Source organism: Temnothorax longispinosus, chromosome 1, assembly GCF_030848805.1.
Source record: "Temnothorax longispinosus isolate EJ_2023e chromosome 1, Tlon_JGU_v1, whole genome shotgun sequence".
NCBI lineage: Eukaryota > Metazoa > Arthropoda > Insecta > Hymenoptera > Formicidae > Temnothorax > Temnothorax longispinosus.
The window spans coordinates 9188608-9260696 of record NC_092358.1 but is presented as its reverse complement, the minus strand read 5'-3'; the positions used below and the strand labels follow the sequence as shown (position 1 = coordinate 9260696).

At 32.7% G+C, this 72089-nt stretch overlaps 1 protein-coding gene, 2 long non-coding RNA genes and 1 pseudogene across 3 annotated transcripts in view; 3 read left to right on the top strand and 1 right to left on the bottom strand.

Annotated features, from left to right (window-relative positions):
• LOC139817304 (inositol polyphosphate 5-phosphatase K) overlaps positions 1–1352 on the bottom strand; it is a 3321-nt gene extending 1969 nt beyond the window's left edge. Inside the window, exons 1-5 of the mRNA XM_071785286.1 lie at positions 1015–1352; positions 802–924; positions 425–505; positions 179–326; positions 1–118 (exon numbers count right to left, since the gene is read on the bottom strand). The exon at positions 1–118 is cut by the window's left edge and continues 58 nt beyond it. Of these exons, the coding sequence (XP_071641387.1) occupies positions 1–118; positions 179–326; positions 425–505; positions 802–924; positions 1015–1040 (496 nt within the window). The 5' untranslated portion in view covers positions 1041–1352. The remainder of the gene's footprint in view (positions 119–178; positions 327–424; positions 506–801; positions 925–1014) is intronic.
• Positions 1353–1397: 45 nt separating this feature from the next.
• On the top strand, positions 1398–2169 carry LOC139817312 (uncharacterized). The gene is made up of 2 exons (XR_011733194.1): positions 1398–1539; positions 1660–2169. It is a non-coding gene; the product is annotated as an uncharacterized lncRNA (long non-coding RNA).
• A 9958-nt stretch (positions 2170–12127) lies between these two features.
• On the top strand, positions 12128–15093 carry LOC139816640 (calpain-7-like; annotated as a pseudogene).
• Positions 15094–19919: 4826 nt separating this feature from the next.
• On the top strand, positions 19920–47280 carry LOC139811305 (uncharacterized). Its single transcript, XR_011731600.1, has 6 exons — positions 19920–20144; positions 20661–20752; positions 34566–34764; positions 40288–40550; positions 42762–42991; positions 43439–47280. It is a non-coding gene; the product is annotated as an uncharacterized lncRNA (long non-coding RNA).
• Positions 47281–72089: the final 24809 nt, after the last annotated feature.

The window sequence follows — 72089 nt, the reverse complement described above, 5'->3', positions numbered from 1 at the left end:
TATTATAATCTGCTATTCTATCGGCTAGCAAATGGTCATGAGGAGTTAAATGCGTGTTCACCACGCAAATGCTGACTCCGTAGGCATTCATTCTTACGCTCACCGCACCCTTGTTTCCCTGAAGACAAGTAACGTTGTTAGTAGAACAGCAATTGCTGTTGTCACATTGCTTTCTTACCCACATGCCACCGAAACCCGTCTTGGTATACTGAGCTTCTATCAATCTTAAATGCGTCAAGTGCTTCCTCAGACAGAAAGCATTCAGAACAAGACCCTGCAACCGTTGCGAACGTATTTTCACGTAATCATACTTCTTCAGCACATCTCTGCAAACATGTCAGCATTTAATTTTCATCTCCTAAGTGAATATATATATTGAATTACATATGTATGATACAAGTTGTATCGTCCTAACAAATTTTACTTAAAGGCTTTAGTCCACGGATCCTCGAATAGTATATAGTCTAACACTATATTTTGCGGTTGGGATTTAACTTCCTGCAAACTAAAAGCACATACGCTTTATCATTAAATCTGATACACGCAGAACAACGTTTTATGGCCAGTCTACAAGGAGTCGTTAGTCGTTAGTCAGATGTCGGAAGAAATAGTTATAAGCGTATTGTAAGCAATCGAAGGCCTGTAATCGGTGATCGTAAGAGATGGCATTTGGCCAATCGCTTATGATTGCCGATTACAGACTTCCGATCGCCTTATGACACGTTTATGACTTTTTTCGACTCTCTTCCGACATCTGACTAACGACTAACGACTCATTGTAGACTGGCCATTTAGACGTACCCGATGAAATATAAATCTGGCCACAGCTTTGACTCGTCGCAGGCTGCAATGCCCAGGAGCTGCTGAAGGTCCTGTCTGGGATCCGGGAACCTCGTAGCCACATTGTACGTGACGAAGTAAATTCTATGCGGCGTGAAAAGAAACGCGTTAAGAAACAGTACATTCTCTGCGAGATATAACCTATATAGATCCGGTTACTTCTTTTCGATTTACCTGAGCCGTTCCACCGGACACGCCATTTCAGGGGCGCTCGACGACACAAGGGAGGGGGGCAAGGGGATCCTACGAGGAATTTACGTAAATCGCGTAGCTAAGGGAAACGGATTCACATCGCGATGACTCCGCACAACGCTGGACAGCTCGGCAGGTTAGGAATTCGCGCGCATCGCGCGCGTTCCCGTTCCTCTCCGGTTCCTTGTACTTTCACCCGCGGCTGTCGGCTGTCGGCCGCGATGGTACCGTCGCACCGCCAGCGAGACTCGTCGCGTTCGCTGCCGCGTGCAACATCTGGTCACGCGATTCCGTACGACGTACGCATCGTCTACGGAGCCATACTGTTGACAGTGTTGACAAGTGCGGAGGGAAGACAGTTCCCCTCCCCCTCCCTGCTCTTCACTCCTCCTGCTACGTGACCATCCCCGCCATGATCGTCGTTCCACGTGACTGTGACATCTGTCATCTGTCATTACGCGCGTGCTTTTTTTTGAGATGATTATCCTGAAGGCAAGGAAAATAAAGGTGTCTTCTGCTTCTTCTTTAGGCAATACGATTCTAGTTCTATAACTTTTTAACTCTTTTAACTCTTTCTTCTTTAAACTAATAAACTCTAATGTCTATTTCTACTATTTACTAACATAGATTCCCACACAGCACACTTTATCTGAGCCGGTGCAATGTTTGATATTTCTTTGTGGAACCACTACTCTTCAGTGATGGTGGCTGTTGCTCGTACCAACAATGCAGTGGAAGGATGGCACCATGCACTAAAAATCGGAGAGCAAATGGTTCACATCTCGTACTGTGGAAAATGATTGTTGCTTCAAGCAGAGCAGGGTCTCGTCGAAGCTCACATTGCGCGCGCGAATGCTCACGCTCCTGCGAATAATAGAAACAAGCGCTACAAAGACAACGATGCGCAATTGAAGAGTCTCGTTGCAGCCTACAACCGACAGGATATGTTACAATATTTTTGAGGAATGTCGCTGCTAATCTGTCGTTATAAAAATGTGTTATGAATTATGTGTTATTTATCTTTGTTGTTAGTTACGCCGATTGTATTACGTTAATTGCGCTTTGTTGGATGCGTTGAAAATTCTGAGGAATGTTGCTGTCAATCTTTCGTTGTATTAAATTATCATGAGTTATGTATTTATTGTCTTTGTTTTTAGTCATGACGACTTTTTTAATTTATTTGCGCTTTGCTGGTTGCGTTAAACTTCTTGAGAAAAGTTGTCTTGCAAAGTATATGCGTGGGCTTTTCACACGTGGAAAGTTGTAAACCCATGTGGCACCTCGCCTCGCGCGAAAAGTGTATGCGTGGAGGTAGTAGGTTTCGCCCCCTGCGGGGGGCTCCACTATCATTAAACTATACACATAGTGTGCCTTGCAAAGTACGTGAGTGGGCTTTTCACACGTTGAAAGTTGTAAACCCATGTGGCACCTCGGTTTTTGCTGGGCACGGAAATTTTTTCCGGGGGAGATTTTTTGATGGGGAGATTTTTTCCGGGAACTGATTTCCGGGAGATTTTTTCCGGGGAACAAAACGTCGGTTACGTTAGGAAGCTAGATTTACGTAGTTATAATGTTTTAATTTTTTATAAAAACAGATTAAAATTAGATTTTGTGTTATAATATTTTAATATTTTGTAAAATTAAAACATTACTTCCTTATTAGAAAAAAACTTAAACAGTTTAAATAGAATTATAGTATGAAAAAATATATTTAATAAACCTTTATAAACCTTTAATAAACCTTATATTTATAAATTATTATATTTTGTTCTTAACAATTTATTCCGAAAAGTAGATAAATTATTGACATAAGAATCCATTTCGTAATTTGAAAAATTTTGAAAAATTTAAGACTAATTCAAAATTCTATAATTATTGGGTTATAATATAAATATTAATAAGCAAATATGAAAAAGCAACATTACTATTCAATAGAAGGGAACACATAATAGGCTAATGCCTTAACAAAATGAATAGCATAATTAAAGCACAAAAGGACAAGAACTCACTAGCCATCAATATAGTAACGTTGTTTATAAGATTGCATGTAATGATTGCGAGGCCTCCTATGTAGGACAGACAAAGCGGCAATTAAAAACTAGAATGAACGAACATAAAAATAACATAAAAATGGACCCATCCAGACACTCGGTCATTTCCGAACATATTATAGAATTTAACCATTCCTTCGATTGGGATAACGTTAAAATAATGGATACGGAACCTAACTATTATAAAAGACAATCTCGGAAATGTTACATATTAAAGAACAAAAAAAAGGCATTAATTTAAACATGGACACAGAGTATCTGGATGAGTCATATTACAGTATTCTCAGCGAACTCACCGATATCTAACTATTTATTATTTCAAAGACTAACCTTCGTTGTTAACCTACGCAGCGTGCTTGCCATTAGTATTTGAGACAGAAAGGAGCAAACATCGACCGTGAGAGCGCGAAACATCGGGCCACGACCTAATTCTGTAATTTGTAAGTCCATATGGAGAATTTTTAAACCATGCACATAAGGTTCCTCCCATTATCGAGACATCAAATTTCAGAACGTAGTTTAAACTTGACCACACCGTTGTCGGACATAAGATTTAACGCCTTTTAACAACTGACTTGGTTCGTTTTCGCCAATCAACGAAGAAAAATCATGGATTTACCTCTGACTACTGACTTGCGAATTTACGTATATGCAATTTTACATTGCACAATTGACTCTACAGAAATCTATATACATATATACAATTTTATATTTTACCATTAGAATGCTCTCATGTAAGATGTGACTCCGGATGACTTTGTTATTTCCATCGAATTTGTTTCCTTTTACCGTTCACAGTTTTACTGATTATTGCGCGACTTTATGTAATTTTTTAATTTGTATCGGCTGAAGAAGACCCTGTGCGGTCGAAACGTCCCGTTCTACATATACTTATGTTTAATAAACGAACTTTAATTTGACATCCACGTCTATGCTCGATTGTTGGCCTTTATTCTTACAGTTTAAATATTAATAAGTATAAAGAGAAAAAGAATATGAAAAAGAATATCAAATCTAAAATGTGATAAAGAAATGTTGAATATCTCAGGTGAATCGATTTAAGGGGTAACGCCATTCTAGAGTCCCAAAAAAAGCCAATTTTTGATAATTTTTTTCAGAAATACAATAATCATAAATGAAAATCTGTTTAATTCTATTTATTATCTATATATTAAAGTATAAAAAAATTTTTTTTATTAATTATTTATTGCCAAAATGGCGGCGCCAGAGCCATTGCTCCAAAGTGCCTTTTTGCGGAAGGCGTTCAACGGGCGGAATCGAAGCTCCTATAATTTTTGAGCTGGAACAAAAATTCAAAGATTTTTGAAAAGTATATAAGTTTTTCTATAGAAGTACATGTGGGAATTGCAAAATATCATTTTTTGTAAGAATGGTGCATGTTAAAAAAAAGTGTTTCATTTTTCGCTAAAAAATTTCGCACAAAATTGTTTATAAAAAAAGTTTTATTCAACTTATCGCAAAATCCACATGTACTTCTAAAGATAATGTTATTGTAAAGTTTCACTCAAAATTTTAAGTCAATCGGATAAAAGGTGTTCGAGTTCTTATTCCGCCCGATTTTAAAAAAGCGATTTCGAGAAAAACGCGTTTAAGGAGATGCTGGAGTCACGGGCAAACTCGATCAGCGTCGATAAAGAAGTGCTCACCGATTCTTACACATACATACAGAGCGCAGGCAAACTCGACCAGCGTCAATAAAGAAGTGCTCACCGATTCTTACACATACATACAGAGCGCCTGCTCTAGGGCTACCCGTTATACTGATCTGTATGTTTTTGGCTGAATTCGGGGAGACGCGTTACATGTGCATATGAAATTTTCTAACATACTTTTCTCTTATACTAAAGCTCGCAGCTCATTTCTGCAAGCACAGGATTCTTCTTTATTGTATTTCCGTGACGGCTGCAAGGTTTTTGTATACGTACACAGTCTAAAACTTTTATGTGCAGCAAATGTTGTCATGAGTCGACCGCAGAATCGAAAATAAAACTGTAATTTTCTAATTTTTTTTGTTTTTCATACGCAATTGGTGCCGTCTTCGTTATCGTTCAAACTTTAATTCTGGAAAAAAAATTTTTAATTCGGTGAAATCAATCAAAAGATTTGTGTGTCTGAAAATATCGCGGTAAAACAGACCTGTCTCCAGCATCCCCTCGAAGCGCGCTCCGAACGCGCCGGCAGACGGATTACAAAAAAGGGATAATAGAGATTTTTCTGAGCTTTGAAACCAAGTGTACCTTTATTTCTAAGACCAAAAAAAATTGATTTTTTGAAAATTCTAGAGTGGCTTTACCCCTTAAGGTGATCTTAAAGCTGTCTGTAATACCTACACTCGTTTTTAACAATATTTGCTTCGTATAAAAATTCTACAATTTGATGTTACAAAATGAGGGTGCAGGTCCATTCAGTAGACATCAAGGAATATCATACCGTTTGTAGAATTAGGCTGAGACTCCAAACAAAAAAGTTAAACGAAAAGTACGATCACCGCGCGCGTCATTTACCTTTTTCATTATATATCACAAAATAGTACAAAGCACGCGCTTAAACATGAAATAAATACAATACTACTACATTATAGCTTAAATATATACACGCGCGCCATTTATTCTTTAACTGTACATTTTTAATGATATACGCACATAATTATATATGTCAAAAACTATACTTTTATATAAAAATTTAAGAGGAGAAAAGTTATACATATATTTCTTTATATACGTAATTTTTAACTTGTTTATTATTTCGCTGACTGCCAAGATAAATTTTTAATGCTTCCCAAAAACGTACTCGTGAAAAGGCAACATAAAGTTGTCCATGATTAAAAACATCTTTACGAAGATCTATTCCTATATACCCTGTCAAATGTTTGTCCCTGTGACTTGTTAATTGTCATAGCAAAAGCTAATTTTATCGGAAATTGTCTTCTTTTAAAAGTGAAAGGATATACATTTTCGCAATACAAAGTTATACGATTTAAGAAAACAATATCTCCTACTTTATCACCCGTTAAGATTTTACATTTCAATAAGTGATCGGCAAGTTCTATAATCATTAAAAAAATGCCAATAAATTAAATGCCAACCCAGGTAGCAAACACAAGTCATTTTGACGTCAAATACTAGTCATGTTTGTACAAATGACGTCAAATGACCAAAAAGCGACTGTCTTTAAAAATGACATTATACTGACGTTATTCCATAACGTCATTATAACGTCTATTTTTAGTCATTTTTGGTCTATATCGGCGACTAATAATAAACGTTTATAAGACGTCATTTCTTAGACCATATAAAGACGTCATTTTAAAGACGTCTTAAAGTCGTTCAAATAAGGTCTTTTTGTAATATAATTATTTTTACTTCTTAATATTGTATAATAAAGTAATAATAAAATAAAAACCACAAAATTAACTACAATATGTTTGTTTCGCAACTTTATGATTGAAGTGGCGAATTTATGGTATAAGTGGATGTAGTTGCGTGTGATTATAGTTTTATGATAACTATTTCATGCAGTGTTATAGCTATCAAGAAGATTATCATTACAAGATTTTTGAACACTTTAAAGATGTACCTGTTATAGACAAGTACAGTTAATAAGGAAGCATTAGGGTGAGAAGATCGTCAATGTCCACTGGATTATCGAAGTCAAGCGACTCGGGCGCGGTACTGTACTAGGATCTGACCGCCTTGAGAGCGGCTATACGCACATGGCATGTAACGAAACAGTTAAAAAAGCTTTTTTTTCTTAGATAAAGAAAAAGAACATTTTTTTATAAACGTTTATCAAGTAGACATTTTAAAATTTTAATTTTATAAAAAACTTTTCTGGAAACCGGTATGTTGTACAATGGACCTATTTTTGCCGTCAATAAGACGTCAGAAAATGACGTCAAAATAACGTATCCGCGCGTCAATTGTCTGTGACATTAGACCGTCATTTTAACGTCATTATGCCGCCATGATGTCAGGAATGGTTAGTAAAGGACCAAAATTTGACGTCAAAATGACTTGTGTTTGCTACCTGAAAATAATGTATCAGATAAGCATCTTACAGCTTATATTTTATTTTTCTCTCTACTCATCTTTATCAAAAAAATGTTTGGTGATTGTTATTGAAGTGAAAAAGATATACCTGACGTTGAATGTATATGGGGATTTTTTTGAAATTGTTTTATTATGTTTTTGAGAAGTTTTAATGAATGAATATTAGTTTATACCTACAATTATCGTTACATTGATTGGCGATAATGTCATCTTATCTTTTTTATTTTTTTTGTGAAATGTACTGTTTTTAATTTAAGTCTTATTCTTTTGCTTTCTAGGAGCTCTTCTAACCAAATTTGACATCTATGATATTTCTGTGGCAAAGAAAAGTGCTGCAAAGTGGCTAATCAACAGCTCATGGAGAAAGCAGGAGGATGGTTCTTTTGGAAAAAAGAAGTCAACATAATAAGGCTATTTTTCAAAGATTTTAGCTGGTCATATGAGATTATATGTGTTATACACAAAAAAGTTGTAAAGATTCTATAATATTTCTTAGCTTTCCTGTAAATTGTCCTTTTTTTTTATGTTAGACAAAGCAAGTTTGAACAATTTTACTTGTTCTTTTGTGTCAAATTTTATTTGTATTTCAACTATTCGTGTGAAATAATGTCTCAATACACCAAGCATTAGTTACATGACATTTTTGTTATAATTTTCCATCTCTCAATAGCGAATAATATATAGAAATAGTTATTTTGTTTTTGTCTATCTTATAACAAAAATAAAAAAATTAATGGATTTTTGGAAATGCTGCAAATCCTTCCAAGTTTCACAGTCCCCACATTAGCAATTGAGAGGCCATCTACAGCACCTATGGTTGCACTGTAGTATATTGAATTCGCACTACTTTTGTTATAAAAAATTATTCGAAATTTAGCTGTTTTTGATGTCGAAAATTACTTGAAATCGAGCTGATTTTGATGTCGAAAATTACTTGAAATTGAGCTGATTTCGATGTAGAAAATTTCTCGAAACCAGGCCCGTTTAAATCTCGAAATGACGTTGGATTTCGATGTCCATATTTCGATATCATTTCGACTTTTTATTTCTCACTGGGTATTGTGAGTGACCACATTCCAGACGCTCAATGATTATATCGAAAGCGACACCCAGCCCGGCCGGCCCGGCCTAGCCGGAGGAGCGTCTCTTTCACAATTTGACCATTGAGGCTGATATTTTTAAATTTGACTACTCGGAAAAAAAAAGATTATATATAATTATATATAATTATATATAAATATATGATTATATATGATTATATATAATTATATATAATCATATATATTTATATATAATTATATATAATCTTTTTTTTCCGGATAGAGAAGGTAGAGTTAGAAAGTAAGTGGGGAAGAGACTAAGAGAGCATTGAGTATGCTGCACCGTGGAGCCTCCCCTTCCCCTCTAATCCCACGGAGCTAGTTAGAACTGGTTTTCTATTTCTACCTGCCTGAATTTCTTTCTGGAAGATCTTCTACGATCAGATAGCTGGTCAGGTTTTAAGCCCCTTGCACAATGCTAAGCAATAGGCAATAGGAACAGGGAATAGAAATCAGAAATCATGTATAAATGCAGAATAAACAGTGACACAGGCAATAGACACAGAGTTTCCGTCACGTTGGAAATTCTGTGCCTATTGCCTGTTGCCAACCAATCATAGTATTCGAATTTTTTAGGTTGTAATTAACAATTTTTTGGTTACTTCCTGTTCCTATTGCCTGTTGCCTGGCATTGTGCAAGGGGCTTTAGACCTGTAAAAGATGGAGTTACAAACCTATATGAAAGAAAGACAGAGAACATCGGGAAAAAACGGAAAAAAATCTTTTTCGAAGGACTTCTAAAATCAATAAGAAATCAATGCTCAGGAATTTTTGCCTAAATATTATTCTTAGAATGAGTATCCAGGATTATTTCTTAACTCTTTATTCATCTACCCTATAAGCGCATGATATTATTTAATATTAAGTAGTATTCTAAGCACATAATCTTAGAACAAATATTATATAACATTAAATAATATTTCCAAAGGATATTGTGTGAAGTGGCCATATAGCATCAACAGAATAATCTTATGATATTAGAAAAAAAGTGTGCAAATTAGAAACTTACACATTGCGGAGCTCCGAGGGGTTAGAGCAACAGCCCGGGAAAAAAAGATTATATATAATTATATATAATTATACATATATAAATATATACAGGATGTCCGAAAAATCGCCTACTCCACTTCGAGAGGTGATTTGGGACCCAAAAACAAGCAAAAAAGTTCATACAAACATAGGTCCGGAAATGAGCCGTTTCCAAGTTATAGCCACTTTTATGTTCAAAAATCGTAAATTTTTATTTTCAATTTTTTTTAATTACAATTACCAAATTCTCTCAAGTTTCTGTCTACATTTCGAAAAGACGCTATTCCCGGTACATCTCGATTTGGAAAAGACTGGATGTCTAATCTTCTTGCCTCGGCAGCATTACTTTGAGCAAGACCATACATAAGATGCATATCAGCTAATTCATTAAAACTTAAACGATCCATTGATGAATACGGAAAGATTAGATACAACCTAAAAGTAAGGTGTTGTTAAATAATAATTTGAAACTTATTGAAAAGCCGTGATTTACTTACTGATTTTGAATAGGCGTGAAAACAACTGATTTCAAGTAGCCGTGAAAACAACTGATTTTGAATAGCCGTGAAAACAACTGATTTCTTTTAAAAATAATGTAATTGTATTTACAAATATTGAAAAATTGAAAAAAAATAAAAAAATTAAAATTAAAAAAATTAAAAATATTTAAATTAAAAATAATTAAAAATAAAAATTTTTAATTTAAGAAATAATTAAGAAAGAGAGATGCCAAGCGGATTCTAAATTACGATTTTTGAACATAAAAGTGGCTATAACTCGGAAACGGCTCATTTCTGGACCTATGTTTGTATGAACTTTTTTGCTTGTTTTTGGGTCTCGAATCACCTCCCGAAGTGGAGTAGGCGATTTTTCGGACACCCTGTATAAGGGCGGCAGTGTGGTCTAGTGGTAGAGCGCCGGACTCGTAATCTGAGGAACCAGGTTCGAGTCCACTAGAGCCATGAAGCATGGAATGTTTTTTCGATAGCTGCGCCCCTCCGTGCAAGATAGGCTCTTGTGCGGAGAAAACTGGGCTCCGTCTTTCGGAAAGAGACGTTAAGCCGTTGGTCCAAAGGGTTAAATGACGAATTTTACAGGAACTTTTTTTTTTATAAATATATATATGATTATATGAATCTATTGGTTCATATAATATAATGAATAAGTGGAAAAGTAGCAAAATTGCATTCAGCCGCTGCTATAGTCACTGCAAACAGGGACAATTTTGTGAAAACATTCAGAAACATTGTCGATAGAAATACATGCAAATGCAATTATTTTTTAGTTTGAGCGGCGGACCTCATCAAGTCATCAATGCAGATTCTGAATACTCTGCCCGGAAAAAAATATTATATATAATTATATATAAATATATAATATGATTATATGTGATTATATATAATATTTGGTACTTTATATAAAATTATGTATGGATCCATATATCATTATATATGGACATATTATAATTCCAAATATAACTAGATATGAATAAGAGATCATATATGCACTCATGGATACATATAAGATTCATATAAAAGTATACATAATCGTATACATGATTATATATAATTTTATTTAGCGTTATATATATATAAAAAAAGCAAAATTTCCGTATATAGAAGAATAAAAGACAAAATAAATTATGGTGAAATAATTACTCACATTACTAAAGAAGTATATATACTGTCCAATAACATACTACCTTAAAAAACAATATAAAAATCAAACTTACAAGTTTACAATAAATTTGTGTTTTGTACTTGTGTTACAGTTGCGTTATCCATAAAATATGATGCATACCAGTAATATTCAGCACGACATAAAACGAAAAACTTAGATAAAAATGGACTTGTAATAATATTTAAAGACATATTTGGAGTAAATTATCAAAATAAAATTTTAAATAATTTCGATGCCTGGACCGTAAAAAAGCAATGCGACTGGATAATGTTATTATATATAATATTATTATATAATAATTTCAATCAAATGCCAGGCAATCTCCTCGTAAAAAAAAAAACCCGTTTGTAGATGCTTCCAGTTAGAAGATAGATAAGTGAATTCCAGAGAAATTCACTTTTTTAAGAACAATTTGTGAAAGTGATCGAACAAATTATGTTTTCGAAAATTAATATAAAAATCCTGAAAGTCAAAATATCGTCATGTAATGATTTTATGACGAGTCACTGTATACAGTCATTTTGGAGTCATAATAAGTCAGTGATCAAACTCTGACTTCTTCCCGTCATTTTGATATCACAATGACATTATCTTGACTTTTTGTTCTCCTTGGGAAATACTTCGAAGCATTCTCCTTCTCCTTTCTTTCAATGAAGAAAGAAGAAAACAAAGAACGGGCGCGCTAAGTATGTTGCTGTTGGAGATTTTGTCCGTCTCTAATTTTTATCTCTCATATAATTTGCTGCTTGTTATAGATACTATTATATCTTTTTTAATTTCTACGCCTCTCATTACGCTATCTGTTACATTTCATAATAATTTTATTTTACTTTCTACTGTACATGTTATACATTTTAAATATCTTCTACATTCTATATATTAAGACTACAGCAATTTTGAGAAATACTTTCTAAATTTCTAAAATATTGTACGTATTCCTTTAAATTCAATTTTTTGTACAAAATATTATATATATTTTATGTGATATTACTCATTCTAATAAATATACTTGAAATAATACTATTATTTTACTTCTTTTTAATGGCATTATATTTAATTTTTTTCTTTTGTGTTTTTCAAATAAATATTAATTATTTGCATGGTCTGATCAGATCAAGGAAGCGCAAGGTGACAATTTATTTAAATTTATTTAAAATGGGAACGGATGTATAATGTAGGAATTCGGTATACTTTTGTAAATTAGAATTATTTTTTGTAATTTGATGTAAATCATTTCTGAAACCAGTCGTTTAGATACATGTTTTCCAAATTCCTACAGGCTAATCTACAATGTGTTCTTTATTGCTTCCTGTTTTCTGCTCTTAACCTCTTTGCGACTATCTCATATTTCGCAATTCCGTCGCGTAACGTGATGTTTCTAGTCTCTTCTGAAGTTCGTCAATTTTTATCTTGGGCGACAGAGAACAAAAAACATCGCGTTACGCAGCGGAATTGCGAAATACGAGCACGGAGAAAAAGTTACGGTTGCTACAACAGAAAATGGTAATATTAAATTACTAATCGTACATAATTTATTACCTTAATCTTTTCCATTCTTTTAAATGTAATCACATTTGTCTTTACAGAATATATATAGATTTACATGCCTTAACTGGCTGGATACCTGAGAGATCAGCGATAAGACCGAATGAAGTAGATTTTAATAAGGATAATTTATTTGATTACTATTACGACTTCATAAAGGAGATGTGCTAGTCACTGTAGCCACAGGAGAGTTATCAGATTTGGACGCAGATCGTACTGGCCTTGTACCAAGTCATGCATATGCTGTTCTTGATGTGAGAAAGATTAATGTAAGGAAAGTAAAAGAATTATCCATTTAACATTTGTTTTAAATGTATTCTAATAATATAAATATAAACAAGGTTTTTACTTTTTTAAACACATTATATTTAGAGAGAATATGAAGTATTTAACTTAAATTGTATTAATGCACATGCAGGGAGAGAAATTACTGCAATTGAAAAATCCATGGTCTCATTTGTGGTGGAGAGGCAATTATTCTGAACTTGATACAAAACATTGGACTCAGAATTTGAAGGAAACATTGAATTATGATTCAGAATTTGCTTTGGTATTTGATAACGGTGTTTTCTGGATTGATTACGACAGTATATGTCGGTTCTTTGACGTATTTTTGGAATCCAGGATTATTTAATTACACTTATTGCGTACATCAGTATGTAACTCTTATTACTTATTACATCTGTATTATGTATTATGTAATTGCCCTTTCTTCTCGTATGCTATAGCAGTGATACGTTTAAGGTAATTCTATTTTATTATAGAATGTGGAAAGCTGGCATTGGACCTATGAGAGATGCATACAATATTGGTGACAATCCACAATTTTCATGAGAAGTACAGAATAAAGGCTCTGGTGTTATTTGGATACTTCTTACAAGGCATATTACAGACATAGCAGATTTTCGACGAAATCAAGAATATATCACAGTTTTAATTTACCGTGATGATGGAAAAAGAGTATATACTATCCACGTAAGTGTTATAATGAATTTTTTTATTCAATTTATCTTCAGTTACCAACAAATATATTATAAAATCCTGTTTATTAGACGCTCCGCCACCGTATATCGATGGTGTGAGAATAAATAGCCCACATTACTTGTGTAAAATCAAACTCGGTGATCAGAGTGACGCAAAATATACTTTGGTCATATCTCAATATGAGAAAACAAATACTATCTATTACACGCTCCGTGCATATGGAACATGTCCGTTTATATTACGGAAAATACCTCAACTTTATAAATATCATATTTTTAGATTGTCCTATTCTTAGATTAATTAATTTATATATTAACGTGATCTTTCATAGGTCACAGGTCAATGGAAGAACGTCACAGCAGGAGGATGTGGCAATCATCCCACTTATGTGAATAATTCACGATATCAAATAGTGCTTAAAGCGTTAGCAATAATAATTATTTATTAATTATTTTGAAAGGACCTAAACAGTATCAAATAGGCTTTGACATTAATACCGTTGTACTGAACGATGCAAATGCAGCACCTGCTTTTAAAACAAAAAGTTCTGGACTATTTAGGTCTGTATTTTATCTAGATTGTTTCGCATTCTTTTTATATAAATTTTATATTTACTATTTATTTTTATTTCTGTTTACAGATCCGGATTTGTATATTTGGAACTGGAAGATGTACCCGCAGGAACATACCATATTATTCCATCTACATATGTACCTGGAAAGACCATTCTTTTTAATTTGTAAATCTTGTAACTTGCAGCTATAACTTTTTTAACAAATTAAATAAATTGTTGAACTATAAATGCATATTTTTAAGCTGCATGTATATATAGCTGTATCATATGCGCGTACGTCGATTTGTCGACGTTTGTTTCATGTGGAATCTTTTTTTTTAATTGATCTTATTCGTAATCTATCTTTAATAAAAGTTTCATTAGGCGTTAGTGATTTTTGTCATAACTATATTGTTCAATTAAAAAATTTAAATTAAAATATATTATCTTAAAGTCCGGATCTTTGGATCTGACACCAAAAAAATAATTTTTCTTATAAAATTATACATGACATTATCCATTAATAAATTCTTTTCTAGTTTTAAGAACTATATATGGAAAAAGATAAAAAGTATATTAAACCGAGATTAAAGTTCGAGATAAAATCCGCATTGGTAGAAATAGACATTATAGATTATTGTTACATCTAAACGTGTTTTATTTTTGGCATCCATTACAATAAATATTTAATTAACAAAAACAAAATTAACATCTAGTAATTATTACGTGTATTCCACATAATTTTATTTTACAACTGATCCACTGGTAGATAGTATAGCCACGCAATACCTACAAAATAGAGAAGAACACGATTGCATAGTGTAGCTTTTGAACCGCGGAGATACGACGACAAGAAGAAAGATGTCGTCAGTTAACTACCATTGGGGTAGACGAGGCAGAAAACCGAGACAGTAACATAATTATTTTTAAGTCGTATTTTTAAGCAGTAATAACCATACACATATGAACACACACATACAAAGTGAATATGTGAATATGCTACGTTTCTTATACATACATGAAAACATAATTGCTAAATAAACATTTAATAAAACTATTATATTGTTGTTATTTATTCATACTTACCAAATCAAGTTTTATTTAAAATATGTATAATCTATTGTGTAACTGTAAATAAATATATTATTTACTGTATAATTAAATGCTGGTACATTCAAGAAATTTGTAATTCTGACCTGGATTTATATCCTGTCTAAACTACACATGTATGTTTAAATTGATGTTTTACCTAGTTATTGCACCAATAATGTTTAAATAAATCATAGCTTTAGTTTTTAACGCAGGAAAAAAAATTTAACGTTTAAGCGCCAACCAATGTTGATGCATTTTTCTGAAGAAATACTTACATATTGATTTTGTTGCATATTCGAAATCTAAAATCCGAGCAATGCTAGAAGCACTTTCATTATCTTCAATGTGTCAGGTATTTTAAAAGAACACTAAATTTATCTTTAAAAATAGGCAAAATTCAAGTAGCTGTAACTTTGTTAAAAATGAACAAAATTTAAATAAAAAAAAAAAGATTTTAAAGTTTAAAATCTCTACTTTTGAAAGTTTTTATCGTGGATTGAATAAGAAATGACCATTTTGACTTTGATTGCTCATAACTTCCTTAAAAATCATCGTATTGCAATTTAAAAAACAGATTCTTAAAGCTGAAACTTTGCTTTATTGAACAGTATAATTGCCAAATTTTTTTAATAACAAATAGACATGATACAAATGGATGAAAATAATGTAAATTATTTTTAAATGCAGAGTACTTAAAAGTACAAAAAAACATAAAGAATAAATTTGTTTTATTTGTATCATGTCTACATGTTATTTAAAAAAATTTGGCAATTATACCGTTCTATAAAGCAAAGTTTCAGCTTTAAGAATCTGTTTTTTGAATTGCGATTTTAAGAGAGTTATGAGCAATCAAAGTAAAAATTCTTATTTTTTATTTCAATCTACGATAACTCAGTAACAAAAAATCATAGAAATATAAAAAAAAAAAGATTTTGCAAGGTTTTATCGAAAATGCGCAATTTCTTTTTATAAAACGGAAGCAATCAAAAACTTATTAAATTTTACTGGTACTCGGTATAACGAATATTAATCTAGATTATACATATTAAATAAAACTTGACATGCAGTAAATAACAATAATGGTTATACTAAATGTTTATTTAGCAATTATGTTTTACATATTTACTTTGTATGTGTGTGTTTATATGTGTATATATGGTCAGAGGTTCTATATATAATATTATTACTGCTTATTAAAAATACAGCTTAAAAATAATTATGTTACTGTCTCGGTCTTCTGCCTCGTTTACCCCAATTGCCCCAATGGTCGTAGTTAGCTGACAAGAAACTCATAACCCTTATAAAAATTTTTTACCGTTTTTGGACCGCGAGAACGGTCAGTTTGAGTAGTAAAAACGTGCATTTGGCAATGAGTACGACCCGTTTTTTGGGCGCAAAGAGGCCCTTTTGCTTAAAAACGAGTAGTTAAAGCGGATTGTGTACGATTGCATACTCGCGTATACTCATCATGTAGACTGCGCGTGCTTGAGAGTGCAAGAAACGGACATAAAAATGATAAAACGGGCTAAAAACGATCTATGTGAGGTGTAAAAGCGGTGAAATATTTTTGTAAGGGAAATCTTTCTTCTTGTCGCCGTATCCCTGCGGCTCTGCCTCAAGGTCTTCGAACTGTAAATATTTATATATTATTTTTGGAAAAAGTTGATAAGAAATAATTTTTACAAGCAACATAATATAGATGCATATTTTACATAAAAGCAATGTCCGGCAATGTATATATTATATATTAACAACTTCAGACACATTTCTTTATAAGGCGTAATTTTTTTTCTGTTAAGATTAAGATGCGTAACACTACAAAAAGGCGTGATATCCGTACAAAATTACCTTTTTTAAAAAAAAGGTAAAAAAAGGCGCCAAGTATGTACACGCATAGTAGTGTATATGTATTATGTTGTTACCTCGAAAAAAAAAAACAAAGTAGTACTATTATACCTCGAAATAACACCCTGTACATACTGTTTATAAAATGCGTAATACTACAAAAAGGCATGATATCCGTACAAAATTATCTTTTTAAAAAAAAGGTAAAGAAAGGCGCCAAGTACACGCATAGTAGTGTATATGTTGTTACCTAAAAAAAAAAAAAAAAAAAAAAAACCAGTAGTAATATTATACCTCAAAAAAATCTAAGTAACAAGTAGTAGATGTAATCATTGTATCTAGAAAAATCTCAAAAAAACCTAAGCAGTAGTATCTTTACTTCGAAAAAAAAAACAAAGTGGTAGTATTATACCACGAAAAAACATAAGTAACAAGTGGTAGACGTAATCTTTGTATCTCGAAAAATTTTGAACAAACCTAAGCAATAGTATTTTTATTTCCAAAAAATTATAACTCAAGTGATACACATAAAAAAATTACGTTACCTTATCAAAGATGAGTCGCGCTTCAAGTAATCTATTTTACAATTACAAAAAAGAAATAATATCTCTTTAAATTACAGCGCCAATTACAGAGAGAACATATTGCCTCAAAAAATAATTGTTGTTGCACTACTTTGATAAATCTTTATATTGTGTTAATTAGAAAAAGAATGTATGATAACAATTTTATAAGATTAAAAAATTTTATTTATATTTAAATACAAAGTTTATTTTCAATAGAATAAAAGATTGAATCATGAAGAATTACAGAGGTAACAGTACAAAATACAAATATTTTATTAAAATATTTAAACCCAACAAGGGAATACAAGGTATTTAAATACAAAGTTTATATATGTATTTTAAAAGATTTAATCGCATCGCAAAGAATTACAGAGGTAACAGTACAAAATAAAAATATTTTATTAAAATACATAAATTTTTCTTGTCAAAAAACTTGGCGCTGTTACCTCTGTAATTCTTCATGATTCAATCTTTTATTCTATTGAAAATAAACTTTGTATTTAAATATAAAAAAAATTTTTGAATCTTATAAAATTGTTATTATACATTCTTTTTCTAATTGACACAATATAAAGATTTATCAAAGTAGTGCAACAACAATTATTTTTTGAGGCAATATGTTCTCTCTGTAATTGGCGCTGTAATTTAAAGAGATATCATTTCTTTTTTGTAATTGTAAAATAGATCACTTGAAGCGCGACTCATCTTTGATAAGGTAACGTAATTTTGTGATGTGTATCACTTGAGTTATAATTTTTTGGAAATAAAAATACTATTGCTTAGGTTTGTTCAAAATTTTTCGAGATACAAAGATTACGTCTACCACTTGTTACTTATGTTTTTTCGAGGTATAATACTACCACTTTGTTTTTTTTTTGAGGTAAAGATACTAGGGGAGACCGGGGCTAAGCCGACAACGGGGCAAACTTGACACTAGGCTTTTTGCCAATTTAAATTTATCGTAGAGAAACTTGCCTTTCCTACTGTAAATGCGTCTTTATGTGCCAGTATTATCAACGGAATTTGGTAACATTCTGAGTTATAGTGTAATTTTTAACGCGACATAAGCGTTTTTGATAGTAAAAAGTAGTTTTTCTGATCTCTCGAAAATGTCTACTCTTTCATCGAGCTTTACTCTTGCGAATCTACCGGTAAGTGATTTTGATGAGAAATTCGATGCTTTATACGAATCCGATAATAATTTTTGCATATTTTCAAAATTTTTATATTTTTGGAGTAACAAAAGTAAAAAAGTGTGCAAATTACAAACTTGCACATTGCTTTTTCATCATTACAGATCGCTACCATTGCTCCTATTTTATTTAGCTCACAAAGCTCCTCTTATGAGGAAACTTGTGTTTTATTTGGTGCATAATTATTAGTATTTATTAGTTTGGTTTTTTCATAGAGGAAACTTTTATAAGCGAAATAAAATAGCAACAATGGTAGCGATCTGTAATAATGAGGAAGCAATGTGCAAGTTTGTAATTTGCACACTTTTTTAAATTTTAAATTTAATTTTTTTATGAATTGAAAGAGGGTCAGTTTAGCAGTACAAGTGGGGTTTTACAGTCGACACAATGTCAAATCGACGTTGACTTTGCAAAGCGACGTTGACCTGCAGGTAATAGCTTGGAGTCGATATATAAAGAAAAATGTTTTTATCTTTCCGCTACGTGCCCTACGAGCGGAGATATTGCGACGCATATGGGAGTCGCGTACCTTTCACTTTTTCAACACTGGTTTAATTAACATGCTTACATCACAAGCATCTAAAATTACATCAATTTTAGAATGATCAGAATTTTTGGTCGAAACGCGGTGACAATTTTTCACGTCGATTATAATCGTTGCATGCCACGATTTTTATCATTGCCAGTACAGTCGATTAAATTCTTAATTGGGGTAAAAGTAACCATTTAAAAAATAAAATAATACTTTTATTTAAACCTGTTGTATAATATAATGATATGTTGTTGTAAACGTGAAAGTGTGCACTTTTCAATGCAAAATGTTTTAAACGGTTACGATATCTCTGAGCCACGATATCATAATTTGAACACACAATTTCCATGTTATGTGACCAATTTTCAAAACAAAGATCAATTTTATCTTTTTATCTGAGAGATCATCGAGTATATTTATATTGCATATTGTGTATATATTACCGTTAGAAAATTTTATTAATTATTATGTTAAAATAACAAGATAAAAACAATTCTTTAAAATAAAAATGTCCAAATAGATCTTATAACCATATTTTATTATTAAACAACAACAAAAATAAAACAAAGATTTAAAATATTCTGACTAAAAATAAATAAAAAATATTTAAACATTTTTCTCATCAAAAAAGTCTCCTATAGCAAAACCTGATCGTTTGGACAATGTAACGGGATTGAGAAGGATGAAAGCGGAGTGTGAGATGAGCGAGAAGAAGGAGAATAATGAGATATGGAGGGGAGAGTCATCGGCGAGATGATCGTGAATTCGAAGATTGAAGATCAGAAGTAAAAGAGGGTTCCCGGAAGGTAGATCGACCCGGTCTCCAGAGGTTCTCTATCCGTGCTGGCGACGGACGACGTGCGAAGGAAGGCGTGAGTACTCTCTCTCTCTCTCTCTCTCTCTCTCTCTCTCTCTCTCTCTCTCTCTCTCTCTCTCTCTCTCTCTCTCTCTCTCTCTCTCTCTCTCTCTCTCTCTCTCTCTCTCTCTCTCTCTCTCTCTCTCTCTTCGCGTCGCGGCATGTTTAATCGGTAAGCGCAATCGGTATGAGCTTTGTACTCAATCGTATTTTATTGTTAGTATTTGACACTCGCGCGACGTAGATTCCTTGGGAGCAACACAGGTATAGCGTCACCGCGGCGCGGGCGCGGCCCTAGGCGCGTCAAGTTGACCGCGCAATTTACGCGAGTTTATTTTTTTCGCGATTTCCAGATACATATAGGTACGTCGCGAAAGTTGATGGATCGTAATCTCGCGAGATTGTACGTATTTCCTGCAATGATTTTCCGTCCGAACATAATACAGTTGAATCCTGCGAATAATTGGCGTCGAGAGTGTCGTATACAGTTAATCATGCAATCGTATAATTATAATAGTTAATTGTGTTCTAGCGAGTGTGTGTTGGATGAGCGCCGTGAAGGAGCGGTCGCGGAGGAACGAGGGAGGAGGGGACTCAGAGAAGCGTCGGCGAAGCAACCACGAGGTGAGCAATTTATTTATTTTATTATTTACTTGTAGACTTATTAAACGGTTTTCCCGTAAGAACTACGTGATTGCAATGAGTATTCCACGCATCGGTTACAGTAATATTATGTATATATAATAACATATAAAATATTATATATTTTTTTACATTTGAGAGGCTTAAATTATTTAATAAAGTACTTATAAATTCAACATACTCGTAATATCTTACGTTTAAAAAATTATAATTATTTAAATTATAAATACGCAAGAATTAGGGATTCTATTTATCAAATTTTTCAAAGTTTTTATGTGAAAAGATTTTATGTAGAGATTCGAGGCACGTCATTTTTTAAATTAAATATTTAATTAAGAAGCTAAAAAACTACGAAAAATTTAGAATTTATGAAAAGAGTGAAAAAGATTTATAATAATATATTATTCTTTTAGTAATATTTTGTTATATATGTATAGGCATGCTATAAAAGTAAATTATTATGAATAGAGGAAAGGCCCCCCTATTATGAGATAGGTTTCTAATATGAGATAACATGGTTTCTTTTAAATTATTAGGTCCTATCTGGGCCTATTAGACATACCAAATATATATATATATATATATATATATATGTAGGTCCGGAAGTATGTTCCGGGACTTTTATTTTTTTACATCGGTATATTCCAGGACATTTGGCAGTTTCCAGGACTGTCCTGGAAAAAATTCATGTCCTACGGCACGTTTCGGGACAATTTTTTGAATCTGATTACATATATATGCGTTATATTCCAGGACTGTACATTTCAAAAAACGTAAACAGTCCCGGAACATACCTCTAGACCTACATATATATATATATACAAATATATAAAAAAATATATTTCATGTACAATTTGACATCTATATATATGTATATCGGTTCTCATATGTGTGTGTGTCTTGATCATTTTCATATGTGATCGTGCGCGTTATCTCTACTCGCTCATTCAGTAACAGCCCTACTCTCGCTCGTTCGACGAGTCAATGACGGCGTTGCGGCCGTGTCGTAAGCACGTCCTCCAAGCCTCTTCGCGCGCACGACCGCGACGTTACGCAACAGCCCGCGCCGAAATTCTTTGCAACATAGTGGAGGCAAATTAGGTTTTTATCTCGGAACCGGTTAAAACTACTCGGATTTGAATGTTTTTTTTTAAATGTAGGTAATTAAAAACACTACAATGTTTATGGGTTAAAAATTGACGCTTTAAATAGGAAATTCAAGAAAATTCCGAAAAATTGAAATTCTAAGACAAAACATTTTTTAAACGTACTAGCTTGCATTTTTTGCTTCTATATATAGCATAATCTAAATTATTTACAAATCTCATAATAAGGAACAGAAATATTGAATTATGTTACGTACATTGTGTTACTCTGTGTTAATTTTGGTCTACATCGAAAATTTGAAGCGTTACTTACACGAGACAATTTGAACTTTTTGCGCAAATGTGCGCCTAAGCAATTTAGATACGAAAAACTATATAACTTCAAATATAGCTTCAAATTTTCGATGTAGACCAAAATTAACACAGAGTAACACAATGTACGTAACATAATTCAATATTTCTGTTCCTTATTATGAGATTTGTAAATAATTTGGATTATGGTATATTAGAAGCAAAAAATGCAAGCTAGTACGTTTAAAAAATGTTTTGTTTTAGAATTTCAATTTTTCGGAATTTTCTTGAATTTCCTATTTAAAGCGTCAATTTTTAACCCATAAACATTGTAGTGTTTTTAATTACCTACATTTAAAAAAAAACATTCAAATTCGAGTAGTTTTAACCGGTTCCGAGATAAAAACCTAATTTTCCTTCACTATGTTGCAAAGAATTTCGGCGCGGGCTGTTGCGTAACGTCGCGGTCGCGCGCACGAAGAGTACATTGCGTAACTACGCTTAACACGAAACTTGCCGAAATAGAACGTGCGTAGTAAGCGTAGTTACGCAATGTACTCTTCGCGGACAATCTGTTGATATTCCAAGGCCAGCCGGTAGAGCTCTTTGGGAGTTAGGGTTTTTGGCGAAGCCTTTTACGACGGTCATCGTTCCCCTACTAATACGCAATAACTCAATGTCAATCGCGATATCACCGTCCCTTCTCGAATCGTTAACTCGAGTGGGGAAACAATATAAAAGCATGCACATCCGACCAGTGCGCGCTTTCGTTGTTGAGTTGAAATCCTCAATATTCTTTATTGCACTATTTGGTAAAATATGTACTGAGTATTTCATCAGTCGAAATATTTGCATTTTAGTGCGCACCAGTTCTAGGCCAGTGAAAAACGCTATAAAGTAAGTAGTTCAATAGTTATTTGTAAGGCGAGTGCGATCACCCGCACGCGTGTCCAATTCTCAACCCGCACGTGTTACACACCCTATTTTATATTACAAAGTGCGTGGAAAGTGGCCCATTATCCATTATTTAACTCAACGAATAGTAATATAAATGAATATTGTGTTCTACTTCATGTCACTGGCTGAAGCCAGAGTAATTTTTATAGGCACGATATTATCAGACCAGTTCGGTAATACCGCGTTTTCTCATTTTTTGGAAAATTGTTAATATTTCAGTTTGTGTTTAACTTTCAACATTATTGTTATGATATATGGATAGCCAAATAAATTACCTATCTAAAACTGCACATTTTGTTTCTTTGAAGCATTTCTGAGCTTAGATATACGCTTCAGTTCTTAGGGGCTCGGTAATATCCAACTCTCCCCTACTGCTTAAGTTTTTTTATGTGCCATGGCCCCCAGGACTTAAACAGTACATAAAGTATACCTGAGAAACATTGGGGTAGAACATTTATTTTAGAGATATAAATTGTGTTTTAAGAGAGTGTTAAGTAGAACGTTTAATTTGAAGACATTTTCGTATATACTATGATTGTATAATTTAAGAACAGATATATACTGACTGTACAATTTAAGGACAGTCTCCAATCAATGCCTTAGTTCAAAGTATGTAATAACTATAAAATATGGACTTGTGTTTGTGCTGAAAGAATAACATTCGAGAGTGAAATAAATGTGATGTATTTTTAATAAAACAAAAAATATATTTTTTAAATTTCTATTTACATGATATATTCATCAATTCTCATTATTAAACAAATTGATTAAACCAACATTATTATTTAAAGTTAAGTGAACATATGCATATAAAATAGATTAAATTATTAACACAACGATTAATGATAATTACACGCTATAAACCTTGTTTGATCAATAAGAAATTTATATACGAGCATATCAAAGAAGCACATATCAAAGTATGTTGTAGTTATCGAGAACTAAAGTAACAAAGATTCGGCCTCGGTGAAACGCATACTCCCTCGTCTTCGCCAACCGAAGGTTGGCAGCAGTCGAGAGAAAAATACATTTTTTGTTATTAGAAATATGTTACATTTATTTTACTGTAGAACGTTATACTTTTAGTACAAACACAAATCTATATTTTATAGTCATTGTATACTTTGAGATTTTTCGAACAAAGACATTGATCGAAGACTGTTCTCAAGTTATACAGTCAGTATATACATGTCCTTAAATTATTTAATCAGTATACACAAAAATGTTTTCAAATTAAACATTTTACTTAAAAATCTTAAAACATATGTCTCGAAAATAAATGTTTTATTCCAATGCTTTTCAGATATGTTTTATATATATAGTTTATATAGTATAAATTCTATTTACTTTTGTTAAACGAATTATTTAAACCTTAAAATAGAAATTAATAGCTGTTCTTCCGAAAACGTCCGTGCTTCGATTTAGTTGAAACCTTGTGAATAGGTTCCTTTTAGATAAATAAAAAAGACACATACCAAAAGGATTTTTTGCGACTCCAAAGTTTAGCAACTTTTTTAACATTTTTAACTTGCTGCCTCCGCGCATACATTTTCCACGCGAAACGAGGTATCACATGGGTTTACAACTTTCCATACGTGGAAAGCTCACGCATGTACTTTGGAGGCACACTATGTGTCTAGTTTAATAATAGTGGAGCCCCCCGCAAGGGGGCGGAACCTACTGCCTTCACGCATACACTTTTCACGCGAACCGAGGTTCACCCTCACCCCCTGCTTTCGGGGGAGGTGCGATAGCCCTTCTCCCGCTTACGTGTGTACTGTTTATACACACAATTCAAGTATTATTTAAAAATTCATAATAACTTTCCACGAATGAAAAGTTCACGCATATACTTTTCACGTGAACCGAAGTTCACCCCCACCTCCCCCCTGCTTTCGGGGGAGGTGCGGTAGCCCTTCCCTCACTTACGTGTGTACTGTTTCTCTCTCTCTCTCTCTCTCTCTCTCTCTCTCTCTCTCTCTCTCTCTCTTACTGCTAATTCTGTGTATATTATTATATTATGTGATAGATTATACAAATTAATATCTTGAAAACTATACATCGTAGTTTACAATGTTTCTGATTTTCTGAAGTTTCGCCAATGGATATTTATGTTATGACTTTGACGGGTATGACTTTATGGTTGTTTACATTACTTGAGAGCTGTTTTGGTTTGTTTTGCGTGGAAAATGTATGCGCGGAGGCAGCAAGATAAAAATGTTAAAAAAGTTGCTAAACTTTGGAGTCGCAAAAAATCCTTTTGGTATATGTCTTTTTTATTTAGAAGGAACCTATTCACAAAGTTTCACCTAAATCTGAGCACGGACGTTTTTGGTAGTTTCGCCGCACCTCGTTTCATATCGACAACATATATCAAGGTTATTGAAATCGGTGAGGTCGCTCTTAATCTAAAGTTTTACCAATTTTAACACTGTATATCTTGAAAACCAGAGCGGTTAGCTCTATAAGATCTATATAATTTTTTGTTCAGCGTTAAAAGTACTACCAGAAACCATCGTCGGATCAAATTAAGGCGCCAGGGTTATTGGAATCTTGCCCGAATCTGCTGTTAAAATTTCAAACTGGCGGATCCAATATGGCAACCCCTTGGAATAATGCAATTGTTGGGTTTCTATGAAACCTGCTTTTTGGGTTTCTTTTCACTAAACACAAATTTATGGTAAAAATTTTAAAATGCAAAATAATGGATCCAAACTAAACTCCTTACAAAAATTAAAAGAGCACTTAATTTTTCTTAAAAAATAGGCAAAATTTAAGCAACTGTAACTTTGTTAAAAATAAGCAAAATTTAAGTTAAAAAAAGGATTTTAAAACTTAAAATCTCTAATTTTGAAAGGTCACTTATTTTTTTAGTTTCTGTATAAGTTTGGTAATTTTTACATATAATATAGAAAACTACGAGCTGGACAAAATGGAAAATTTTCTTCTCACTTTGTGAGCCTGTCACGTGCACAAAAAAATCTGCGAAAATTTTCGACTTTCTAAATAAATAGTACTTTCTAAGAAAATAGTACTATACTTGCTTGTACTAGTAGCAATTCTGCTTGCTTGAAATAACATTTATGCAACACGTGCATGGAAAGTGCCCCATTACGCACGCTACGCGTGCGTGATAAACCACTTTCCAGGCACTTGCAACATAAAATAGGGAGTGTAAGCCGTGTGTAAAGATGAAAATTCCCGGGTGCGGTTACCGCACTCGCCTTCGGCTCGTGCGTAAACTCCGCATCCGGGAATTTTCATCTTACCTCACTTGTTACACAAATAACTATTTTACAACAATTCTCTACGACTGTAATGTAAAAACTCAAATCGCAAGCTTCTTGTAACTTGCGACAACATGGATTGCTTGCGACTAATGTAGAACCATCTTTATTGCCATTTTCGGATTATACGACTCAAAATACATAAGAATACGTAAGATTTATTTGTTCCCCTAACAGTTCTCAAAACCTTAATTTTGCATATGCTCCTTAAGTAATTTCACAATCTTTTGTACGTTTTGCCCCATGAAATCATAACGGACAACATGAAAACATCTCATAGTTATTTGACAATTTTTTTTTAATGCAGAGTACTTAAAAGTATAAAAAAACGTAAAGAATAAATTTGTGTTGTTCTGCACAATTGTTTTCTGGATCAAAATGAAAAAGGGAAAAATCGCTAATTCTTACATTATTTTCATCCATTTGTATTGTCTACATGTTTTTTAAAAAAATTTGGCAATTATATATACCATTCGATAAAGCAAAGTTTCAGCTTTAAAAATCTGTTATTGTTTGAATTGCGGTACGATAATTTTTAACGGAGTTATGAGCAATCAAAGTCAAAATACTCATTTCTTATTCAATCGGTGATAACTCATTGTCAGTAACAAAAAATCGTAAAAACATTTTTAAAAAAATTTTCTAATAAAAACTTTGAGCTGTTAGGTTAATAAATAAAAAATTTTCGCAGATTTTTTTTGTGCACGTGACAGTTCTACAAAATGAGAAGAAAATTTTGTCCAACTCGTGGTTTTCTATATGTAAAAATTACCAAACTTACAGAAACTAAAAAAATAATAGTAACCTTTCGAAAGTAGAGATTTTAAGCTGTAAAATCCTTTTTTAACTTAAATTTTGCTTATTTTTAACAAAGTTACAGTTGCTTGAATTTTGCTTATTTTTTAAGAAAAATTAAGTGTTTTTTTAATTTTTGTGAGGAGTTTGTAATTATATGGGACATTCTATACCAAATAGACCTTGATCTGACTCTCGATCTCTCGGATGTGGTCTGCAATTTTTTGTTTTAAAAATTTTGAAGATGACCTTTACGTGACATTCAAGCAACTATTCACAGTCAAACTAATGATACCATCTTATATGCCTTTCGAAACCGTACAACTTTTGTTTGAAACATTTTTGCCGAAAACGCTTTGTTGAAGAATTATCGAGGTGCGTTTTTTAAAATGGGACACCCTGTATTGTATAATTATATATAAAAGGCATTTGATTATCCTCGTGGATTATATATATGATTATGTATAATCACACGTGTGTATTATATTATATTTTTAAAATTTGATTATCCGATAGAGGGTATTCAATGAGATCTGTTTTGCGTATTTAAAATTTGAACAGTGGTATAAAAACAGTATCAAAAGACACGACAGTGTCTCCCGCTAACCTGTGTCAAGTTATATAAATTATAGAACGGCACATCTCTCTTGTATCAGTTGTATCGTCTACTCTGATAATAAAGTGGCACACTTAAAAAATAACTTTGAAAATAACAATTTTCTGCAGTAAATGGACACCGAGGGACTTTACATGACTACAGAGTGGTTCTTAAATAAGTGATCAAAATCAGGGATTGGATTGAGCTCGTCATAAGAATGAAAAAAGTTCCCATAAACGTTAGTCCAAAAACGCATCCGAGATCACATTATCAACAGCTGCGAAATTATGAGAAATATGCTAGGAATCTTTGAGCGTGTTAGACAGTCAAGGGTTAGAAGGATGGAAGTGCGTGTGTTTTAGTTAACGGTGGACATTTCCAACAACTTGTAAATGAAAATATTTCCTTTTATATGATTTTCCATTTTCTGAATCAGATATTTATTAATAATTAAATGAGACGTAACTCCTGCGGGATACGTTTTTGGACTAACATTTATGAGAACTTTTTTATCCTTATGACAAACCCAATCCAATCATTGATTTTGACCAACTATTTTAGGACCATCTTGTATATAATTATATATAATTATATCTAATTATATCTAATTATATATGGACATATTTCATATATAGTTTTGTATATAATTATACATAATCATTTACATATAATTATATATAACAAATTTTTTACCGGCCAGACTGTTCGTCAAATTTTATAGGAGAAACAAATCCCATCGTATAATCAGAATTTAAAAATGTACATGAAACATTATATTTATTCATATATAGTTTGTATATAAAAGGAATATACTTATTTGTTATATATATAATTATATAATAGCTTATACATAACTTTGTATATTTCTGTATAATTTTATATAGTTATATATAATTTTATATGAAAAAATTTTTTATCGTTTATTCGGTAAAAAAATTTTTTTACAAAAACAAATATATATAACTATTTATGAAATATGTCTATATATTGAATATTATTAGATATTATTATATATAATTATACATATATAAAGTCCCCCGGGAAAAAAAACCTTATAATGTTTTATATGTTCATATAAGAAGCGCGGTCTTATATGCTTATATATGAATTTCGGCCGTATAAGATCTTATATGGTCATATATATGATTATATAAGATTATATAAGGACAAATAAAAAATATCTCTTATAATGTCTTATATGCTCATATAGAAGAAGAAATCTTATATGTTTATATATGAATTTAAATTTTAAAAAATTTTTATATATTTTTAAATGTTATTTTTTAAGGATGCCACTTTATTATAAGAGTGGACTCCACGATACAACTGATACAAAAACTGTGTCGCTCCATAGCGTGAGACAGTGTCGTGTCTTTTGATGCCATTCTTGTAACACTGTTTGTCAAATTTTAAATACGAGAAACAGATCACATCGAATGCCATCTATCGGATACTTTAAGATGCAATATTCTGATCTGATCATATATAATCTTATATGACTATATAATTTTATATACGATTATATTATTTTCAGTTTAAATTATAAGGTATGTTTGTAAAATAATACGATTAATATATTTGTTCATAAAAACTATAATATATATTATATAACAGTTTTTTTCACGAATTATTACAGGTAATTTTACTGTTTACAAAAACATTTAATAAAAATTAATATGTCAATTAAAAAAATTAAGTATCTTATGCAAAATTAGAAAAAAAAGGAAAACTTAAAATAACACAAGCAATGAGAAGTGCCGTTTTCGGTCGAGCGGATCTTGATGCTTAATAATATTTCACAATATCAATTATTATTAAATATATGTTTTAATTTTTTAAATTGGCACTGCGTGCCAATATGGACTTTGTCGGACTTAAAACGCAATTGTGTAAACTGAAACTAGAAATAATATCTCATATAAATTTCATATTGTCAAGTGAAATAATATAGATCCATTATAGAGTATATATTCATATATGATTATCTTTAACCTTATAAATATATTTTTACATGATCACGCACATGATAATATACTATATAAGTATAAGACCATATATGACTATATAAAGTTATACTTAAAGAGGTTTAGCCATATAATATTGTTCAAGATTATATTTTTATTTCTTATATGACCATATATAATTATATATCTACTAATATGAATAAATAAAAGGTATCTTATATATGGCAATATATAATTATATACTCTCATATATGGCCATATAATATTGTTTAAGGTTATATTTTCTATTTTTTATATGATTATATATAATTATATATCTATTAATATGAACAAATAAGAGGTATTTTTTTCTGGGTATATAATCATACATATATGATAGCCCTATATAATTATATATTCCCATATATGGCCATATAATATTGTTTAAGATTATATTTTTCATTCCTTATATGATCATATATCTACTAATATGAACTAATATGAACAAATAAGAGGTTTTTTCCCGGGTATTGATTAAAATGTCTGAGCAAATGGACGTATAAAAAGACTTGTAGGCATGTAAAATGGTTTACAATTAGGTCTTTTAGCAAAGGTGAGCATCATCTGATAGCAAGAAGTAGAGTCACACAGCGAGTGGCAAGCGACGTGTGACATATGACATCGTTTCTCCTAATGCCTTTGTCGCGCGCATAGCAATCGCAATCATTGCGTAACACTATACTGTCTCCTTTTGCCGAATTATATGAATGCATACTAATACGCGGATTTTTATTAATTATTTTTATTTTTCCCTACCTCAAAATATTTTAAAAAATCTACAAAAATTCATGAAACATCTGATGTCTACATTGTAGTTGACAATTTTATCACATACGATAGTTTTATCATATACGATATATACGATAGTCATTTTGAAATACCATCGTTTATTTTATATCTTCTGACAGGCTTGCAAGTTTTACAGTTATGAACAGATATCACTTTGGCTCGGACGTCGTAGATCCACATTAAGGGTTAAGAAGAGAAAAATATTACAAAGTAAAGTCACGTTCTTAATATTAAAGTCAAGTATTGATTGCTTTAGTCTTTAAAGTTTTTATAAAATATAACAGTATTGTACTGTTACAATATTTTTGAAAATAAAAATTGAGAATATTTTTAATGATTTATTTATTTCTAAAATATGACTAATAATATGTACCTAATAAAAATGATTTATTAATTGAATTATTTTAAATAATCACTGAGTTATAAAATATTAAAAACCTTGTGTTAGTTATTCAGGTGCGTATATATATTTTAAAGACTTTAAAAATTTTTTAAATAAATATTTGAAAAAGTTGGCGATTAGAAATTACTACAATTGTCCTGAGAGAATGCTGACAATGAATATATATGTATGTAATATTTATTACTTTGAATGCATATTTTAGGATTTTAGACTTATGTGCAATGAATGCTTCAAAGAAACAGCTCTAAAGAGTATATAAATACAAATTTTTAAAATAATTTTTTGATAATAATAAATTATATTCTTTAAATATATATAATAATAATTGTCAAACAAATTGTCTTAAAAATTGATTTCTTTTATCTTGAAACTTTAAATAATAACTTACAATCTTTAATTTTTTTTAAGAAAGGTGGGTTCAAACAGTTCGTTAAACAAAAGGAATTAGCTTAAACTGTACATAAAATATACCTGAGAAGCATTTTGGGATAAAACGTTTATTTTGAAGACATACGACAATATTATAATTATATATATGTTATAAGAGTGTTGGGGTAGAATGTTTAATTTAAAGACATTTCCATCAAGTACACTGATTGTATAATTAGAGAACAGTCTCCAATCCATGTCTTTGTTCAAAAAATCTCAAAATATACAATGACTACAAAATTGCTAATATTATTTTGTGTTTATTGCTCTATAAATAAAATCTTCAATTGCATATTGTTTGTTGTTTGCCTCACCCATATACCCGTAAATGCGTCTTTCTCGGACGATAAAAATTATTTAAAAAATGATTAAATAACGCTTATCGCCAGAAGTCTTTAGAAAACGTTAGAACACGTTCAGAACTACACGAAAATTGTAATAGAACTCGCAGAACTGTCGAAATACGGCCAGCGTCTCACCCTATTCTCGATAAATTCCTGACTTTTGAGCGTTATTAATTTATTTAAAATTATACAACATTGCTAGTGCCGGGAACTTTTTAGAAAATGCTTCTATATGCTCAGAACTACTCGAAAAATATTTTACATAAACCGGAACTCCGAGATTTCAACTGGCGTCTCAACTCGGTATACTCGTTACATTATAATTTTTTTTTTTTAGTACATTATAATTAATTTTTTTGCTTTTATATGGCAGAACTCTTTATAGAACTGTTATAAAACTAGAGATCTCGCAAAATCTGATGAGATACAGTGGTGGAACTTGTGTAGGACAGAGTGAGACGCTGCGTGAACCTAGCGTCTCAGTTTGTACTGACGTGTTTTTTGGTTTTAATGGCCAGAACTATTTGTTTAAACTATCAGAAACTCTAGAACTATTGAAAAGGAAGTCAGAACTCTCAATAATTTGTGAGTTTCCGCAAAATGAGACGCTAGCTTCACACACACGATGTAGACACTTAGCTTCGGGGATGCCTGACTGAGCGTTTAAGCAGAAAAACCGGAAATTGTGTAAAATCGACTTGAATTGTGTAAGATACGACCTCCCGAAAGATATCAATCAATATGTGAAAAATATATATATTTCTTGATTAAATTAATAAATTAAAATTTAAGAAATTAATAATAAAATAAAAATTAATTTTATAAACTAAAATTAAAAATATTAGATATTAATTAAAATTTAAAAAAAAATAAAAATTATAATCAATTATTTTATAAACTATATAAATTAAAAATATTTTTGTAACATTCTTTGCGGTGTGTGTGGAGATAGGTATAGTATCGGTATTGTTAAATTGATTATCAATTTAATTATGTGATTGTACGTTTCAGTTTGTCAGACTGCGTTTCAAGATTAAAAGTACGGCGCGTGTAGTTGACGAAGCAAAAGAATATACTTTTAAAATTTACACGAAAAATTGTTACTATATAGGTGAACAAAATTCAGCCTGACCGTATTTGGCAGTTTAATTTGATGAAAATATTAATTTTATGAAATTACCAGGGGAATTACATAAAAGTTTATTTGAAATTTTAATTGATATACAAACATGAAACTTTCCTACACAGTATAAATAATAAATATAATTAATATAATAAGTTTATTAAAGAAGCATCGCGAATTAAAATATTTATCTTTTATTTGTTCTTAAAAGAAATGTCTTATGATATTTATAATTAAAAATATATAATTGATGCATGATTATTAACATCAAGATTAACACAGAATCTATTGCGTCAAAAAGTTGCAACTATATACATATACCATTCAGAATTTATGAATTATTTTTTAACCCGTTGTGGTCACATGGGGTCCAGTGGACCCCAGGTTTTTTTTTTATTTTTTTCTTAAAAGTATACTATTTTGAGAGTAAAATGCACAAAGTTTTTTTACTCTATCTAAAAAAATTTTGAGGAATATTTTTGTAAAAAAAGTCAAATTTCTCGAAAAAAATTTTTTTTTCTCGCGTTTTTTCAACATAAAAATTTTTTTTAAATTATTGGATTATCAAGAGGAAGTCATAAATTAATTCCAGTTCAAGGTTTGAGTCGATACATCAAAAAGAACGCAAATGGAAACTGTTGTGGGGTCCATTGGACCCCATGTGACCTCTACGTTATTTTTAGGAGGTGTGACCTCAACGGGTTAATTATGTATTCGAAGTTAAGAGTTTTTTTTTAAATAACCGCAATATTAATCGGATGGCAAAGTTAATTAAAAATAGCGGATATTAAAAATAAAAATAATAGAATTTTTACTTTTGATATCCGGCCGCCGCTATATGGCACCGACATTTTGAATTTATCAACTGAATTTAACATCAGATTAATATTTAGCAACCTGAAAAACTCTTGAGTTTGAATAACAAGAAAAATTTCATAGTTTCTTAATTATATAATGGTCTATGGTAAGTCGCAATTTTGATGCAATAGACTCTATGTTAATCATCAATATCTTTTTAACTACAATTGACATAACAAATTTCTAAGGGCTAAAAGTCCTAACAATTAACATACTTAATTTTGATATTGCAATATAACTTCTCTAACACGTCACGCGGAGTTCTCGGCTTAGAGATCAGTGCTCTGATTCTAATAACTATTAACAACAATTCGTTATCATTATATTGTCGTTGTGCAGCTTTTTTATCATATATTATATCTGCACAACGATAATATAACGATGATAACGAAACTGTAGTTATAAGAGTTACAGAAAATAGCCTTAAAACGCGACTTATCAACTGTTAGCGACTTCGTCCGAAAATGACCCGCTTTATCTTAAGAACGTAGTTACTGCATTGGCCGCTACACGGTATGGCGCTGAAACCAGTGAGAAATGCTGGTCTCGTCTCAACCCGGACTAGAGCTCTAAACCCGGACCTTTGGCTATCTGTCTATTAATCCATTAATCTGTGACGCGGGTCTCCTCCTAGCTCTTAGCTTCCATTTGCTTCCATCTTTTCATTCGTGCAACGTACGCGGACTAGTTCGGACGCGTTTCGCGCGTAGACACGGACGACACGTTTTAACGTGTTCGGACGTGTTCCGCCCTAACGAAAAAATTTTTTAAAGTACAGTGACTGATACTGTCTGCTTGCAATTGCCTTTTAGACTTCGCCACTCAACTATTTCGCTAGTTGGCCGTATTGTCTTGTACTAGAGGCAGGAGCCATTAAACCTAAGAAGAAGAAGAAGAAGAAGCTTCCATCTTTTATTACGGTGCGAGTAGCGGTACGTTACGGACGCTACGCTTCAGAAGCCGAAAATCCACGGAGAAGAAGACTGTATCAGAGCGACCAAGAGTAACCAGGTATGACGATTTGCTTCGAATTTCGAGTTATAATTCTCATATAAAGTTTCCTGTTACATTTATCGTCAAATTTAAAAATATCAGCCTCAATGGTCGAATTGTGAAAGAGACGCTCCTGTACGGGGATTCTCTAATGGCGTTTTCGATTTGCTACTCGACCCGACTCGGGTCGCATCATTGGACGTGGAATACATACATAGATATGTATGTATTCCACGTCAATGATGCTAGTAGTTTAAGAGCTGGCTACATAAAAATGCAAGGTATAAGGTACATGAAATATTTATAGCTAGAGAGGTTCCATTAGCACTCCCGAACACTGAGTGACCAGTCTGCCTGCGTGCTTAGGAAGATTAAGGCGGGGGTGGACGGTCAAAAATGACAAATTTTACAAGGAACAAATGATAAAGTTCAGGGATAAAAATTATAGGAATGTTAAGTATTTGTTGCTACAAAACGCGGAAAATTATTGTGGAAAAAAAAAGATAAGCTTTATGATTAAAAATTATTGGTAATAATTACTAAACTGTTAACGAAGCTATGTGCTAAATGGCATACAAAAAAACTGAAGACAACATCCGGGCAGACTGTGATGAAGAGCGCGATCGGTGATGCTGGAGCCGTCTGTATAACCGACAAAATTACCATTTTCTATATGTTATCGACCTATATCTCTGTCCTTGTATAGATTCAATATAATAACAAATAACTAAATTAATCATTTTATTTTTAACAATAAAAAGAATGAATACAAATTAAATCCATTAATGAAAAAAAAAACACGTAATATATTCATATAAATAACAAAATAACATATCATAGTAGCGCATCGTACGAAACTACCTCATTAAGCGCGATCGAGACCGCGCTCTTCATCACAGTCTGCCCGGATGTTGTCTTCAGTTTTTTTGTATGCCATTTAGCACATAGCTTCGTTAACAGTTTAGTAATTATTACCAATAATTTTTAATCATAAAGCTTATCTTTTTTTTTCACAAAAGTTAACGCCGCTTTGTTGCAGTCTGCCGGCCCTTTCTCTTCCACGAAATCGTCTGCCAATAATTTTCCGCTTTTCGTAGCAACAAATACTTAACATTCCTATAATTTTTATCCCTGAACTTTATCATTTTTTTCCTTGTAAAATTTGTCATTTTTGACCGTCCACCTCCGCCTTAATCTTCCTAAGCACGCAGGCAGACTGGTCACTCAGTGTTCGGGAGTGCTAATGGAACCTCTCTAGCTATAAATATTTCATGTACCTTATACCTTGCATTTTTATGTAGCCAGCTCTCCGTCTATAGAGTCCTATATACATGATGCGACCCGAGTCGGTTTGAGTCGTAAATCGAAAACGCCATATTTGGTATCGTTGCGCAGCTTTTTTACCATATATAATACCTGCGCAACGATACCAAAACTGTCGTTAAGGAGTTAGTGAATCCCCGTACTGTATGCCTATTCTCTAACCTTTTAACGACAATTTTACTAGCTAGGGACATTGTTATGCAGACTTAACGGACACTATAACGAAAAGTGGTATTCTGTAATTCAGTGTAACGATAAATGTCGTTAAAATTGTCGATAAAATATCGAACTTTGTCGTTAGATTATCGAGGGGTCTTGTACCCCTCGATAAGCAATAGCGACAACATAACTAGACATAGCGACCAATAACTTTGAGTGGCTCCGAGGCTCCGAGTAAATAGTGTACTTTTTATATAATAAAAATATATTAAGGAAAGCTCGCAAGAAATAATATTACAGCAAAATTAACCCTTCGCCCGTAAACTATAATTTGACTGGCATCGTCCGTAATCTGGGTCGTAAATGTCCTGTCGTTATTTTGACCTAGTAAATAGTGTTCAAAAAATCTGAAAAAATTCTGTAATACTTGTATACTATCCTATTTTATAATCCCAAAGTTTATTTAGCGATTCATTATAAAATAAATTGGTTATAAATCATTCTTTATGCAAAAAATTGATAAAAATCCATTTTTATTAAAAAAATCATATCTCATTGAATTTTAAATCAAAATAAAAAATTCCAACGAGGTTTTATAGTTAAATATGTGTACTTTCAAGAAAAAAATTCTGTATATGGGTCATTTTTAAAAAGTATAATTATTCTGAGGATTGAAAATGGCGTTTTTCGGGTTAAAGAAAAATAAGACTTTTAGCGTAATTTTTACATTATTTTATTAAAAAATCATATAAAATCGTCTTTCTCGTAAATAATATCTGATATTTGTCGCTTGATCATCCATTGTACTCTGAAAGTACATGTAATTTCTTTTTACACGTGTTTTATTCATCCACTCAAATTTTGAGGTTATATATATAATATACACAATCATAAAAAAATATCACTTATATAAGTTAAAAATAACTGTAGTAATATGAAAATGACGTTAAATTAATTTTACTTCCTTGCACGAAAGTCTGGCACTGTCCGTAATCAGGGTCAATATTGGCACTGGACGCACTTTGACTCGCTGCTGGTCAAGCACACACTGGCGAATTCCAACGAAACTTTGGGCATGAGTTCTCCCCACTACCTACTTTTTTTACGAGGAAAAGCAAGCCCCCCCCCTTTTTCATTTCGGCGGTATTCTATTTTGAATTTCGGCTTGTGCCATTTACGACCCAGATTACGGGCGAAGGGTTAAGTATGAAAATAATATGTATTACAAATGTCTTAATATCTAAAATTAATCAAATAAAAAATAATTTTACATCCATGGATTATCTATTACATTCTGTTCGGTAACATTATAATCTTTATTATATTCTCTTTCATTCCTACTTGTAAATAAATAAATAAATAAATAAATAAATATATATATATATATATATATATATATATAATAACAATTTAAACTTAAATAGGAAACACACACAATTTATTATTTTTTCTTTAACCCTTTTCGGTCACACTGGGTAAAATACACTCCAGCGTTTTTTTGACTTCGAAAACGACCCAGTAAACCAATGGAAATGGGCCTTGTGCCGCCATCTACAGATAGTTGGGATCTTCAAGTATCGATCCCCGTCGGTGGTATATTTTTCGGCCCGTTAGTTCTCTCTCGGCATTTTTTTCTGCAAAAAATCGCACCTTTATACCTCAAAATCAATATACTTTTTGGAACGGCCGCATAAACTGCAATAATCAGTGAAAACTTTTCACTGAAAAGTGCGTCATCTGAGGATGAAAAAACCGTTTGAAAAATTAAAATATCTTAAAAATTGAAAAAGTTACATTAGAGTTTTTGTGAAAAGTCACTTTCCGACTTTTTTTTCAACAATTTTTTTACATATGTTAAATTAATTTTTTGCAAATCAAACCTATACAGAGTCTTTTTAAGGAAGACTTAAACTACAACAGGATATATATAAATTTTAAGGTCACCTATAATACAATTTTTTATACACGTGCAAAAACGCTGGGGGTGTATTTCACCCAGTCTGACCGGTACGGGATTCTCGAGAAGTGTGACCGAAAAGGGTTAATTATAGTGATGTAACATATTTACGTTTTCTGCTTGTCCCGTTCTGTATTGTATTTTCATTGTATTGTTCACTTTCATCTTCATTTGTGACGGCTAAAAAATTGTACATATTTTCTTACGTTTAAAAAATTAAGAAGGAAAATTTTTAAAATAATATAATAATATAAATTAGGTTACCACAAAACGTTCGTCTTTCTTACTAATAATTTTTTAAAATAAAATTATATAAGTTTTTCTTAGTAGATTATAAGAAATGGATCAAAAAATTTCAATTTGATGCATTTCTTATAATCCGCGAGAAGTTAAATCAAAATTGCTTCAATATCATGTGCCCTTGCACACAACTTTGTGACGAACCTTTTGTAGCAACCATTGTAAATTCGAGGATCTCGTTGTTTTATAAAATTTTCTGAAGGACTCTCTCTCGTCGTTTCAATCACTCTCGTCGCGGACGATTCCCCTCGCTTCTGCGAAACGAAACGAAACTCGAGAAACGTCCAAAGGATTGAGCGCCTTGTCGGCGGGCGAAGAATTACGAAAAGACATAAACACGTAGTGTCTTCTCCCTCGTGAACGCGACTCGACTGTAGAGCGTGGATGATGGACTGTGGCGAATCGAGCACCTTTGTTATTTAACCTCGGGGTTGATTGTGTATCTTGAAATGAGGTGAAAATTACAAAAGTGACGAAATCTAGTAAAATCTGTTTACTTTTGTAATTTTCACCTTGTTTCTCTCAAACCCGGAAAAAATGTTTATATACAATTTTATCTGATTACATCATATTATATATAATCATATATAATAAGATTTGTTTATGTATTCATTTATATGTAATTATATCAAAATATTTATAACTCCATATCAAATTATGCAAAGTTATATTAGAATTTTTTTCGAGTTGAGATACATCAAATTATATACAAACTTATATATATAATTGCGCCAAATTAGATATAATTATATATATTTTTTTAATGTTTGATTGAAATAATAAATAATAAATTCGCTTAAAAATACCAATAATGTAATTTTATTTTTATATGTATGCGTACACATATATTTTATTGTTCACATAATAGAGTTTATTAAATTTGATGTGTTACAAATATAAAAAAAGATTATATATAATTATTAATTATATATAATCATATATAAACTTTAAATTTGGATTATCCAATATGGCATTCGATAGGATTCGTTTCTCATATTTAAAATTTGACGAACAGTATAGTATAAAAACGGTATCAAGAGACACGGCACTGTCTTAAGCAGTGCCAAGTTATAATATATGGAATAAATCATTTCACTTTTGATTCTACATATTTACCACAAAAATGGACCCATTAAAGATTTGATCTAATTGTATTCAAAAATATATAATTGTAAGTTACAGAATAGCTTTATCGTTACAGTGTCGTTCGCGCAAGCGACAATCATCGCTACATAACGATAGCGACATCGTCGTTAAAAAGTTAGAGAATAGGCATACTGGCCGGCTAGGCCGGACTGGGCGTCGCTTTTCGTAATATAATTAATCATTGAGCGCCTGGAATGTGGTCAATCACAATAAGTCGTTTACAGTTTGTTTCTAAAAGACGATTATTTAGTATATCGTGGTTATTGAAGTAATTATCAATTTAATTACGCGTACTATTATGGCTTTAGTTTTTGAGTGCGTTTCAAGACCGGCATTATAATACTCTGATGGCTTCTGCACACAGGACGCGGAAACGCAAGTCGCGCGGCAAGAAGCGACGCGGTAGCCAATCAATTGCTTTTCCGTAAGAACCAAAAGTTTATTGGCTACCGCGTCGCTTCTTGCCGCGCGGCAAGCGTTTCCGCGTTCTGTGTGCAGAAGCCATGACGCGCAGTTTGCTGAGTTGGCCCGGTCGTAGAAGGCATATTTTTATCGTGTTAAAAATATGCTATCGAGTATGAAATGATATTAATTACGCAATCAAAAATCTATTTTGCCGCGATTTAATTTATTTATCTGATTGTGAATTTGGGCAGATTCTCTTGTCATGGCCCCACACCCCGCACGACCATCTTAGGCTGCGTTCGGAAACTTCACCCGGGTGCACCCACCGAGGCTCATGCTGTTTGGAAACGTTCAGGTTGTACCAGTGTGACAGAAATGAAGTCGTTCGGAAACTTCACCCGAGTGCACCCGCCGAGGCTCAAGCTGTTCGGAAACGTTCAGGTTTACTACCAGTGTGACCCGGGTGCATCTCAGGAGGAAAATTTTCCACCCTGAAACTTCAGGGTGAATGCGGGTAACTTATTATTATACATTTGGTGGCATTTTTAAACTGTAGCAATGGAGTTTCTTCTTTTATGGAATTGTTCCGAATGGATTCCGATTGAAATTATTCCGTTTTCCCTAAAAAACAATAGAAATCTAGGGAATAATTGAATTTCGATCGGAGTCCATTCCATACATTTCCAGTCAGTTCTAGTACATCTCTGTGTCCAGTACTTCGTATACAATACACCAGGTATTACGTATCTTTTCTCTTCAAAGCGAGGCTGGCGAATATCGCGTACTGTGCGTTAAATACTTGAATTCGTAGCTTCATATTGTCTATTTCCGGCAAAAAAAATTTTATATAAAAACATTTAAATATATATAATTATATGATGTTATATAAAATATTCTATAAAATATGTCTATATATGTCTATGTATGTTTTTTTTATCTGGTATAATCTCTGTTCAAAAAAAAGAGAATTAGAAAATAATTAAAAAGATAATTTTTGCATTGTTTTTAAAAATTGTTTTTGCATTGTTTATTTATTTGCCTATATATAATCATATATAAATGTAATAATTGTATATAAAATATGATTATATATGATTATATGAGCAAATTTTTCACAATTTCTCAGACTTTATTTTTTGTTATAAAAAACAATGCAAAAGTTATTCTTTTAATTATTTTCTAATTCTTTTTCTTATTATTTTTTTTGTACATACGAACAGAGATTATACTAGAGAAAAAGGACATATATGGACATATTTTATATAATATTTTATATAATATTGTATAATTATATATATTTAAATATGTTTTTTTATATAAAAAATGTTTTACCGGGTTTGCGTTACGATTTGCTGAATTGGTCGAACATGTTAACTTATAATAACTCTGATTAGTTGGATTTAAGTAAGGTTAATTATATTCTATTGCCTTATACTGTTAATTTATTATCAGATTTTATTTACGTTTAATAATATCTTAATTGACGCTAATTACGGATTATGTTTTTCTATTATTTATATTAATTAATAATTCATCTTATGTAGGTATATCTTAACAGTTGCTTAAGCGATCGATATATTTTACACTCTTTTTGTAAAGTAGGGGAGACCGGGGCAAACTTGACACCGGGGCAAACTTGACACTATAGGCTTTTTGTCAATTTAAATCTATCGTAGAAACTTGCCTTTCCTACTGTAAATGCGTTTTTATGTGCCAATTAAGATTATCAACGGAATTTGGTGACATTCTGAGTTATGGTGTAATTTTTAGCGCGACATAAGTGTTTTTGATGGTGAAAAGTAATTTTTCTGATCTCTCGAAAATTCTACTCTTTCATCGAGTTTTACTCTTGCGAATCTACCGGTATGTGATTTTGATGGAAATTCGATGCTTTATACGAATCCGATAATAGTTTTTGCATATTTTCAAAATTTTTATATTTTTGGAGTAACATAAATGAAAACAATGTTCGGGGCAAAGTCGACACCACGTCGTTTTATTGGCTCTCAATAACAAACGATACTTGTCATGCAGCTATATGGCCTATGACAAATGTGTGCGCACGTCTAATCGCAAATTTACTTGCATAAATTGTTTTTCAGACATGAGTTTAGATGAAAATAATTGAATGTTCAATAATTTTTGTTCTCATTATTTCCAATGATTGTTTTACTTAATTCCGAATTTTTATACTTTCTAAATACACGATAAACAATGGCCGTGTTCAGCAGACACAACTGTTGAGTTCGTCTTATCAACACTCTGCGTTGATTGGTTGTTTCTAAAAGTAAGAGCCAATCACGTTCGACTGCTACTGAGCGGCTTGGTCTGCTGAACGCGCCCAATGTATGTTTAGTTTCAGACAATAAAAAATAAGTTCCAGATCAAATTGTGTTGATAAGGCAAAGTGTCGAGTTTGCCCCGGCATTTTTCAATTTGAAAATTTGTCTTTGCGTCACTTTTCCTTTCTTGGGGGCAAAACTAAGCGACGTACAGCAAAATTTCCTTAAGCAATTTTGTACTTGAAGGAACACTCTTTAAATGTGTACTATTAAATTTGTTTGATTAATTAATTGTTGAAAATTGCCTTTGAAAAACTCGTGTCGAGTTTGCCCCGGTCTCCCCTAATAACTGATAATTTTAAATTAAAACATATCGTTATTTTTTTGCTCATAAAATATAAATAAGGCAAATTGTTTTTGTTCATGGACATCCTTCCTTTCAGCCAGCCGCTGCAGAGGGCAGGATAAGCAAAGTGGAGGAGTGCGAGTGCCAAAAGTCCTGTAGGGTGAATGGTACCGTCGACGAGGACGGCGCAACCTGGGTAAAGGATTGTCAACATTGTTCCTGCGTCCATGGCGAGATGCGAGATTGAGTGCAGGCCGACGCTCTGCGCTCCGGTTACCTGCAAGAATCCCGTCATTCTTGAGGGACAATGTTGCCCGACCTGTCTCAGTAAGTGGAACATTATACTCCTGTCTTTTTCATCCTTTTATCTTTCATTCTCAAACGTTTTTCCTATAACATTCCATAATCCATGATAATTTTTAATAAGAAAATATTTTTATTAAATCCCATTGATTCCTAAATAATTATAACTTCAAAGCTTGATAAGAATCCTACAACATTTAGGATTTTTTCTTGTCTTTTCCTTAGCGCACAGTATATATAGTTTATCATTCATATTTCATATATTTCTTATCTTTAGAACATCGTATAAATTCTTTACATTTGAGAGGACAACTCTCTTGAGTAGTCTAATGTCGCTTTCACATGAATTCGTCTTTTACTTTCACACACGCAACCGACTGATTAATTGACGTAGAGTATTTCGTGTTCAGTCGACCACTTCCGTCTCGTGCCTCACGTTACTTATCTCGCCATTCATGTTCGCCTCCGCAGAACAATGTTTGTTGCACGGCGTAATTTACGATCACGGCGAAAGGGTCTCACCGAAGCAATGCGTCGAGTGCAAGTGCTACGACGGTATCTTCACCTGCACGAGATTCGACACTGACACCAAATGCCCACCACTACCGTGTCCACCCAGCGAGCAACTCAGCGTTGCGGAGGAATACTGCAAGTTTTGTCCAGGTACGTTTTTGCTTGGAAAGCTACACGCGGAAACGAATATATATTCATTGAAAATTCATTTCCAAAATGGTTCCATATAAACACATACGTGTGCAAATTTAACATGTGCTTTCTATGTTAATTGAACTTTACAAATTTAAAATGTAAAATTATTAAAATAATTTAAAAAATATGTTAAAGTAACACAATTTAAACGTATTTATTAAATGTGTTAAATTTTACATAAAAAGAGTGTTGATTTTACTTAATAACAGAAGTAAGAATAAAAATTTACAGAAGAAGAATGTTGATTTTATCTTACAATCTCAACTTTAATATAAAAATTATGTTAATTGTACACATAATTAACCTCAAATTACGATCAGAATAACATTTCCTTCCTGTTAAAATATTTTAACATAGTATCGATGTTATCATTTAACACATCCATATTATGTTAAACTGACACAAAAACTTGAGTGGACCGTTTTGGACATGTGATTTATGTTATATTTAACACAAATTTTCCAACAGTGTACTTATTCTGCGAGGACATATTAGATAGAATTATATATGTTAGAATAATATATGTTAAAGCGCAATAATTATCCTATACTGAATAAGTTATTGAGACCAAATATTTTCTAAAATTCCAATTATTATTTTGAGTGGGGAGAAGTTCGGAGGAGACATTAAATTTGAAATTGGTCGTCAAACTTGGGGAGCTTGGGAGTTTTGGGTAAATAATACTGTTACTACTAGCTGCAATATTAAAAAATATGAAGTATGTGACGGCAATTAGAGCCTGTTCACACGAGGCGGTTTTGACTCGCGGTTGCGTTGCCGCGCGTGGCCGCGCGTTATCGCGAGGCAAAGTGCGAGAACGCGCGCTTAGAATGATGCAGGCAATAATTAGCCTTTTTTTTTAATCGTACGGCTTTCCGCACTAGCTGCAATATTAAACTGAGTAGAATAGCTAACCTGAATGATGCGGACGCGAGCCGGATATACCGAGTGAGCCGTACGAATGGACAGCGAGAAACAAAACAAGAACGTTGTTAGCGATGTATGCATCGATGTAACCGCGACCATTACGGCGAATACGTGTGTATCATGGGCGATTCTCGCGCATTTATTGTAACGCAGATCGAACTTCGTCATACATATAAACTTCATTGGTTACGATAAATTTTGTCGCGTGAAAGTTATGCATAAGTTTATTGCTTCAAAACGGTTTTTTTTTATATGTATTATAAAGAGAATTTTTATAGAAATTTTAATTAATTAATAACATGAAAAATTCTGAGATAATTTTCCACCAGGGATGTTTATATATAAATACAATATTTTAGAAGGATACTTACTTTTAGAATCCTAAATACGGCGTACGGCTATGTTCTCCCAAAATAATTGGCCCTAGTTCTCCTTGAAATGTATAAATATACATCAGGCCCATTTTTTTTTGATAAGATTATCGCGGTGTAATTTTTCTGTACAAATTTTTGTCCCCAGCAATATTTATGCATATCCATCCATTTAGGTAACTTCTCCAAGGTTTGGTCATCATTTAATTGGCAAAAGAACGCTGGAATAACGCTATGTAAAGATTGCGGCATGTTTGGAAAGAATTCTGCTATGTTTCTTTTTATCCAGTCGCATTGCTTTTTTACGGTCCAGGCATCGAAATTGGAAATTTATTTTGAGAATTTACTCCGAATATGTCTTTAAATATCATTACAAGTCCATATTCGTCCAAGTTTTTGGAGCTAGATTTTATATCGTGCTGAATATTATTGGTATTCATCATATTTTATAGATAACGCAACTGTAACACAAGAACAAAACATAAATTTATTGTAAACTTGTAAGTTTGATTATTATATTAAGCCAGAATTGTACGGGGAAGTCGATGGCTGAATCACATCGTTAGCTAAGAGATCCTTTACTTGTTTGTCGATTTCTTCCTTGTGCATTGGCGGGAATCGGTATTGTTTTGTATTTATAGGAATATCGTCGGTGGTCGGTTTTTTGTGCGTTATTTTATCGGTATGATGCAGCTTGTCTTCGGGCAGACGAAATAAGATGCTATATGTTTCTATAAGGTCACGTACATGCTTTCTTTCTTCGTCGTTTAAGTGATCTAGGCGAAGCAATTCTTTTATTTGATCGGCGCGTGACTTACTTAAGAACGTCGCCATTATTCGGCGAGCCTTTTTAGCGCTACTGGTCATTCTAGGTCCTAGGGTGGAAAGACCAGGTGAGGTTGGGTGATTTCGAAGGAGGTGCGTTTATGACCTTGTTTGGAAGAAGGTGTAGGAATGAATGCGTGGGACGGGCTGGAGGTAAAGTATGTTTCTACTTCTACGAAGTCGACCGTCGGTAACGAGCGGTATCTCTACGTCTCGTTTGCCGGTATTTATGACACTGTGACGTTCTGGTGATGCGAAATTACTTGATCCGGCAGAACGCCTTCGTTGATCGGTTCTTCTTCTGCGGTTAAGGAGGTAAAACTCCAGGATAATTAACAGTCCTCGGCGATGTGGATTGTGGCTTCTCAGATCCGTTCAGGATATCAGATATTCAATGATCTTTTGAACTGTTCTCCAAGATTTAAGAGTATAATTTTTATTACAAAACTTTTGATACAAGTGTTTTATGTAAGGGCGGAACAAGTATAAGATATGTAGTCGCTTTCTTGGCTCGCTCTACTCTCCGCATTGGAGGCGAAAAATTTACTTTTAAATTAAATTAAATTAAATTAAATTATTACACAAATGCATTTATTAATGCACAAATTATTGCACAGCACAAAATACTTACACCGTCGCACGGATAAGTAATTTTGAGTTGCATCTTGCCCACACTTGTTAAAAATATCTGCCTCTTCTTCTTTGGTGGACTCTGGGTCGGTAAAACTTCCGTCTTGATGTCCAGACGGTTCAATGTCACCACGGGAACTAAATCGGACTCCGGTACGTTCTCGTGATTGCTTGCTTCCACGAGACGCGACCTGGTGGATGAGTCAGATAAATCAAGTAGTGAAACATTTTTACATCCCTATTTCGGTTCTGACAGACCAATTTTTTCGAAACACGTTAAGCATGCTTTTTGTTGATGCTTAACGTGTTTCGAAAAAATTGGTCTGTCAGAACCGAAATAGGGATGTAAAAATGTCTCACTACTTGATTTATCTGACTCATCCATTAGGTCGCGTCTCGTGGAAGCAAGCAATCACGAGAACGTACCGGAGTCCGATTTAGTTCCCGTATAGTGACATTGAACCGTCTGGACATCAAGACGGAAGTTTTACCGACCCAGAGTCCACCAAAGAAGAATTAAGAGGCAGATATTTTTAACAAGTGTGGGCAAGATGCAACTCAAAATTACTTATCCGTGCGACGGTGTAAGTATTTTGTGCTGTGCAATAATTTGTGCCTTAATAAATGCATTTGTGTAATAATTTAATTTAATTTAATTTAAAAGTAAATTTTCCGCTTCCAATGCGGAGAGTGAAGCGAGCCAAGAAAGCGACTACATACCTTATACTTGTTCTGCCCTTACATAAAACACTTGTATCAAAAGTTTTGTAATAAAAATTATACTCTTAAATCTTGGAGAACAGTTCTAAAGATCATAGAATATCTGATATCCTGAACGGATCTGAGAAGCCACAATCCACATCGCCGAGGACTGTTAATTATCCTGGAGTATTACCTCCTTAACCGCAGAAGAAGAACCGATCAACGAAGGCGTTCTGCCGGATCGAGTAATTTCGCATCACCAGAACGTCACAGTGTCATAAATACCGGCAAACGAGTCGTAGAGATACCGCTCGTTACCGACGGTCGAGCTCGTAGAAGTAGAAACATACTTTACCTCCAGCCCGTCCTACGCATTCATTCCTACACCTTCTTCCAAACAGGGTCATAAACGCACCCTCCTTCGAAATCACCCAACCTCACCTGGTCTTTCCACCTTAGGGCCTAGAATGACCAGTAGCGCTAAAAAGGCTCGCCGAATAATGGCGACGTTCTTAAGTAAGTCACGCGCCGTCAAATAAAAGAATTGCTTCGCCTAGATCACTTAAACGACGAAGAAAGAAAGCATGTACGTGACCTTATAGAAACATATAGCGGCTTATTTCGTCTGCCCGAAGACAAGCTGCATCATACCGATAAAATAACGCACAAAAAACCGACCACCGACGATATTCCTATAAATACAAAACAATACCGATTCCCGCCAATGCACAAGGAAGAAATCGACAAACAAGTAAAGGATCTCTTAGCTAACGATGTGATTCAGCCATCGACTTCCCCGTACAATTCTGGCTTAATATAATAATCAAACTTACAAGTTTACAATAAATTTATGTTTTGTTCTTGTGTTACAGTTGCGTTATCTATAAAATATGATGAATACCAATAATATTCAGCACGATATAAAATCTAGCTCCAAAAACTTGGACGAATATGGACTTGTAATGATATTTAAAGACATATTCGGAGTAAATTCTCAAAATAAATTTTCAATTTCGATGCCTAGACCGTAAAAAAGCAATGCGACTGGATAAAAAGAAACATAGCAGAATTCTTTCCAAACATGCCGCAATCTTTACACAGCGTTATTCCAGCGTTCTTTTGCCAATTAAATGATGACTAAACCTTGGAAAAGTTACCTGAATGGATGGATATGCATAAATATTGCTGGGGACAAAAATTTGTACAGAAAAATTACACCGCGATAATCTTATCCAAAAAAATGGGCCTGATGTATATTTATACATTTCAAGGAGAACTAGGGCCAATTATTTTGGGAGAACACAGCCATACGCCGTATTTAGGATTCCAAAAGTAAGTATCCTTCTAAAAAGCGGTATCTCTACGTCTCGATTGCTGGTATTTATGACACTGTGACGTTCTGGTGATGCGAAATTACTCGATCCGGTAGAACGCCTTCGTTGATAGGTTCTTCTTCTGCGGTTAAGGAGGTAAAACTCCAGGATAATTAACAGTTCTCGGCGATGTGGATTGTGGCTTCTCAGATCCGTTCAGGATATCAGGTATTCAATGATCTTTTGAACTCTTCTCCAAGATTTAAGAGTATAATTTTTATTACAAAACTTTTGATACAAGTGTTTTATGTAAGGGCGGAACAAGTATAAGATATGTAGTCGCTTTCTTGGCTCGCTCCACTCTCCGCATTGGAGGCGGAAAATTTACTTTTAAATTGAATTAAATTAAATTAAATTATTACACAAATGCATTTATTAATGCACAAATTATTGCACAGCACAAAATACTTACACCGTTGCACGGATAAGTAATTTTGAGTTGCATCTTGCCCACACTTTTTAAAAATATCTGCCTCTTCTTCTTTGGTGGACTCTGGGTCGGTAAAACTTCCGTCTTGATGTCCAGACGGTTCAATGTCACCACGGGAACTAAACCGGACTCCGGTACGTTCTCGTGATTGCTTGCTTCCACGAGACGCGACCTGGTGGATGAGTCAGATTGTGGTTCATCCAATGCAGGCTGCTCGCGCCTTCGGACTTTTCTTTTTGTCCAATTCCATTGTTATTTCCACGAGTAAGGGGAATAACAGGTCAAGGAATTTTTGAGGATGTTTATATATAAATACAATATTTTAGAAGGATACTTACTTTTGGAATTCTAAATACGGCGTATGGCTATGTTCTCCCAAAATAATTGGCCCTAGTTCTCCTTGAAATGTATAAATATACATCAGGTCCATTTTTTTGGATAAGATTATCGCGGTGTAATTTTTCTGTACAAATTTTTGTCTCCAGCAATATTTATGCATATCCATCCATTCAGGTAACTTTTCCAAGATTTGGTCATCATTTAATTGGCAAAAGAACGCTGGAATAACGCTGTGTAAAGTTTGCGGCATGTTTGGAAAGAATTCTGCTATGTTTCTTTTTATCCAGTCGCATTGCTTTTTTACGGTCCAGGCATCGAAATTGGAAATTTATTTTGAGAATTTACTCCGAATATGTCTTTAAATATCATTACAAGTCCATATTCGTCCAAGTTTTTGGAGCTAGATTTTATATCGTGCTGAATATTATTGGTATTCATCATATTTTATAGATAACGCAACTGTAACACAAGAACAAAACATAAATTTATTGTAAACTTGTAAGTTTGATTATTATATTAAGCCAGAATTGTACGGGGAAATCGATGGCTGAATCACATCGTTAGCTAAGAGATCCTTTACTTGTTTATCGATTTCTTCCTTGTGCATTGGCGGGAATCGGTATTGTTTTGTATTTATAGGAATATCGTCGGTGGTCGGTTTTTTGTGCGTTATTTTATCGGTATGATGCAGCTTGTCTTCGGACAGACGAAATAAGCCGCTATATGTTTCTATAAGGTCACGTACATGCTTTCTTTCTTCGTCGTTTAAGTGATCTAGGCGAAGCAATTCTTTTATTTGATCGGCGCGTGACTTATTTAAGAACGTCGCCATTATTCGGCGAGCTTTTTTAGCGCTACTGGTCATTCTAGGCCCTAGGGCGGAAAGACCAGGTGAGGTTGGGTGATTTCGAAGGAGGGTGCGTTTATGACCCTGTTTGGAAGAAGGTGTAGGAATGAATGCGTGGGACGGGCTGGAGGTAGAGTATGTTTCTACTTCTACGAGCTCGACCGTCGGTAACGAGCGGTATCTCTACGTCTCGTTTGCCGGTATTTATGACACTGTGACGTTCTGGTGATGCGAAATTACTCGATCCGGCAGAACGCCTTCGTTGATCGGTTCTCCTTTTGCGGTTAAGGAGGTAAAACTCCAGGATAATTAACAGTCCTCGGCGATGTGGATTGTGGCTTCTCAGATCCGTTCAGGATATCAGATATTCAATGATCTTTTGAACTCTTCTCCAAGATTTAAGAGTATAATTTTTATTACAAAACTTTTGATACAAGTGTTTTATGTAAGGGCGGAACAAGTATAAGATATGTAGTCGCTTTCTTGGCTCGCTCCACTCTCCGCATTGGAGGCGGAAAATTTACTTTTAAATTAAATTAAATTAAATTAAATTATTACACAAATGCATTTATTAATGCACAAATTATTGCACAGCACAAAATACTTACACCGTCGCACGGATAAGTAATTTTGAGTTGCATCTTGCCCACACTTGTTAAAAATATCTGCCTCTTCTTCTTTGGTGGACTCTGGGTTGGTAAAACTTCCGTCTTGATGTCCAGACGGTTCAATGTCACCACGGGAACTAAACCGGACTCCGGTACGTTCTCGTGATTGCTTGCTTCCACGAGACGCGACCTGGTGGATGAGTCAGATTGTGGTTCATCCAATGCAGGCTGCTCGCGCCTTCGGACTTTTCTTTTTGTCCAATTCCATTGTTATTCCCACGAGTAAGGGGAATAACAGGTCAAGGAATTTTTGGGGATGTTTATATATAAATACAATATTTTAGATGGATACTTACTTTTGGAATCCTAAATACGGCGTATGGCTATGTTTTCCCAAAATAATTGGCCCTAGTTCTCCTTGAAATGTATAAATATACATCAGGCCCATTTTTTTGGATAAGATTATCGCGGTGTAATTTTTCTGTACAAATTTTTGTCTCCAGCAATATTTATGCATATCCATCCATTCAGGTAACTTTTCCAAGGTTTGGTCATCATTTAATTGGCAAAAGAACGCTGGAATAACGCTGTGTAAAGATTGCGGCATGTTTGGAAAGAATTCTGCTATGTTTCTTTTTATCCAGTCGCATTGCTTTTTTACGGTTCAGGCATCGAAATTGGAAATTTATTTTGAGAATTTACTCCGAATATGTCTTTAAATATCATTACAAGTCCATATTCGTCCAAGTTTTTGGAGCTAGATTTTATATCGTGCTGAATATTATTGGTATTCATCATATTTTATAGATAACGCAACTGTAACACAAGAACAAAACATAAATTTATTGTAAACTTGTAAGTTTGATTATTATATTAAGCCAGAATTGTACGGGGAAGTCGATGGCTGAATCACATCGTTAGCTAAGAGATCCTTTACTTGTTTGTCGAATTCTTCCTTGTGCATTGGCGGGAATCGGTATTGTTTTGTATTTATAGGAATATCGTCGGTGGTCGGTTTTTGTGCGTTATTTTATCGGTATGATGCAGCTTGTCTTCGGGCAGACGAAATAAGCCGCTATATGTTTCTATAAGGTCACGTACATGCTTTCTTTCTTCGTCGTTTAAGTGATCTAGGCGAAGCAATTCTTTTATTTGATCGGCGCGTGACTTACTTAAGAACGTCGCCATTATTCGGCGAGCCTTTTTAGCGCTACTGGTCATTCTAGGCCCTAGGGCGGAATGACCAGGTGAGGTTGGGTGATTTCGAAGGAGGGTGCGTTTATGACCCTGTTTGGAAGAAGGTGTAGGAATGAATGCGTGGGACGGGCTGGAGGTAGAGTATGTTTCTACTTCTACGAGCTCGACCGTCGGTAACGAACGGTATCTCTACGTCTCGTTTGCCGGTATTTATGACACTGTGACGTTCTGGTGATGCAAAATTACTCGATCCGGCAGAACGCCTTCGTTGATCGGTTCTTCTTCTGCGGTTAAGGAGGTAAAACTCCAGGATAATTAACAGTCCTCGGCGATGTGGATTGTGGCTTCTCAGATCCGTTCAGGATATTAGATATTCAATGATCTTTTGAACTCTTCTCCAAGATTTAAGAGTATAATTTTTATTACAAAACTTTTGATACAAGTGTTTTATGTAAGGGCGGAACAAGTATAAGATATGTAGTCGCTTTCTTGGCTCGCTCCACTCTCCGCATTGGAGGCAGAAAATTTACTTTTAAATTAAATTAAATAATTAAATTATTACACAAATGCATTTATTAATGCACAAATTATTGCACAGCACAAAATACTTACACCGTCGCACGGATAAGTAATTTTGAGTTGCATCTTGCCCACACTTGTTAAAAATATCTGCTTCTTCTTCTTTGGTGGACTCTGGGTCGGCAAAACTTCCGTCTTGATGTCCAGACGGTTCAATGTCACCACGGGAACTAAACCGGACTCTGGTACGTTCTCGTGATTGCTTGCTTCCACGAGACGCGACTTGTAAATAAACTTTTAACTTTTTTCTTACATTAAAGTAATAACATTTTTTGATACAGGTTTTTAACAGATTACATAAAAGTAACATCTTTTTAAAAAGCATTTTTTTATATATGTACTTAATGTCTTTTTACCTTATTTTAAAATTGTTTTAATAAAACTAAGAAATAGAATATGTACTTACTTCCTACAGACACTATCGAATATTTTTTTCAGAGGCAAAGACGTCGAGTTGCTCTTGGCCCTTACGAGTTTTGTTTCCGCGTCTAGCATGCTTAATTTCGTTTTACACAACCGAGAGTATAATTGCCACTTAGTGATGTTAGCTGCTGTAAATTTGTAGCTGGCCTGTGTTGTGACAGCAAGAGAGTACGAGTATTATAAACAATACGTTGACTTTTGTCAGAAGTAGCTAAAATCGGTAAATTTTTTATTGTAAAGTCATAATAACCTCTGGATTAAATACTGTTGATGTAATACAATTTTTCATTGCCAAAGTACCTCAATTATTAATTGAGAAATGAGTAATCACACACATGATAATCCAAAGTTGTAACATTTGTAATATCATAGCAGATTGTTGTATTTTGCATTATGCCAGTCCTTACCATCGTATAGTTTCCCTAAAGCGGGGCCTAATATTCGATTAACACGTTCTACTCACCCTTATATGTAGGGGCACCTCAAACGTTGACCCGTTAAAGAGGTATCTCATTCTCGGAGGTATTGGCTCGTATGGAGTAAATTGAAATTCTATTTGCATTTGTACCCTCGATTGAGGTCAAGACTGATCATCGACAACTTACATTACTATATGATGTGATTGATATATATGTGATGTGGGGGGCTTAAGTGCCCGCACCTACTCACTATTAAAACTGAGATCTTAAGAAAGCTGAGAACTTATATTAACTATTGAACATATATATGGTATTATAATACTGTATAGTAAATATTTTATTAATATATTAAATGAACAAGGAAACTGCTTTTTTACTCGATTTTTACTGTAATATGTATAGCGAATCAAAGCAGTATAGTATTTGAGGCTGATCGAGATTAAATACAATTGTGATCGATGCACAAATGGTCGGAACCGACATAGTATTGTGACCAATATCTATGACCAATTGTGATCGATACGTAATCGATTCAACCACGGTTATCCTCAATCGCAATGCTATTATATGTTTATATTTTGTTTGAATTTTATTAGAGTTCCTATAATAAGATTGAGTTAAGCCAATGTGTGTGGATGGACTTCTAAAAAGAGATCTTAACGAACTATGCCCATAATAGTCGTTCCCTTTTCGTCTCTCCAAAATTTGCCGTCATCATCATTCGAAACAGCGTAATGGCGTCGATCTCTCGTATGTCCGAGAATGAGACTGAGCCTATAGTCCTGCCTTGTGCAAATTATAGCCTTTTGAACCCTCTCGTACTTCTTTTCTTACAGAAAGTATCACAATTCACCCGAATCACAGACTGGCCAAACTTAAAATTGAAACGCTATATTTTCACAGTTAAAAAATTTATGTGATTATTATACGTTTGTAATACACGTATAAATGGACGTTCCACGTAGCATTTTTTTACGCGGCTGAGACTCGTGTGTGAATAAGCTTTTTTTTCCTCCCTAGGCTTAATCTCGGTCATAGTAATGTCAACACCAAAGATTGACTCCGTATTAAGGATTAGTTCGTTTCTTTGCTTTGTCGGAGTTTTGTTACGCTCTAAAGCGTAAGTCTCTTGGACTTACCATTAGAGACTTAGGTCCTAACTTTTTTCGGTGTAGGTGGCACCTTCTTTTTGCCTGCTCTAGCAGAGTCAAAGTTTTCAGGTTTTCCACGGTAACCGGGAGCTAACTTTTTAAATTTCGTCAGCATTGTATATCTTCTTTTCACCAGGATTTGCTTGCGCCTCCATAGTGATGATTGATTTTAAGCACTCAACTTTCAGATAATGTTTGAATCTTTTCTGGACAGAAGAATATTTTTGAAACAAAAGGAATGTATTATCGTGATAATCGTGATAATAATAAAATAAAACATACAATTTCAAAGAAGTCTTTGAGATAATTCCATTTACGTGCCTCAACTTTTTGCATGGCCACATGAAAGAGAACAGTTCGTTTAAGGTTTAAGCTGACGTAAGAACAAGGTCTTGAATATGGACCATGATTCGATCGGTGTACGAATATTAAGATCGAACCATTTACGGGCATTGTTCTTGAGCTTTCCCATAGCAGCGAGTAATTATAACACATCATTCGATACACCATGTACTTGTGCGACATGTTCAACGGTTAGAATCCATTGATTTATAGATTGATTGATTGATTGATCTATTAGCCTTCTCGGCTATTTTTTACATCAAATGTTCTTACATTAATTCCTCTACATGAGGTACAATAAATTTTTTTAACATATGTTTAAATGGTTTGATTTTTTCACATTGATTTATTTCTATCGGTAGGGCGTTATACATATTCAAATCTTCATAAAACAAACTTTTTTGCCCGCTTTTTGTTCTACGAAATTGTATTGCAATACTCCTGGATTATAAACTAATATTTATAATGAATATTAAGCGGTGACAATATAATAATATTTTGCAAAAATTAAATTTTTTTGGTTTAACGTTTTTGTTCTAACAAATGCTATTTTGATTGTTTATGTATGATTGTTTATGTATAGAAAAGAAAATATGTTAAGTTAAAGATTAAACATAAGATTGACTGAAGGAAAAGCTGAAGGTATTAATAATGCCTAGTGTACCACTAAAATAAGAAGTGGGGATAAAAGTCGAGAGAAGGATAATGTTTGGTCCCAATGACTTTATAGTATAGACATTCGTGTTGTGATATCTGTTACTGACTTCGTCGTTAGTTCTTGGTGATCTCTTGAAATGGTAAAGATGATCTTTCAAGCGTGTACATTATAATATCGGTTTTGAGATGATTTTTAATTTAAGAATTTGATATTAAGCAAAGATCTTCTTTATACTGTACTTTTACTGTAGTTTTATTACTTAATTTAATTTGTACTGAAGATTAATAAATGCTAGAAATTTTTTTAAACATACATATTCATCGTCGTTGACATAAGAAATATAGGATAACGCTAGAACGTAACATGTTGATAAATATACTGATCTATTATAAGCGAAAGTTCTATTCGCGAGGAAACTCAATTTCAACTGTTATAGATTTCTTAAATTTCCTAAATTTCTAAATGTAATATTTTTTATTACGTTATATTACAGTGTTGATCTTATTTTATATAGGAACTTACTGTAATACGCAAAATACAGATGTATGTGTAAATCTAAATGAAACATTAATGACTTTGTTAATTTTACACGTAACTTTAAAATCAGTTTGACTGGAATCAAAATTGTATATGTCATGTTTATAATCTTTTCCGAAATTATTTATATTATCTTCCATACATGTTATATCTTCAATTTAAGAGTGATAATTAAGTATTTTATTTTGATGAAACTCATCTTGTACAGTTTTTACATTGAAAATAATTTTTCTCGAAAATCATCGAAAAAATTTATTCTACAGTTATTGAAATGTTCAAAATAATTTCTACATTTCTTATTTTCTTTCGCGAAAAATTATTTTCTCGAATACAGACGATTTGTCATACGTTACATTCATAAATCGTACTTTTCTAAGCGGAAAATATTTTGCTAGTCGCAATTTACGTTTGACTAGAACTGAATAAGGGAACAGTACAAATAACAGAATTAATTAATACGCGAACAGCAAACTCATCGCAACGATATATTTTATTAAATTGTATCAATTTTATATAAGTATTCTGATTTTTCGATAACGTAATTACATCAAATTTAGTGAAGTCAAAAGAAGAGTAAATTGATCATAAAAACTGGTAATGTTTGTGTGTGTGGTGTGTGTGTGTGTGTGTGTGTGTGTGTTGCTGTGTGTATAATGTTGCGTTATTGATAGCGGAATATAGTACTTAGAGTGTTATAAGTAACGAATAATTACTTATATAATACTTATAATACTAATTCAATCAGGTCTCCTCAATAACGTGCGAGATCGACAAGTATTATTTATATTACATAATATGTTATATGAAATACTGATCTATATCGATTCTTATTTAGATTCTGTTAAAAATTATCCAATTATCTTTCTCTCAATCTTTGTTTTATTTATTAAGTCTAGTATAGTTATCGCTACTTTAGCATAAGAATTTTATAAATAAGAATTCATGTCATGAATATCGATAAGATTAAATTTTATTGAACTAGATTAAAATAAATTTAACATTGTAAATAATTGTTTATTTTTTTTTATGTAACTTTCAGTTGCGAAAATATTTGGACAAGTCGTGAGAGAACGTGAAAAATATATTTTTCTCGTCACCGGGCCGAAAGTGACAACTTTCATCCCGCTACGCGGGATGAAGTTGTCGCGTTTCGGCTCCGTCGAGGAGAAAAATCGTATACACACCACGGGCAGTAAATAAGGAAGCCTCAGATCACATGTTTGTCGTCCTCGGCTCCGCCTCGGACGACAATTACATGTGATCTGAGACCTTCCTTATTTTATTGCCCTAGGTGTGTAATATACTATTAATATAGCATGCGCATATTTATTTTATTAGATTGAATTAACGTAATTTGAATTGTGATTTATAGTTTCTTTTATCAAAATACAAATGTACAAATATATTTGTGTTGGAGTGAAACTTACTTCTTTATGTTCTTATAGCTTGACCAAATATCTTCGTGAATAATGAATGTTGTAATAATTGTAATGATTGTGATATAAAATAATTGTGATACATAATAATTGTATTGTATTTTCTTATCTTCTCGTTCTCTTTTATCCCTATAAAGATTACAGTAGAGAGACTCTCGTACTTTTTTGTTTGTATTTTTTTTTAACACAAACATTTTTACAGGTGCTGCAAGCGAAATTTGGCATGGCATTTCAAAAACTGTTTTTAAACAGCGGCCTGATATTTATCGTGGCAATTGCATTTTTTATTGGCGGAAGTTCCGGAGATGACTCTTCCTTGAGTAATTGTATACTCTCTCATATAACCGTTTACCGGGTTATATAATACCAAAGCACTATAACCTTAGGCTAGTACTGGATGTAGACAAAGAAGTTCAAAGTGATTCGTTTACATCGTTTATAAGAACATTTGAAACCCAAGCGAGCAAAACACGACATTTTTTCCGGCGAAATCGATGTCAACATCGACATTCTTCGTTTAACGCAAGATATATATTTCCACGTTCGAAAATCGATAGATATAATAGATAAATCGTCAACAAAGCTGATCAGCAGCAATGGTACGGAATATTCCCCTATAGGAAACTATGATTACTTTGACGCAGAGACGCAGAGATTAAGGTTCTCCGTTACAATGAATTGGCTGGGGAGTACACATTAAAAATGAAATTCAAAAATTCTAGTACGATTGATATAAATGAGATAAATGAATTGTTCAAGGCTTCTTATAAAAAAGAAACGGGAGAGTTTTAAGTAAATGTTAACACATCGTTACTTAATATTGTAAATAGGATATTTACTATTATTCTTCATAATTTATTTCTACATATGTACAGTACACAGCGACTATCGCCATTCTGAATTCTTTAAACTATGTAAAATTTAATGGAATAGACCTTATTACATATATCTTTTTAATGGCGCATAAAAAGTGTTTTAATATTTAAACATAGTTATTATTTCTCCATATACAATTAACGAGAATTAAATGTATTAATGTGCCAATTTAAAAAAGATTTGATTTCATTGTATTTTTTGTGAGATATAAATGTAAAAGATTAAATTATTATTTACATTTTGAATTATATTATACATTATTACATTTTAAACATGAAAGATATGTTTAGACATGTTAGAGAAAAATTATGTTTGCGAAAAAATACTTTAGTAAGTAAATATTGTAACATAATAATTCTGTACAACATAGAATCAAATGTAATAAGCATAACTGAAAGTCTCATAAAATGTTTTTTTCTTTTGCTTTTTATATTTTGATTTATCTTTCAATATTCTTATTTCGCTATCATACTCTTTTTTTCTCTTCTTAGCAAACTGATTCTGTTTTTATTATTTCACACACAGTTTTTATTTTCAATTTCTTAAACAGAAACTTTCTCTTTCTTATTGCTGACAGATTCTTTGTATATTCAGACTATTATTATATTATTGTTTATTTTTTTTTCTATTAAGTTGTTTTCTATTTCCTCTGCTTTTATTTTATCTTTTAATCTTCCTAACTAAACATTTCTTTTATTATATTCTCTATTTGTCTACCTTCAACTTTGTCTTTTCGTTTTTTTCTTATCTTCTCTTTTTAACTTTTTCTCTTATTCTTTTTTTATTACTAATATTGAGAATTGAGAATAGAGAATTGAGAATTGGGAATTGAGAATTGGGAATTGAGAATTGAGAATTGAGAATTGAGAATTGAGAATTGAGAATTGAGAATTGAGAATTGAGAATTGAGAATTGAGAATTGAGAATTGAGAATTGAGAATTGAGAATTGAGAATTGGGAATTGAGAATTGAGAATGGAGAGTTTAGAATTACTGAGTAGTTTAATTTACTGAATCATGCTACTGTACAGATTAAATTATTTAAGATTCCTTAGATGCTTAAGATTCTTGGTGAAATGATAATTAGTCATGATTTAATTCTTACTAAAAGGAAGAGATGATATCGATTTGTCGTAATTAGATTTTTTTATATAAAGGATAGAGGAAATAGAAAATCGGGTTTGAATAACGGATACTGATATTTTTAAAATAAATATCTTAGCACCCTTGTGGCTAGGAAGAGGCAGAAGCAGAGGCAGAGGTAGAGGAAGAGGCGGAGCTGGTGAAGAAAAAAATTGATATATCGGGCATCAACATATATATTATTACCAAAATAATCTTCAATAAATAATAAAGTAACAATTAATATCTATATTTTATTTATGCATAGCTCTCTCTACTCCTAAATGTAACTCCTAAATCCTTTCTTTCCTGAATTAGTGTTTATAAATATTTATTTCATTTTATTTACAATTTTTACATTTATAGGGGAGAGTTGGATATTACCGAGCCCCTAAGAACTGAAGCGTATATCTAAGCTCAGAAATGCTTCAAAAAAACAAAATGTGCAGTTTTAGATAGGTAATTTATTTGGCTATCCATATAGACTATATATCATAGCAATAATCTTGAAAGTTAAACACAAACTGAAATATTAATAATTTTCCAAAAAATGAGAAAACGCGGTATTATCAAACTGGTCTGATAATATCGTGACCAGGTCTGATAAAATCGTGCCCAGTTTAATAAAACCGTGCCTATAAAAATTACTCTGGCTTCAGCCAGTGACATGAAGTAGAACACAATAACAAAATGTTTTTTTATATTTATGCATTAATATCGTCTGGTAGGTATTGTACCTACATATAAAAATAAGTGAATGTGTTAACAAATAACGATCATTATAAATTCAAATCAAAACCTAAGCAACGATCTTTTCTGTAAGCATCTTACATTGTAAACTAAACAGTCTTGGTAACTTTTAACACACAGTTATCGTTATACCTATGAGTATTATATATTATACCTTGGGCGTGAAATTATCAAACTCAATTATTTCACTTTACAACCTTAAAATATATAGGAAAGAAACGCGTGTTTCTAAAATCACTTTGCAACTTAATTTTATAGTGTTTTAGCCTATCAAATCCGTCAAATTTATTTCTCTAATCTAAATATTATATTGCTCACCTCTTATCAAAACTACCAGCAAAATTGCAACGAATAAGAAGAAAAGCTTCCAGAGCGCAGTGTTTTTACATGGACGGCCGGAACGAATTGACGGCGCATGCGGGTGGGGTATTTTGTGTTACTCTATGATATTAAGGGGATGCTGGAGCCGTAGCCGAACTCGATCGGCGTCGGTAAAGAAGACCGGCGAACTATATCTGTCCTTGTATAGACAAAGATATAGACAAGGATAGCACGCTACATTGCACGCACACATACGCACGATGCACGTCGACATTATACTTTTATATTACGCTTCCAAATCTTGATTTGGAGGGTTTATCGATGTTTTTCTTGTTGTGCAATTCGGGGGAACTTGTTTTCGCGTTCGTACCAATGGTATATCTCTTATATGAAATACATCTTGTGACGAGCTGACAGCTCGCCGCAACTCGAGACGCCATATTGGGATAAAAGTAGGATAAGGAAATCTGTACTTCTGTAATTTTTTCTCGTTTTCTATATAAAATCAGAGTTTCCCCGAATCATTAATGTATGTACTGCAATTCTGGAGAAGGATTTTTAATTTTGTCAAATTAATACGACGCTACGTGCCGACAAAAAATGCCGGTAAAACAGACGGCTCCAGCATCCCCTTAATATCATTGTAGGTGCGTAATACAAATAGTTATTGAGTTAAACAATGGCGCGGAATTGTCAACCGGCGCGGTAATATCCAACTCTCCCCTAAATAAATAAATATATATATATATATATATATATATATATATATATATATGTATATATATGCATAATCGTTTAAAAGTTATAAATATAAAAATTGTAAATATGATTAAATAAATATTTATAAATATGACGTTGCGCATCGTGGATTTGTCAACTCGAGACTTGGCAGTCTTGGCAGGCAAGGCATGAGACACGATACCCGAAATGCGTGGCATCGTGACAAGCCGACGCGTGCCGCCGCGGCCATATCCCCTTCAGCTGGGTAGTTTGGACACGAACCACCAAAGACCGACAATATCGAAAAGTGGATGTATATAGTTCGGAATACCCGGGTATCCGGGTATCCGCCCGTTCGCCCGTTCGCCCGTTACCCGTTGTATACGGATCTGGACCGGTTCCGCGGGTACCCGGGTAATTCGGGTAATTCAGGTAGCGGGTACCCGTATCGATTCGGGTACCCGCTACCCGTGTCAATACGGGTACTTGTTATACCCGCGTCAGTACGGGTACCCGTATCGAGGCGGGTATAACAGCGTATGCTACAGATATCTGCGCGGCGTATTACACGGAGACGCGTATACGCAAAGTAATAAAATATAAATTCTCACACGCTTCAAGAATATATTAAATATATGAAAGAATGCTTTTATATATTAACCCTCCGTTTTTTCGATACCTTCTTAGTGCATACGTGAGTCTGTCATGTTCAACGCTCCCTACCTTAAAGTATTTTAAAAAATTTGAAAAAATTTGTAAAACATCTGTCTACATTGTAGTTGACAATTTAATAATTTTTTGATAACCATTTGTTTATTTAATATTTGATTTTTAATGAATTTTCAATAATATTAGCAAAATTATTACTTACAAAAAAGATAATACTTTTAGTGCATACATGGGTCTGAGACGTCCGTGCGAGACTTGACTTGCTCGGTATTCGGCGATATATTGATTTTTCGTAACAGCTCTGGGTCCCTCTTGAGTCCCTTTTCTCACTTACTTTTTTAGAAATGGAGGCAGGCTTGCCAGTTTTACAGTTACAAGCAGATATTATTTTGGCTCGGACGCCGTAGACCCACGTACACGGAAGGTTAAATATGCATTACATATTATGTGGATAAATAGGTATATGTGTGTAATTATATTTGAAATTTCTATAAATTGTAATTTTATATATTTTCACATTTTACATGCATATATATTTTTCTAAAACCAGTAATATAATTATATATGATATAAGGAAAGCGTTTCTACGAATACGAAGCTTGTGTATCATTTGTGTGCTCATTATTTAATTAGAAAATAATGCCTAAAAGAAGTTGGGTGTGGAAACACTGCAAAACGTCGGAGAACAAAAAATCTGCCTTCTGCAACATTTGCGATGCTTCCTTCGAATATTCAGGATCGACGAGTTCGTTAAATAAACATTTAAAGGCTATACATTGTATATGATAAGGAATAAGAATGATCCGATAAATCGTAGCGAACAACTGCAGGATTATAGCGAGACTAGGTAACTGTTAATATTTATTTGAAAATTGCATGTAAGAATTTAATATATATCGAAGCGTGATTATTTATTTAACGGCCTAATATAATCACGCTTCGATACATATTAAATTCTTACATGTGATTTTAAACACACACACACACACCAATATATATATGTGTATAGAAAAGAAATTGTTTGATAAAATGTGGCTGATAATTTATTTCGTTATTCGATTGTATTATTAATCATAGAGTATCATTAAATTTTATATGGAGTGTAGTGGTTGTGGAAGCCTTGAGAAGGGAGGGGAGGAATCTAGGTAAAGAAATGAGGAATAGAGATGAGGATGTTCAGAAGCAGTTAGAGGAAAATAGAATTTTAGAATCAAGGTATAATAAAAAATACAAGGAGTTGAGCAAGGATTTGGAAGGTCCCTGCTATTTAAGGATGGATAATTTAGACAGGCAAGACCTTGGGGATAGTATCAGAGCTCTGTTAAATTTAAGATGCGGTAACTTAGAATCAGGTAATAGGTATTGGTTAGAAAAGGATGAGCGGATGTGTATTTTTTGCAACGAAGGTAAGGATAGTATGAAACACTACGTAGAGGATTGTATTGAGACAAAGGAATGGTTTACTGTATTAGGAAAAGATTGGAAAAACTTTGGAACGATAAATTGGACACCACCAAAGCGGAGGTATTGTTGAAAGTTGTAAGGGAAAGGAATGCGAAAGAAAAAGAAGATAGATATAGAATGTCAATAGGTTGTGAGATAGGCTGTGAGGTTAGGAGATAGTGCAATAAGAAGCTACGATTATTTATATTTGAATAATTTATAATAGGATTTTTTTTTTATTTGTGTATGCGTGGATTGAATGCAAGTATGAGAGATTAAGGATTGATTGTAAACCAAGTCCACTTTCTGGCTGTAATGCTAAAGTTAATAAACATATATACGTTGGGATTCCACTTATTATTATATGTGTGAACGTTTACAAAAAAATAGAACTCTTATTTTGGCGGTATTAAATGATACATCTATAACAAAACCGAGGCAGGCTCAAAACTTAGAAATCACTGCAATTGAATGGTTGACTATAGAAAAACTGGTAACGCTTCTGAAACCTCACCAATGTGCAACCACCGTATTTTGCTCTTTATCCGAAGTCACAATATCTTTGGTTCGTCTGGTAATACGAGGAATCATAGATAATTATCTGATAGAGGACGTTTTGGACGACGACTATATTTCGACATTCAAACAAATATTACGTCAATCACTGATTAGGCGCTTTGATATGAAATTACAATCAAACGAGAAAGTCAGCGTGCGTCAAATTGCAAGCTTCCTCGATCCTCGCTACAAAGACTTAACAGCCGAACAATTCAAAACGGAGAAAATAAAGTCTTTCCCTACAAAAATAAATAAATAAGGACAACAATAAATAAAAATAATTCAGAAAAGAATGCGATAGGAGTAATATTAAATGATTATCAGCGTGGATGTGCGAGTGAGTGATATGGGTGTGCGTGACGACGCGGACGGCGGATAATGCGGCTTATAATTAAGTAGAGGATAAATTTATTTATTTATTTAAAATTTTGAGGTCTAGCAGCGCCAAGTTTTTTTACAAGAAAAATTTATGTATTTTAATAAAATATTTTTATTTTGTACTGTTACCTCTGTAATTCTTTGTGACCACTAAAAAATACACATGTAAACTTTGTATTTAAATATCTTGTATTCCCTTGTTAAATTTAAATAAAATTTTTTAATTTTATAAAATTGTTATCATACATTCTTTTCCAATTGACACAATGTAAAGATTTTTCAAAGTAGTGCAACAATTATTTTTTGAGGCAATATATATGTTCTCTCTGTAATTGGCGCTGTAATTTAAACATTTCTCTTTTGTAATTGTAATAGATCACTTGAAGCGCGACTCTTCTTTTTGATAAGGTAACATAATTTTGTGATGTGTATCACTTGGGTTATAATTTTTCGGAAATAAAGATACTACTGGTTAGATTTTTTCGAGATTTTTCGAGATATAAAGATTACGTCTATCACTTGTTACTTAGGTTTTTTCGAGGTATAATACTACTACTTTCTTTTTTTTCGAGGTAACAACATATACACTACTATGCGTGTACTTGGCGCCTTTTTTTACCTTTTTTTAAAAAAAGGTAATTTTGTACGGATATACATGACAATAGATTCATTGCATTAATTATATAATAATATAAATTTCTTCCAGTATTTTAGATACATATAATACAAAAATATTTTTTTACCGCTAAAGACAGCGTAAGAATGGCTATATTTTCTTAATGGAAGAGATCTGAACAGATTTGAGCAGATCTCATCAGATCCAATCCACTCAGATCTGGTTTGATCAAAATATTGGCTCTATCTGATCAGATCCAATCAGACATGAGTAGATCTGATCCGATCCTAGAGGATAGAGTCAGATGTGTAACAAGAATAATCTATTATATCTGCTCAGATCCAATCAGACATGAGTAGATCTGATCCGATCCGGTATCCATCCGCTGCAGAAAATTGTTGTTTTCAAATGTTATTTTTTAAATGTGCCACTTTATTATAAAAGTGGACTCCACGATACAAAAGTTGTGCCGTTCCACGATTTACATAACTTGGCGCAACTTAGCACGACACTGCCGTGTCTGATACCGTTCTTATACCACTGTTCATCAAATTTTAAATACGAGAATCAGATTCCGTCGGATGCCATCTATCGGATACTTTGAGATGCAACATTATGATCTGATCATATATAATCTTATATGACTATATAAGTTTATATGTGATTATATTATTTTATCAGTTTAAATTATAAGGTATGTTTGCAAAATAATTTAAAAGATTTATGTTTTATATATACATATACACACACATTAAGGGTATTCAAATAAGTTAAAGTTTAACGGTTTGGCAGGTTATGTCGGGTTAAAGTTGAGTAAAAAGTTAATTAATTAACTTTGGGCGCGCTACTCTTTAAGGTTATGCAAAATACATAACTGTTTCATTAACCTATCACATTAATCTTTTTGTTAAAAGTGTAAAAATTAACTTTTTACCCGACTTTAACCCGACATAACCTGTCAAACCGTTAAACTGTAACTTATTTGAATACCCCTATTAATCTTTTATATTTACCTATTATTAATTAATTTTGCACGGTACTTTTTTAATGGAATATTTATAATAAATTCTAAATATGGTGTCGAAATTAACAATTATTATTAAATTAGCAGAGACTATATTTATTATATATGTTAATGTTTCAAAATTGAGAAAACTGTTTTTAATATAAAAATTAATTAATTTTTTGACCAAAAATTATTTAAAAACTTCCCCTTTACAGAGTTAATATTATACTTGATATAATGTCCAACATTGGATGTAAAAATTAATAATAATGGACGATTTGAGAACGAAATTTTTATAAGTTCTATACTGGCGAGATCTGCTCAGATCCGGCAAGATCGGAAGAGATCTGATTGGATCAGCAACACAACTTTGTAAGCCAAGATTGGACTTATCTGGTAAGATCAAGATATGTCTGACTAGGTCTGCTCAGATCCGGCAAGATCGGAAGAGATCTGATTGAATCAGCAACACAAATTTGTAAGCCAAGATTGGTCTTATCTGGTGAGATCAAGATATGTCTGACTAGGTCTGCTCAGATCCAGCAAGATCGGAAGAGATCTGATTGGATCAGCAACACAACTTTGTTAGCCAAGATTGGTCTTATCTGGTGAGATCAAGATATGTCTGGCTAGGTCTGCTCAGATCCGACAAGATCTGAGGCATAATGTCTGCTCGTACTTCAGGAGATCTGAAGCAATCAGATAATGTCCGATTAGATCGGAAGAGATCCGATTGGATCTGCGATTCAATATCGAACGGCAGCAATGGTCAGATCTGGTGAGATCGGATTATAGTTCAGCATATCTGGCTGCATGTGATTAAATATGGCCATGCAGATCTGGCAAGATAAAATTGTATCCAATCAGATCTGACTTTACTGGAATTTCAGATCTCGTTGTATCTTATTTTATCAAATCAGACATGGTCAGATCTCCTCCATTTTTTCCGGGATATTGTAAAATTAGTCTCAATTCTTCGTCAAACGGGAATAGTGCTTTTGTTGTGGATTCTTTATTATAGAGATATAGTGATTAAAAATCAGATGTGTATTTTTTAAATAACTTTATTGCAAAATGTTGGTAAATGTCTTATTCACACTGACGTCGTCAGTTAATGTCTTCATATAAAGATGTTTTTGAGATATCTTTTATACGCGTTTTTTGCACGCGCCTGGATATATTTTAAACCAATTTTTTAAACTAAATAAAAATGTTATTTGCATAAATATTGATCAAATATTAATCTGCTAAAAAATTGTACAAGATACTTTCGCGAAATTAATATTCTAACAGAATGTTCGAAGCAATTAGTTATTTAACTTAAAACACAAAAATTTAACGCGAAGACACATAAATTCCAGAGGGATTCACTTTTTTCAGAACAATTTGTGAAAGTGGTCGAACAAATTATGCTTTCAAAAATTAATATAAAAATCCTGAAAGTCAAAATATCGTCATGTAATGATTTTATGACGAGTCACTGTACAGTTATTTTGGAGTCATAATAGTTCAGTGATCAAACTCTGACTTCTTCCCGTCATTTTGACATCACAGTGACATATTATCTTGACTTTTTGTTCTCCTTGGGAAATACTTCGAAGCATTCTTCTTTTTCTTTCTTTCAATGAAGAAAGAAGAAAACAAAGAACGGGCGTGTTAAGTATGTTGCTGCTGGAGATTTTGTCCATTTATAATTTTTATCTCTCATATAATTTGGTGCTTGTTATAGACACTATTATATCTTTTTCAATTTCTACGCTTCTCATTACGCTATCTGTTACATTTCATAATTTTATTTTACTTTCTACTGTATTTTATACATTTTAAATATCTTCCACATTCTATATATTAAGATTACTGCAATTTTGAGAGATACTTTCTAAATTTCTAAAATATTGTACGTATTCCTTTAAATTCAATTTTATGTACAAAATGTATATACAATATTTTATGCGATATTACTCATTCTAATAAATATACTTGGAATAATACTATTATTTTACTTCTTTTTCATGGCATTATATCTAATTTCTTTCTTTTGCGTTCTTTAAATAAATATTAATTATTTGCATGGTCTGATCAGATCAAGGAAGCGCAAGGTGACAATTTATTAAAATTTATTTAAAATGGGAACGTATTCATGATGTAGGAATTCGGTATGTAAATTAAAACTATTATTTTGTAACCTTGCGCTTTCTTGGTCTGATCAGACCAAGAAAGAGCAAGGTTACAATTTATTTAAATTTATTTAAAATGAGAACGTATATGTATAATGTAGCGTTATTCTTTTAACTGTTCTGTCTGTCGTTGTAATAAGACAACATTTTAAAATGCTTTTGAATCATACTAATTTTATTGATACAACTGAACGGTCTAAGAGCCGGTTGAGTTACTTAGTTTATCAACTATAGATAAAAAATATTAACCTACATTGATAGAAATATACCATTAACCATTTAGCGACTAATCCGGTCCAAGAGATAATCATGGTAGTATTTTCGCCTTGTGGTAACGCCGGGTTATCACGTTTATCGTCAAACATATTTCAGCTAGCTTTCTATTTACGCTAAGCACATTATTTTGTAATGAGAAGAACTAAATAAAGAATGGAAAAAAAAAGAAATTAAATTATAAAATTATAATAGATAAAGATATTCATTTCTTTGTTTACCAATGCACTTTGTCACACTTTCCTGTCGCTAAATGCAATGATAGTCTTACAAATGCAAGCAGTTGCATGCTTTACACATTAATTGTGTCTAGCTATTAACCATAGTTAATCGATAAGGATAAGCGTAAACGGAAAGCTAACAATTAGTATCGTGGCGGTAAACGTGTTAAATTTTCTCAGTTTTGAAATTTGTATCAGAGGTTGACAAAAAAAATGTTTCTCTTTATTAAAAGTTAGATAATAAATATTTTAGGCTTTGCCAGACCAAGAAACTGTTACGTAGATGCTTTTATTCGACACTGCTTTATTCATGATGTATATAGGAGTTCGGTATGTAAATCAAAACTATTATTTTGTAACCTTGTGCTTCCTTGGTCTGATCAGACCAAGAAAGAGCAAGGTTACAATTTATTTAAATTTATTTAAAATGGGAACGTATATATGTATAATGTAGGAATTCGGTATCCTTTTGTAAATTAGAATTATTTTGTAATTTGATGTAAATCATTTCTGAAACCAGTCGTTTAGATACATGTTTTCCGAATTCCTACAGGCTAATCTACAATATGTTCTTTATTGCTTCCTGTTTTCTGCTCTTAACCTCTTTGCGACTATCTCGTATTTCGCAATTCCGTCGCGTAACGTGATGTTTCTAGTCTCTTCTGAAGTTCGTCAATTTTTATCTTGGGCGACAGAGAACAAAAAACATCGCGACGCGACGGAATTGCGAAATACGAGATTATGGCTACGTTTACACCCAGCGACCTGATCGCGGCCTGACCTATATTGTGACCCGAAGTAGGTCTAGTCATCATTCGTTTACACCGAAAGAGACCTAAAAATTGACGGGATCGTATTTGGGATCGCGATCGCCCTGAATTGCATCAAATCCGAACAAGCAAATAAAGCTTTTAGGACGCGTCGCGCGTGATCGCGCGTTTACGTCACAAATGATAACGGCCTATTTTAGGCCTACTCCAATCCAATCTACTCGATCTCCATCGTTCCGTTTCGAATGGCGTTTTGTTTGACTCCCTCCTTTCTATCGCTGCTCTTCCCTTTTCTCTCCGATTCTCTCCCTCCTATAAAAGAGGGCTATAAAAAGACTATAAAAAGGTAAACGGGTGGTAAATTCATCAGTCGATTGAAATTAATAGCAAATTCGGTTGGACGCACGAGTGCGCACCAAGACCAAGCGTTTGAAAAAATTCAAAGCATACGGAGAAGAAAGTGAATGCATAAAAAAGTTTCCATTTATGTCTGTTTTCTGTTTTGGATTTCATATACTGACATATACTAAATAGAACACACTAATTATCTAGCTACAGAAAAGTGTTCTATCAATTTAAATAACCGCGTTCTGAAACATACTAAATTTATTTTCTATAGAGTAACAAACGGCGAGAAAGCGGCTTATCTAATAAAAGAAGAGTTCTGGCATTGATAAATAGGTAAGTCATAACTATATTTCCCTCTTTTTTTTTCATTGAAAATTTGGTAAACTACGGTAAACATTATTGAATTTTTTTAGTTACGTTTATATAAGTGTTTTCTTTTAATCGCGTTTTTTAATTAAAATCTTAAATGTGTTTTACAGTTAAAAACTGAACATAACTAGTGCAAGTGTTTGGTCACATAGTACATGTATCTTTAATTATCTCGGTTTTTAAATAGTAAATATTTTTAAAATTGCACAGACATTTAGATAATGTTTAAATTAACGTATAGACAGCTAAAATTTTAAAACATTCTTAAGAAATTTATTTTACATGACAACTACCTTTAAATACTTTTAAACGCTCAATCGCATTGTGCAGAACTTACTCGGTTTTGCTGCCAATTTGCTATTAATTTATATCGACAGATCTTGCTAGCAAAACATGAGCCTAATCATGGTGGAAGAATACAGGTGTTCTCATGCGCATATATTTCTAACAACAAATGAGAAATTGATGCCAGATACCTCTATCTTTCCGCGACAGTTGAATTCGGTGTTATGTCATTATAGTGTCTTATTTATTTAAAAAAATGGCTGCATCTGGCATCTGCGCATAACCATACGAAATTCGTCTCGAATATGAGCACACCCCTATCTTTCCACTAGGGATCCTTTAATGAGGGATGGGATAAAGCCACTATTAATGAGAACGAAAGTGACGGCAGGCATTAGGCGTCATTTTTTGAAAAAAACAAAATAACTGTATCAAAAATATATCTACATAAATTCAATTCTAATTGAGGAATTATTTCAATTAAATTGAAGTAAATCAATAAAACTTAATTAAATGAAATAAATTCCGTAAATTAAGAAATTGAGTAAATAGTGACAAACAATAAATACTGAAAAATTTAATTTATCACAAAAAGTTAATAAATGCAGTAAAAGTAAATAATGCATTAAATCATTTTTTTTATAAATTTAAGAGTTTTTATATAAATTTAGAAAATTTGTAAATTCAATAAATAAAAAAAAACAAAACAATTTTGAAAATCATTTTTATACTAAAAATGTGTTGACGCGATAGTCTGAGCAAATCTATATTATTAATTTTCAGCTCTGAAAATTAAAACTTTTTAGGAAATAAGGAAAATATTATGATCAGTAGTTTAATTAACAAAAATTGTATTCTTAATACATCTTCATGTTTTGAGGGTTCAGAAAGAGGATTTGTAATCAATGGGTTCAGTAGTTTTTAAGTAATTTAAGAATGAAATAAAGAAAACATTTTTATTTCTTTAATAAGTCAAAAGCGTGATTTCTCGAGAGAAGTATTAGTTCGCTTAAATAAGATAGATATGAACAATTTGCTGACAATTTGAAATAATATGTACAATTTAAAATTATTTTTAATTAAACGGAATTTAAATTATAGAAATTTTTGTTCGTGTTTAAAAAACGCAAAAAATTATGGATACAAAAAATCTTGTTGACTTTATGTTGAAAATTCATCTATGACGAATAACAATGGTCTGCATGATTTGATTTACACGGTCTTGGGATATTTTTGCCTGAAAATAACAATAAAAATAAATTAATAAAAATTGAATATTATTAATAATAAATGAAACATGCAGCTATAACAAATACTTACGTTCTTGTGATAATTTTGCTTAAAAATACAAAAAAATTTGATTAATGAAAATTGAATATTATTAATAAATAATATTAATAATAAATGAAACATGCAGGTATAAAAAATACTTCCTCAACTGCATTAAATATGTCAAACAAAAATATCAAAAAAGATGTTTAATTTTTTTCGAATTGCACCATTTTTCGTTATAAACTAATTTAATTTTGATGTTCACTAGCCAAAGGCTAATTAAAATTAAAAAAATTAACAAGCACAGTAACAACTGTGCCGCAATTAACACGTAGAACTACGTCTATTAGAATAGAACATAACCAACGAAGAGCGAAAACATTTAGCAACCAACGAAGAGGTCGCACTATCCAAAATTCCCAATATTATAAAATTTTCGAAAAATCG